Source organism: Melitaea cinxia, chromosome 20, assembly GCF_905220565.1.
Source record: "Melitaea cinxia chromosome 20, ilMelCinx1.1, whole genome shotgun sequence".
NCBI lineage: Eukaryota > Metazoa > Arthropoda > Insecta > Lepidoptera > Nymphalidae > Melitaea > Melitaea cinxia.
In genome coordinates this window covers 10,994,247-11,063,914 of record NC_059413.1, presented here as the reverse complement: position 1 = coordinate 11,063,914, position 69,668 = coordinate 10,994,247, and the positions used below count along the sequence as shown (strand labels likewise).

General features: G+C 33.5%; 2 protein-coding genes across 2 annotated transcripts; both read left to right on the top strand.

The window, feature by feature from the left end:
- The first annotated feature begins 13,997 nt into the window (after window positions 1–13,997).
- On the top strand, window positions 13,998–19,328 carry LOC123663262. Its single transcript, XM_045597951.1, has one exon. It carries the CDS (start codon window positions 13,998–14,000, stop codon window positions 19,326–19,328), a length of 5,331 nt encoding a protein of 1,776 aa, XP_045453907.1.
- A 2,650-nt stretch (window positions 19,329–21,978) lies between these two features.
- On the top strand, window positions 21,979–22,863 carry LOC123663261. The gene has a single exon (XM_045597949.1). It carries the CDS (start codon window positions 21,979–21,981, stop codon window positions 22,861–22,863), a length of 885 nt encoding a protein of 294 aa, XP_045453905.1.
- The last annotated feature ends 46,805 nt before the right edge of the window (window positions 22,864–69,668 follow it).

Sequence of the window (69,668 nt, the reverse complement as noted above, 5' to 3'; positions counted from 1 at the left end):
GTTTGTTAGAAAAAAAAAATATCATTCTTTGTTCGTTTCTTAACTAAGTAACAGCTAATCAACGTTTATAAGTAAACAAAAGTTAAACATGGATTTGTAGCTTAAGAGCGGTTTAACTAAGCGGTGGCTAAGTATTGCTTAGCGAGATTTTTATAAGTAAGACCGTAAGAACTTCAAATGGTTTCTTATTTAGGAAGAGTATTGAAGCTTAGAACATGAAGAACACTTCACAGTAATTGTCATCGATGATGAATTTACAAAAAAAAAACAGTGAATAAGCAGTAGTAGTAAACCTAGTGTATATATACTGCTATTTTTTACACAATTAGGTCGGCAAATAAGCCTACGTTTCATCTGATGGTAAGCGATTACCTTAGCCTATACACGCCTGCAACATCAAAAGCATCGCAAGCATGTTGCCGACCCTACCCCCAGTCTCCCCCAGGAGCTCTGGTCACCTTACTCACCACAGGAACACAACAAATTGAAAACAACATTATTTAGCTGTGATCTTCTGTATGGTCAGGGTACTTCCCCAGGCGGGTTTTTCCCAGGATATTTCCTGCTGTGCCCTACTGCAGTCAAATAAACTCTTCATACACATGAAGCTGTAGATATACATAATATAATTTGGCATACATTCTGAACGCGGCTAATTCGGTTAAGAGTTTTCCTTTTGCTTCCAACTCAAGCACATCACTCGCCGATTTCGAGTGCATCTGAGTCACGGGTTATTTCTAAAGCAGTGTCAAACGTTTACACCGAGAGCCAGGAGTAGATTGCAGTGTATGATTGATCCTTTGTTTAGCATTACATATATCTTTATAGTACACTTGTGTCCATAGAGATAATAGATTGTGTGTGACTTTACTTAAAAAATCAACTTTGTCAGTCATAGTCCAATTTTGCACTTCCAGTATTTACGTTAGTCTGTACAGGAGAGAGCACTACCCTTGGGTAAGAGAATGTGCAGTTTTTAAATTACAGATAATAAACCCCAGATTGTATTGATAATATTATTTATGATATAAATTATAGAATTAGTAGCTTTTACCCGCAGCTTTGCTCGCATTGATTTTTTTTAAATTAAAGTATCCTATGTTACTTCTAATACTTCCAAGAATAGGTGCACAAAGTTTCATGATAATAGGTTAAGTAGTTTTCGCGTGAAAGCGTAACAAACAAACTTACTTGCATACCTGATTATGATGAAACACGTGAGAAATGTTAACCTTCAGCAACGATAATATGTTATTCTGACAAATGTAAGAACAAATAAAAAAAAATCTTTTAAATGACAAACATATAATTTTCATTTTTTTGCTATATCATTGCGATGTTTGAAGCTTCAGAATAATGACTAATCACTAGTAATATTTTTTCCAAATGCATTAACCTCAGTTTGCCTCAGATCTGTCATTGATCTTATAAGCCGTCATCGATCAAATCGAAAAGTTTATTTTTCTCCGTTTTGAGTTTGACAGATTATTTGAAGGCATTCTTATTTTCGGATTTGAAATATGTAGTGTGCTATAAAAAAACTTAAGGAAGTATAGAAATACAGTTTAAGTTTGTAAGTTTCACAATACTGAAAAGATGAGTAAGTTGTTTTATCTAAAAACGTAGTTTTATGACTTCAATTTTATATATTGGAAATTAAAATTAATTTCCCGGATAATGGATGGATGGAATGACGGTAAAAAGTTAAAATTGATGTAAATAAATTAAAAAAAAAGGAATTAGTGTCATCTTAAAGTTAAATTAAACGTAAATTGTAATAATAACAATAAAAAAAAAACAGAAATATAGGTTACCTACCCAAGATATATAAATCGATTCGATCGAAAATATTGCCTATTTTTGATCAAAAATTATAGTATTTGGTTTAGTTCTTATTTAGTGACGTTGCAAAGATATGCAAGATATGACATGCAAGATATTACTAATTCTTTTTACTAAAACACAGTTTATAATATTATTTTTAAAAGAGTAACTTCGGAGTTTCTTCTCGATTCTTCTCACATTTAGAATCGGTGGTAGCTTTATTTTAATAATTGTGTTTGCTCGCAAACGAAAAAAACCTACATCGACAAGTAATACAACCTAAGTAGACGAAAAAAATTAACAAACGCATTAGTCGTCACTATGATTTTCGAGGGTTTCCCTCGATTTCTCTGGGATTTCATCATCATATCCTGGTTTCCTTATCACGGTACCACACTTGGGATGTCTCCTTTCCAACAAAAAAAGAGTTATCAAAATCGGTCCTTAAACGATGAAGTTATCCCCGAACCTACATAAAAAATATGTATGTATACAGTTGAATTACGTAACCTCCTCCTTTTTTGAAGTCGGTTAAAAATAATAATCATATTTAAAATTTTAATTTGTCAAATGGCAATCCGAAATTGAAGTCAAAGTTATTTTTGATTTTGATTTACTTTACACAAAAGTAATTAGCGAATTACCTAACCTTACCAATAAATTTGAATTTTCTTTTTATCGAAAATTTCTGGAACCAACCTCAACGGTTAGAGACAAGGTAAACTGCGCAAAAACATTTAGCACATAATTATATAAGCTTTAAAACAACTATTAGTTTTGATCTCAAGGGATATATGTAGGTATCTTATTATGCATCAACATGTTATTAAAATTAATAAAAACATAAACATTACTTTTGACAGAACAAAGTCTGTCCGGGCAGCTAGTTTACAAATAATTATTACTTAACGATGTTTTAGGATAAAGGTCACACACTGTTTTTAATAGGTCACAACACTGTTTATAAGTATCGCTTAATAATTGTGTTTGCTCGCAAACGAAAAAAAAACCGACTTCAATTACATCGACGAGTAGTACAACGTATATCGACGAAAAAATAGTCAAGTAACTGCGCGTTATCAAAGATTACTCAAAAAGTAGTTATCAGATCTCAATTAAATTTATATGTGACCACATGACAAATATCAGCTTTCGATTAAATTAAAAATTATTAAAATCGGTAGACGCAGTAAAAAGTTATTGCGGATTGTCAAGAAGTTCCCTCGATTTCTCTGGGATCCCATCATCAGATCCTGGTTTTCTTATCATAGTATTAAACTAGGGATATCTCCTTTCCAACAATAAAAGAATTATCAAAATCGGTACATTCAGTAGAAAGTTATGCGGTATAATACAACGTAGGTCGACGAAAAAAGCGTCAAGTAAAAATGCATTATTAGATATAACTCGAAAAGTAGTTGTTAGATCTCAAATAAATTTAAATGGGACCAATTGGCATACACCATCTTTCGATTAAAAGAAAATTTGTCGAAATCGCTACACCCAGTCAAAAGTTCTGATGTAACATACATAAAAAAAAATACAGTCGAATTGAGAACCTCCTCCTTTTTTCGAAGTCGGTTAAAAATCGCTTGTATTAATTATATAAATTTTGAAGTTTTCACGGTCACTATTAATAACTTCATATATAAGGGTCCTACTGCGATTATCAAGAATAACTCATCCCATGACCATGGCTTCTGCAATTGCGCCAAAATATCTAAATGATAATCGTGCTAAAATGGGATTTAACGTTAGCATAAAGTACACAAGTGTTTGTTTTAGTCTGAGCGTTTTAATCTATCTTACGTGTGTCTCCAGACCCTCGAAATGTTCTCAATCTACAAAGACTCTTAAGTGTCAGTCGTTAAATTATTTATATGTGTCATAATGTTATCTTACTTTAGACAGGGAAATAAAACAAAAATTTGTAAGTCATGCCTCAAGATTAGCCTTATTACAAAGGTAAGGACTAAATTCAGACTTGAACTCTCGACAAAAGGTAACCAGATATGCACTCACTAATTCTGTTATCGTGTTTATGTGACGGGTCGACGACCGAGAGTCATCACCATTCGCAATATTATTACAGGTGGTGAAGCTTCGCGAAATGTCGTTTGAAAAGAATATAATCAAGCGCTTTCTGCTTAAATTATATTGTAATACGTGTATCTAGTTTTAAAATTCATCTAATACCATTATTAAGAATATATTGCCTTGACTTGGTCTCCGGTCTTGTCTCTTGTATAGGCAGGTTTATTTATTTTTACCCGACTTCCAAAAAAGGAGGAGGTTCTCAATTCGACTATTTTTTTTTTATGTATGTTACTTCAGAACTTTTGACTGGGTGGACCGATTTCGTTTTTTTTAATCAATAGGTGGTGTGTGTTATTTTGTCCCATTTAAATTTATTTGAGATATAACAACAACTTTTTTTGACTATTTTTTTGTCAACCTACGTTGTATTTATACCGCATAACTTTTTACTGGGTGTACCGATTTTGATTATTTTTAATTTAATCGAAAGTTGATGTTTGTCATGTCACATTTAAATTCAGATAAAATCATTGAGATCTGATATCAACTTTTTAAGTATTTTTTGATAACGCGTAATTATGACTATGTTTTCGTCGTTGTAGTACTTGTCGATGTAATTGAAGTAAGTTTTTTTTTTCGTTTGCGAGCGAATACAATTATATCCTACGATGATTATATTTTTATTTTCATTTATCATATATTTAATACTCACAGTCACAGCTTTATACTGATGTTTTATATTGTATAATCGTCAGATTTTGGGCAGAGCTGACGATTGAAACTTTAACTAACGCCGTATCTTTTCTGAGTCAAAAGTTTTACCAAATGGAAAATCTCGATACACAACCAAATGATCACAAAATAGCACTGTTTACTCCCCCACCACGCGCGATGTGTAACAGTTCTTAATTAGCGTAATACATTTTTGGTCCTTTAGCTACCCAGTGGTGTGATTGAATTTTGCATGGAGGATGGATTGCATTGAGCTCTGCATGATAGATGTGTAGGCAATATCAATTTATATCTGCCGATTTGTTTATTATTGGTTTTTTTTTTTAATTGGCTCCCCATCCATACAATTTTAAAGTATTCAAGTCAAAAATTCATCGTTTTTTAGTGATTTGTTTTATTGAATAACTAGTTCTTAATGATGTGGCGATATCAAACTAATAGGAAATTCTCACAATTGTAGAATTTCCCGATTTTATTATAATTAAATCGCCCGTAAAACTAATTCTCAAAACTTATATATTTTTAGGGGATGGTAGATACACAGCAGACAAAATTTATATTAAAAAAAATGTAACAAATTATAAAAGCCAATTACGCTGAGCATCCATTTAAAATTAAAGTAGAATTAAACAAACATTACAATAACCGAAAATAAAAACAAACTAATCTAATTAAAATCATAGATCAAGTAAAAAATATAGATAACGCACTTAGAACAAAAAAGTGAAGCCACTTTTTTAAATATGTGTGAGTGAGTGAAGTGTTGACACTTTTTAAAAAAAGTTCCTAAAATTTTTATTAAACAATTAATTTAATATAGGTAAAATGGGTATGTGAAAATAAAAACCTGTTTATAGTTTTAAATATATTTACTCCTTTTTAAACGGTTTTATTTAGCTCACCCCGTTTGTTTTATTTTTTTTTTATTATTTATTCTTGGGTCAAATTTAGTAATTCAAATTTCACCCTCTTCCTGTCAACCGATTAATCTGAAATTTTGTATACACTTTGGATTTTGGTGACAATACAATTATGTTTATTCATTATCATTATAAATTCAAGATGGCCGCCGCTACAAAATGGCGGATAATTTATGTTTTATTAATCCCATCAATATGGGTATCAAATGAAAGGGCTCAACAAGCAGAATACAATATACTATAAAAAATTGAAATCCAAGATGGCGGCCGCTACAAAATGGCGGATAACGTAGGTTTTATCAATCCCATCAATATGGGTATCAAATGAAAGGGCTCAACAAGCAGAATACAATATACTATAAAAAATTGAAATACAAGATGGCGGCCGCTACAAAATGGCGGATAACGTAGGTTTTATCGATCCCATCAATATGGGTATCAAATGAAAGTGCTCAACCAGTATAATCAATGTACTATATAAAATTAAAATCCAAGATGGCGGCCTCTACAAAATGGCGGATAACTTAGGTTTTATCAATCCCATCAACATGGGTATCAAATGAAAGGTCTCAACAAGTAGAATACAATTTACTATGCAAAATTGAAATCTAAGCTGGCCGCCGCTACCAAATGTCTGATAACAATTTTTTATCAATCCCACCAATATGGGTATCAAATAAAAGGGCTTGACAAGAAGAATACAGTGCACTATACAACCTCAATATTTAAGATGGGCCTTGCAATAATGAAGCACTAAATGAATTAAACAGAATGCGAAATAAAAACTAAAAACTAGAAAATAAAAATAGGTAAAAAAACTTTTTAAGTTAAACGGTTTTATGTTAAACATACATTGCAATATTTAAGATAAATGTACTAAAAACCAAAAAATAATAAAATAGATACAGTCGTGGGAATTATAAACATATGCATAGACTAGACTAAAATAAAACCGTGGGGCACGTCAATTGTCTACAAATTATCGACTTAATGTGCGATAGAAGAATCGTTTAATTCGTCGTTAAAATAGGCAGTTGGCCCGCAGACGGTGAGGAAATCACTTACTATTTTCTTGCTCATGGAAATTCCAATAGTTATACACTGCATGTAAATAAAAGAGATGTTTCAACTAGTTTATCGTTGGACATTCACACTGCTGGCTGGCGAGGAATCGTTTCACTGCTCGTAGTTTGTCTTTAATCGACAAAACATATGATAAAAGTACTACTCGCTCACCACTATGAAACCCTAAAACTCGCTTATAATCGAGCTTGCTAGCTTGTTTCCACATTCTAGCCCTACTTATCACACGTCCATCTTTGTCGGTTGAACAACTGCCTAATTATAGTGTAACATTACAAAACAAACATTTTAATCAACGATTGTAGACAATTGACGTGCCCCATGGTTTTATTTTAGTCTAGTCTATGCATATGTTTATAATTCCCACGACTGTATCTATTTTATTATTTTTTGGTTTTTAGTACATTTATCTTAAATATTGCAATGTATGTTTAACATAAAACCGTTTAACTTAAAAAGTTTTTTTACCTATTTTTTCGCTTCAAATTGTTAAATAAATCTATTGCAGCCATGTTTTGATTTAATGAATTATATAAATCTGTGTCAATGAAAATTGTGTTTTTAAGTAATTGATGATTTCCCTGAAGGGCAAGTCCCTGTTTTAAAGACGTCTAACTCTTTGCTGTAATGATTTAATTTTTTTTTTAAATAAAGTTCCTGTCTTTTTAACTTTTCTCTTGGTTTATGTTTTCTAGGTGTATCAAAGATTGAATCTTGGTTATTGACTGATTTTAGACTCATCCGGTAGGTCCTAGAACAAAAAATACAACATTAAAATACGTAGTAGTAAGTAGTAGTATATACGTGATGGTACTCTGCCAAGTCCACGTTTTGTACCGTACATGTAAGCTTTATCAAAATGGTTTGAACAAACCACATTAGATGAGGATGGCTGTCGTTATAGTTCATTTCGGCTCAGTCGTATAGCATCTACCTATTCTATCTATCTCCTATTAAAATATTCGTTGGAAACCTAAAATCATGATATTTAGTAGTATAATATGAGTAGTTAATTCACAAATTTAAATAGACACAAACGAGTTAAAAATTCATATTGACTTCAATTTAAATAAAACATAAAATCACACGAAAAAAAAAAACACAATAATGATGTCCACTTTCTACTTAATTATTTTTTTATGATTGCCTACAATTTACTTACCCGCATTTTGGGCTAATGGAAATAAGAATTACTGGTAACACTCCCTCGGTACGTCATTTCGGGACATCGAAATTATAAGTTCCGAATAACCTCAATATTATTTTGGAATAACAAGAAATATAAAGTTTTGTATGTACTTACGTGTGAAACGATATTTCTTGAGACTTTTTATTCACTTTGGTATTGTTTTTGCACCATTTAATTACATAAGAACGGCATTTTGAAGGCAAAGTTACTGTACGAGGCCCCGTGAGATACTAACGAAAATGAGCGTAGTTTGATGCATATGTGTGCGTGAGCGCGTGTGTTTACTTGAAGGAGCCGAGTTTTGTGGCTTCAGTAACAACATAGGCCGCGCATTATCTACTTTTTTTTACTTCATCTATGATTAAAATGAACTAATTTAACTATTCCCTTAAAACTTGCGGTACGCAGGGCTGAACCAGTAGAGATGGTTAGTAGTAATATAAAATATATTACTGATGGGCTTACGGTGTAGGTGGGACCTTAACGAAATTGAGTTTGCAGGTAACTGACCTCTGAACCAAAACATCAAGTACTAGGATAACATGAGAAAAAGAGAGGTGAGTAAACTGTTCTACTATTTGTGGAGTTGTAAATTTTTTGATTTTTTATTTGTAACTTGAATTGTTTTTTTTTATTTTTTTAGTTATTCATTACTAAATTTTAATTTTATTGGTGTTTTATTTAAGAATTATTATTTTTTTCTATTCATTATTTTTAATCACATAATTCAAATATTTTACCCGGACAGAAGTTAAATTAAATTTATTATTGTTTTTTGTTTCGTTTATTTTTTACAATTACACTAGTATTCGTAATTTTAATGATATTCATACATATATAACTAGGTCAGATATTCTCATATTATGAATAGTATATACTTCTATTATTTTATTTTGGTACTGAACAAAACTAATCACTTTCATTTGTTCTTTTTGAAGTAAAGTATTTTTAAAAATACACAAATGTCATAAAAGTTAAATGGAAAAACTTTTGATCAATCAATCCACCCACCACACCACTCAAAAAAATATTTTTATCTTTCAACCAAAGGCTGAGACCAGGGAATCATAAAAACGGAATAGTTTTGTTTTTTTAATCATTATCACTTCAGCCTATCGCAGTCCACTGCTGGACATAGGCCTCCCCAAGTTCGCGCCACACATCCCGGTCTTCCGCAATCCTCATCCAGCCTACACCGGCAATCTTACGTAGATCGTCGGTCCAACGGGCCGGAGGACGTCCCACACTGCGTTTGCCAAGTCGCGGTCTCCACTCTAGGACCCGTCTACTCCAACGGCCATCGGTCCTGCGACACAGATGACCAGCCCACTGCCACTTCAACTTGCTAATTCTGTGGGCTATGTCGGTTACTTTCGTTCTCTCGCGGATAGTCTCATTTCTAATCCTGTCTTTGAGAGAGACCCCAAGCATAGCCCATTCCATTGCACGTTGAGCGACTTTAAACTTGTGGACCAGTCCCTTCGTCAGTGTCCACGTCTCGGCTCCGTATGTTAACACAGGCAGGACGCATTGCACGAAAACTTTTGTCTTCAAGCATTGCGGAATCTTCGAAGTGAAGACTCGACGGAGTCTGCCAAACGCCGCCCAGCCCAACCGAATCCTCCTATCGGCCTTCTCCTCGAAGTTGTTGCGGCCTAGTTGGATAGTATGGCGTAGGTAAATATAATCCTGAACAACTTTGAGAAGGGTACCATCGACCGATACCGGTATCGGTATGACTTGGTTGTTAAACATAACTTTCGTCTTATCCAAGTTCATACAGAGACCGACACGTCGGGAGGACTCGTTTAGGCCGGCCAGCATTTGGCCTAACTCATCCAGCGTCTCCGCAAAGATGACAATATCGTCGGCGAAACGAAGGTGAGAGATGAATTCACCGTTGACGTTGATGCCTCGTTCCCCCCAATCCAAGGTCTTAAAAACTTGGGTCTTTGTTTTTTAAAACTTGGGTCTTTGTTTTTTTAATATCTTTCAATTATTGTATTAAACATTATACATATTTTACAATTACAACTTAAGAACTAAATATTTACCGATAGTTTTGGTACAAATCATGTCCGCGTAGAATTGTGTCAAGAATGCTGGCTTTGTTATTTTTTCACCTTTTTAGTTTATTAATTGCATGTTTTTGGGGTAACCAATACACGCAAGAATTATACTTTTTAAACTTCAAAATAATTTCATAAAAATATAGTAAAAAATATAATAAAGTGTAAAAAAAATAGTATATTTTTTTAAAATATTTTTTTTTGAAGTGGAGAACATTCAAGTAATAAAATGTTACCTATCTATCGAATTTGCATTGTTACTATTTTTAAAAGAAACTTAAATTTTAGAAATCATATTCATGCATTAAATCAAAAATACTAACAAAGAAGGATACGGTATGAATTAAGATTTCCTACTTTTAAGAATGGAATTAAAAATTTGGGGCCTTTAAAAAAATAAACAGATACAATACAATAATATTTCATTTACAGTAAAAAAGTTTAACTAGAGATATAATTTTTAAGAATTTTTATATTACGGAAAATAAATAGTATATATTAGTAATTTACCAGGTAATAGTCATAGTTTGAATATAAGTACCTACTAGGATAACATACTCGTAATCATAAGTGAGGTGTTAAAACGATCTTCATTTTAACGGTACGTACTGTAAAGTGCACCCTATTTCTATTGAAATAAGATCATAAACTTTTATGATTTTCAATCAATTTTCAATGTTCACTGTTATTTCATCATTTTTCAGTTACTACAAAGTATACCTTGCGTTTTATACTTTACGAGTATAAAGCTATCATGGTCCATCATAAAAACATGTTCATAGGTACCGAGTATGTCATATTTTAAAGTCTTTTTAAACACCTACTGACTACTGTAAATTTAACGATTTTATTAGTAAGTAATCATCGTTTTTACACTATTTAACTAAAATTACTACGTAAGTATTATCAATAAATTAATCTGTTAAGAATAAATAAAATAAGCTATAAATCGTAATTAATAGCAATAGTTTGTCCTTACAACCTTATTGTTTTAAATTTAATATTTTTTAATAAATAATACATAGCTTTACACGTACAAATCACGATAACAAAAATAATATCTTATATATAAAATTCTCGTGTCGCAATGTTACTTAGGTTACTAGGTACTCCTCCGAAAAGGCTGGACGAATTTTTATAAAATTTTGTGTGCATATCGAGTCATCGGTGCATTGTGTGAGAATCGGCCAACATCTGTTTCTCATATCCCTAAGTTATAAGAGGGGAGGGGGGGGGGGAATTAAGGGGATTTGTGGGGTCAGCTAGTATATTTACAACAGGTAATTGTTCCAATTGTTGGGTTGGTCAGTGGTTTATTAGCGAAGAGTTTCGGCCAACATCTTAAGAAACTCTCGCTTGACTGTTGAATCCAGGGTCGGATTCAAAAGGCAGTGTTGCTTGAGACAGTTCGCATTTAAGGAAGATTACTCAGCCTGGTGCCTTAAATACCGGTCGGTGGGCCTCAACCTGCCACCGGAGGAATACTATTTTTATATTTTTAAATAATATCGTTTTTTTTTAATATATTTAAAAATGTAATAATATATAGATAAAATCAGAAAAAGTTGTTTCATTGTAATGAGAGAAATTCGCGTAAAAAGAAAACAATAAATGTAATAATAGGTTGAAATACTGAAATAAAAGAACAATAATAATATGCCTGTCTGTCGTTGTCATTCACAATTGTAGACAGTGCTGATGCAGAAGAAATCTATACAAGATAAAGTTTAAATATTGTAACGGATATAAATAATTTGACTCTGTTCCAGATATGACTGAAAATGACGTTATTTTTGTCATGAGTACGAACACTGTATCTCCTGTAGGAATAACTGAAACGAGATTAATGTTTTTTATTGTAGATACAGATTTGGTGGTGATATTATTACAATTTATTTACTTGCCTGAACAATGAGTATGATATACAAATAAATGTGGGTAGTTTGAAGTAATTACAATTTACTTTATTTTAATTTGGAAATTTATGAAATGTGACATATGTGTACATAATAGATATAAATGTAAATTGGTTATGTAACGATATGCCGATGATTTGATGATGAAATGTTATATAGGTGAGATATAAGTAGATATATTACATGTAGTGTCTATAAGCAGATGTAAGTTTACTGTGTAGGTAGGTAATAGAAGAAAAAATATTAATATTATATCAGAATGTTTTCTTTAAACTACAGAATTTTTCCTTTTATCTGAAAATATCCAGTGTATTTTCGTTTTTTTAGTCCGCTAACGCAAATATCAGAGCCCTGCTTTCTTCTTCATGATTGTGAATTTTATTCTCACCCCGTGTCTGGGTATAATTAACCTTCATCAAAATAGGAGGAGGTTTTCAATTTGACTGTATTTTTTACGTGTGTTAATTTCTTATCTTTTTATCGGGTGTACCGATTATGATGATTTTTTTGTCTATTTGAAAGCCGGTGCTTGTTACTTAATAACCTACTGTTTAATTTTTAATTTAAGTAATTGGCTTCGACTGTGTTGGTGGTGTTCTCATTGAATTGCTTGTCGATTTCAACTGAAGTCAGTTTTTCTTTTGTTTGAGAAAAACAATTATTTTTACTTTACTTTTATTATTACTTGTTTTGGATAACTGTTATGAATTGGCTAATATTTTTATTACCGTAAAGTATGTATTTATCGGAGACGTATTTCAAGTTGCATCTGCTCTGCTATTGAGGTTACTGATGTACAAAGATGCACCTAAATGCGAATCCCATTCGATTTTATGGCCAATTTTATGAGACCTTGGCTTAAATGGTTTGAAAGGTAGCAAGTTATCACTACCATTTTATTATATTTAGCTATAATATTTAAATTCCTGGAAAAACATAAATGTGTTATTAGTTTAACGTAAGCGTAACGTTGTTTTTTGTGTTTTCGTGTGTGTCCTTATGTTTGTGAGTGCTTTTATTCTTGTATCTATGTATGGGTATTTATTTGTATGCGTGTATCTGCTTTTAAATGGCAACATTGTTGTTCAAAACATACACAAAGATAAAAACTGAGACTACAAAAGCTTCGAGAACCAATTAGCTTTTAAAGAAACAAACAATTTTACTTACCCACTGGACGCGCCAGCGCGTTAACTTTGATTAATCTAGAAATAAATAATGCTCGATCCACAATCCATTTGAAAATCCCGCCCGCTGTCTATCCCCTGACCTATAGTGAACATTGCAAGTGCAACTTTATAGCTGTGCATCAAATCGTAAACTTATCGAGTGACGTCGTGGATCTTCGTTTTTTCTTCGGACTTTTTGCTGTCAATATATAATAACGCATCGAATGCACCGCGCCGCGCCCGCTAATTTGTTTTTTAAAACATACGTAATTTTGTGCCGTTTTGATTAATATTACCTACCGTAAATCTATAATTATCCGCTTTGGGAGTTGTGTGAGTGAAGGGAAGAAGACTGTATCAGCCCTGGACAAAGTGTTACGGCGCTCGTCGTGTGCCTGAAGGACAACGGCGGCGGCCATTTAAGAAGAAGCTTGCAAAGGTCAGTTTCCCTTCCTCCATAATTCCAAAGTCCCTACGTCCCATTTACCTGTGGGATCGAGCAAGCAAACAAATATACAGTCCACTAAATTTCCGCTTAGAATTTCGTATACCCGCGCCACCATTGCTGGTTCCATTCGAGCCGGATTTCGAAACCGCTAATTGTTAAATAGTTCTAAGTTTATAAGATTTGCACGTAGGTAATTGATTATTCCGCGCATCATATTATCTCGTTTCTAAAACAAATTAATTTCGTTCGTCCCGCATTGCTTAGGAAATAAGGTAATTTTATATTGATTTGTTAAGTACCTACACAGGCCATACGTAACATATTTATCGTAATATTAGTTATTTTACATAGTAGTTGTCTCCCGCTTAGATATTAATTAGTCTATTGATTAAATATATCGTCTAAATTACGTAATTACGTACGTGAAATAAAAGAATACATCTGTTCATCGATTCGAGTACCTAATCTTAGATAGGAACAACCGTGCGTGACCTTTAACTGCACGCGGCTAATAAGTAATAACTTTACGCCGTAACAAACATTACTCGCGTATTAGAATAATTTTTAAAACTTACAATCGTTATATTTCGTTTCTTAGTACTTAGTAAACATGTCAAAGAGTAACAAAACGACAGAGGATTCCGAAAATAAGAGTGGTTTTGATACTCAATTAGTTATAATGGAGCAAAAACGCAATGCGATATTTAGCTATCTACAAGAAATTTTTGATATGTCAAAAAATGTTAGTACTAGACCTTCATTACGGGAGGACTTCCTCGACGCTAGTTCTAACATAGACACATTGCGTTCCGAATTTAACAAAATAGTGGAAGACTATAACAGTCGCTTATTATTGCTAAACCCTTCAGCGAAACCGGAGTTCGGTAGCCTAACGTCATTTGAACGCCTATACAGCCGAGTTAAGCGTTTAGTCTCTGAGTATACGGGAGGTGTAAAAATTGCAAAGGATGATGACCCGCGAAGACTGAAACCTTACTTACCTCCGATTCAATTGGTATCGTTCGATGGTTGCGACTTGAAGGCATGGAGTCTGTTTTATACAAACTTCAGAACAATCATACATGAGAACCAGACTCTTACCGACGCCGAAAAGTTATACTACCTTATGGGGAAATTATCCGGAAAGGCCAAATTGGCCTGCGCTGGAATCACGCCATCCGCGGAAAATTATCAACTAATTTTTAAAACGTTAGTTGATAAATTTGAAGATAAACGTTTTTTGGCAACTTCGTACTTAGATCAAATTTATAATATTAAGGCGATGTCAAACGCGACTCCGACCAACCTTGAAAATTTTTTGGACACTTTTGCATCGTCGGTTGCCGCGCTTAAAAATTTAAATTTAGATAATCTGGCTGACTTCTTATTTTTATATCTCGCTCAAAAGAAGTTAGATCCGGAAACTGTCCGCCTCTTCGAGTTAAATAAACATAATAGCGACATACCTTTGTATGACGATTTTGTTGCTTTCCTCCGCGAACATATTAAGGTATTACAACGCACTTCTGGGAAACAGGATGTTCCGAAAGGTGCTGAACGAAAAGCGGATATGGCTTCTAAGCCACACAAACCGCCCAAGTCGACGCATACATATACTACTACCGCGACTACGCCTGTACAGACTTTCTGCTCGCTCTGTAATTCACAACACGAGCATCTTTATAATTGTTCCGCTTTTCATAAGATGTCTGTTGAAGATCGTTTCAAGTTTGTTAAGGCGAACAACCTTTGTATAAATTGTTTTGGGAACCACCGGTTAGCTTCTTGCTCCAGTAAGTCGCGGTGTCGCTGGTGTGCATCTCCTCATCACAGTATGATCCACAGGAATTCCGCCAATGTAAATTCCGCATTTGTAAATTCCGCGTCTTCTGGTGCAACTTCTGGTGCTACTCCTTCGCAGAAGGCGCCCGGTGCTACCGTGCACCATCCTGCTACTACCAGCACTGCTGGCAACGACACCAGTAAGTCACAATCTTCGGATTCACCCGCACGCTCCAATGACGTATCGATTTGTTCATTGTCGAGTTCTAATATCTCTCGCTCACCAACTACGGTGCTGCTCGCCACCGCACGCGTTATTGTCTTCGATGCCAAAGGGAAAGAATATTCTGTGCGCGCATTATTGGACAGTGCTTCACAGAGTAACTTCGTCAGTCGTAGTTTATGCGAACGCTTAGGGTTACAAGCAAGTAAGAATCCAAGCTGTTCGGTAGTTAAAGGGATTGGAGGTACAACCAAACCGATTCAAGGCTCAGCTTCGATAAGGTTCTTTTCTAGGTTCGATCTCAGCGTTTGTTTCGACATAGACTCGCTCGTTGTAGACAAGGTCACAGAACGCTTGCCCACAGTCCCCGTAGATATTGCGAATTTAATAAATTTCAATAATTTACCTTTGGCAGACGATACTTACTTCATTCCAGGAGACATTGATCTGCTGGTTGGAGCCTCAATATTTCCGCATCTCTTGTTGTCACGTAAGGTTCAAGGTCAATCTGATCTTACCTCGCCGCTAGCTCTGGAAACGGTGTTAGGCTACGTTATCGTCGGCTCTGCTCCTGTTCGTGCTGACAGTTGCGCGACGGTTTCTTACTGTTGTGCTACAGATCCCCTAGACACCGCCGTGCGTAAATTCTGGCAGATGGAAGAGGTGAACGCACCGAAAGCATTAAGTCCAGACGACACGGCGTGTGAAGAAATTTATAGCAACACTACCACTCGCGAAGCGGACGGACGGTACGTGGTCGCACTCCCTTTTAAGGGTGACGTACTGTCGTTAGGTGATTCTCTTAAAAAGGCTAAAACCCGCTTCTTTTGCTTAGAGCGCAAAATGTTAGCGTCGCCTAAGCTTAAAGAGGCCTACGACAGCGTGATCCTGGAATACCTAGACAAAGGATATATCTCCCGCGCATCCCCGGACACGGAGGCAACGCAGAATTTGCCATCGTACACGATTTCGCATCATGGGGTCATAAGGGAAGACAAGTTGACCTCTAAATTGCGCGTGGTTCTGGACGCTAGTTCCAAGACAACCACACAAGTTTCCCTCAATGACATTCTGTACAATGGTCAGAATCTGCAGGGCAACTTATTCAATATTATCGTTAATTTCCGCTTATATGGTATCGCTCTTTCCGCTGACATTCGTCAAATGTTCCTTTGCATTGGAATTCGTCCATGCGATCGAAGGTTTCAACGCATTTTGTATCGCTTTTCCCCGCAAGAACCTTTAAAGGTTTATGAATTTAACCGCGTTTGTTTCGGGCTTAAGTCAAGTCCGTTTCATGCTCTGCGTACAGTGAAGCAACTCCTTTTAGATGAAGGTGCTTCATACCCACGTGCTAAAGAAACCGTAGATGCGGGGTTGTATATGGACGACTTCGTCTACAGCGTCGATAGTGAACACGATGCTATCTCCACCGCTGCCGAAGTGATTGCTCTCCTGAAAGCTGGTCAGTTTGACCTTGTGAAGTGGATGAGTAATTCACAAAAGGTTTTAGACGCAATTCCGCTGTCTCATCGTCTTTCCGCAGTTAAAGAATTCGACGATTCTGAACCACATAAGGTACTCGGCTTATGTTGGTCACCCGCTACAGACTATTTCAGTCTTAAGATTAGTGTTCCCGCTGAATCATGTACTAAACGTACAATTTTGTCATGTGTCGCTAAAATATGGGACGTCATGGGTTTCGTTGCTCCCGTCGTCTTATACGCAAAGCTTCTTATCAAACAACTTTGGTTGTGCGAATGTGATTGGGACGATGTACCTCCTGAACATATTATTGAACAGTGGTCCCGTTTCAAGAAGGAACTACCCTTGCTAAGTGAATTGAAAATTCCACGGCATGTAGGCATCGTCACTGGCGATATCGTAACAATCGTGGGGTTCGCGGACGCGAGCGAAAAGGCCTATGGAGGAGTAGTTTATTTCCACGTAAAAGATGGCAGAGGCCTTCGCAGGAATTCAGTATTTTTGATAACTGCTAAATCCAAAGTCTCGCCTCGTAAAGTCGTATCACTAGCGCGATTGGAGCTTTGTGCGATCCTTACACTAAGCAGCTTAATTACAAGGGTAGTTGAAGCCTGCAACAACCGCATTAATATCGACCGCATTCTCGCTTTTTCGGATTCAACGGTGGCATTGTGCTGGGTGCATTCTTCACCTCATCGTTGGGACACTTTCGTGGCCAACAGGGTCACCAAAATACAAAATGAGTTTCCCGTTCAAACTTTTTTTCATGTGCAAGGCACTGACAATCCCGCCGATTGTTTGTCGCGAGGTCTTACACCCGCACAAATAATTGATCACCCGCTTTGGTTCTCTGGCCCTGAGTGGCTTGAAACGGATCCAAATCTTTGGCCTGTTACCGCTTTCAATCCTTCCACGGTGTCACAGCCTCCGGAAGAAAAGAAACATGTTCTTCTCGCTGCAGAAGGCAGCGAAGGAAATCTAATAATTTCGCTCGCAGATCGCTTCTCATCATGGTCGAAGTTTTTACGTTGTGTAGTTTACGTTTGTCGTTTCGCTAAGCTGCTACCGCGTCGTGAAACAGTGACTGCGTCGGATCTGGATTACGCTGAAAATTTGATTTTGCGTGAAATACAGCACTCTTACTTCGCAGACGAAATTGCCAATTTACAATCAGGCAAATATTGCAGCCCAATGTTTCAACGCCTCAAACCTTTCCTTCAAGATAAAATCATAAGAGTTGGAGGTCGTTTGAGAAACGCCGATATAAGCTTCGATACAAAACATCCAATCATTCTGCCGCGAAAGGGTCATATATTAGATCTTCTGGTTGATTATCATCATAAAGTCAATTGCCATGCCGGTCCAGATTTGTTGATGTCCATACTCCGTCAGAGATATTGGATTTTATCCGCTCGCAATTTAATTCGAAGCCGTGTACACAAATGTCTACCCTGCTTTAGACTGCGCGCTAAACCAAATTTTCCGGAAATGGCAGATCACCGCTCGTGTCGAGTTACGCCGGCCGTTAAGCCTTTTTTGCACACTGGCACTGATTACGCAGGCCCCTTTAAAGTGACTATATCTCGCGGCCGCGGAATTCGACCAGCAAAGGCATACGTTTGTCTATTCGTGTGCTTAACCACTCGCGCTGTACATATAGAAGTTGCGAGCGATTTAAGCACAGCTAGCTTCCTCGGAGCATTTAAACGCTTTCAGGCGCGCCGAGGTCTCGTCGCTCGCGTGCACTCTGATAATGCGACAAATTACGTATGTGCCAAGCGCACGCTATCTGAATTGCACGACTTTTTAATGTCGAAACACTTCAGGTCTGAATTTGGTCACATACTTGCAGAAAACCGCATCGAATGGTCACTGAACGTTCCAACTGCTTGTCATTTTGGTGGCAATTGGGAGGCCAACATTAAAAGTCTCAAAGCTCATTTATATCGCGTGATAGGCGACCAAATTCTGACCTTGGAGGAGTTCAGTACTGTGCTTGCTCAAATCGAGGCAGTCATGAACTCTCGTCCATTGTGCCGCACACTATCGAACGATCCATCGGAATCTCTCGCGTTGACACCGGCTCACTTTCTCACCCTCACTCCTTTAAAATACTTACCGGCTCAGGAGATAGAAGAAGGTCCGTTACATTTGCTTTCGCGCCAAGAATTGATCGATAAACTTGTTCAGTCGTTCTGGAAACGATGGAAGGCTGACTACTTACATACGCTACAGACTCGAAACAAATGGAACACTCCAACCAATCCGATCGCTAAGGGGGATGTGGTAATAATTATAGTCGATAATGCACCGCCACTTCACTGGCCGTTAGGGGTAGTTGAGGAAGTCTTCCCTGGATCGAATGGTGTCACGCGTATTGTTCGCGTTCGTACCGCTACAGGAACGTATTTGCGTCCTGTAGTGCGTCTTTGTCCACTACCTAAACAGTAATTAGTTGTAGTCATTCCGCGTAGGTTAGGTTAGGTTATTCTTATTTGGTTTTATTAGTCATAATAATTTAGATTAGATTTCGTATTTTGTTTTCTAAATCTCGTAAACTCCGCGTCGTAGTTTCTTTGAAGGTAGCGCTTCAACCCCGGGGGCATGGACGCGCCAGCGCGTTAACTTTGATTAATCTAGAAATAAATAATGCTCGATCCACAATCCATTTGAAAATCCCGCCCGCTGTCTATCCCCTGACCTATAGTGAACATTGCAAGTGCAACTTTATAGCTGTGCATCAAATCGTAAACTTATCGAGTGACGTCGTGGATCTTCGTTTTTTCTTCGGACTTTTTGCTGTCAATATATAATAACGCATCGAATGCACCGCGCCGCGCCCGCTAATTTGTTTTTTAAAACATACGTAATTTTGTGCCGTTTTGATTAATATTACCTACCGTAAATCTATAATTATCCGCTTTGGGAGTTGTGTGAGTGAAGGGAAGAAGACTGTATCAGCCCTGGACAAAGTGTTACGGCGCTCGTCGTGTGCCTGAAGGACAACGGCGGCGGCCATTTAAGAAGAAGCTTGCAAAGGTCAGTTTCCCTTCCTCCATAATTCCAAAGTCCCTACGTCCCATTTACCTGTGGGATCGAGCAAGCAAACAAATATACAGTCCACTAAATTTCCGCTTAGAATTTCGTATACCCGCGCCACCACCCACGTTTTACACTAATGTTTGTAGTTTTTATCATTTCTGCTTGATTGCATTCTTGTTAAATTCCAAACGCCTTCCTTATTAGTTACTAAGTAAATTGTATTATTTTTGATTAAAAGAAAAAATGATTAGAAAAAAGTTTTTTTTTCGAAATTTCCTTGGTAGTTTCAGCGGTACCGAGGCGTAACGACCTTGGTTTTTTGAGTATTTAGTTGTTTACATCGTTTTTATAACAAGGTAAATCATCTTCGTTTCCTGTGAATCAAATTTGTTAGAATCGATTAGGTTTATATATTTGATTAGTCATCGCGTCTTATTTTTTTTTAACCGACTTCCAAAAAAGGAGGAGGTTCTCAATTCGACTGTTTTTTTTTTTTTTTTTTTTTAATGTATGTTACATCAGAACTTTTGACCGGGTAGACCGATTTCGACAAATTTTGTTTTAATCGAAAGGTGGTGTGTGCCAATTGGTCCCATTTAAATTTATTTGAGATCTAACTACTACTTTTTGAGTTATATCTAATAATGCGTTTTTACTTGACGCTTTTTTTGTCGACCTACGTTGTATTATACCGCATAACTTTCTACTGGATGTACCGATTTTGATAATTCTTTTTTTGTTGGAAAGGGGATATCCCTAGTTTGGTACCGTGATAAGGAAACCAGGATCTGATGATGGGATCCCAGAGGAATCGAGGGAAACTCTCAAAAATCCGTAATAACTTTTTACTGGGTGTACCGATTTTGATAATTTTTAATTTAATCGAAAGCTGGTATTTATCATGTGGTCACATATTTTATCGAGATCTGATAACTACTTTTTGAGTAATCTTTGATAACGCGTAGTTGCTTGACTATTTTTTCGTCGATCTACGTTGTATTACTTGTCGATGTAATTGAAGTCGGTTTTTTTTTTCGTTTGCGAGCAAACACAATTATTTGAGCCAAAGTTCAACATAACGTTTAAAATATCTTTAAGTGCAAAGTTCAATTTTTATAAAAATTGTAGATTCGTTTGGTAAATAAAATAAAAATTTAGTTTTTATTGATTAAAAAAGCGTCTTCGGTGTGACTAAGCCAGTCCTGCGGTCACTTTTTAGTATGTGGACCGATTTTGGTGATTCTTTTTTTTAAACCAAAAGCTGATGGTTTTTGAGTTATCTCTAAGAATGCGTATTTATTAGACTATTTTTTCGTTTACCTACGTTGTATTCTGGTCGACGTAATTGACGTCGGCTTTTATTCGTTTGCGAGCAAACACAAGTATTCTATATATATAGAATGCGATGGTGAAGTAAATGGTTTTAGTTCAATTATTTCTATACAAAATATTATCAGGAAAAAGCTTTGTTTTTTTTTAAATTAATTCCATTTTAATAATTCACGACAAAAAAGGTCGTATACATAACTTATAAACAGTCATTGTTTACATACTGGTATTTAACAAATCTTTTTTTTTTAATAAACGACAGGCGTATCTTTTTATTTCCCTAACATAAAAAGATTTTTACGGCATAGATACTATTTATTTCCGTTTACTTAAGCTTACTTTACACAGTGTTATAAAAGATAATTTGTTATAAGTTGAATTAAAACCTCCTACGTAATTCCCAGTGCTGCTCCATTGCTGATTAACGGATATAATGATGACTCAGCATTTTGTCGAGACTTGGAACTTTAACAATCTAGAAGTCTACTGTAATTTAAACTATTCAATGGCATCTATTCGTTGGAACAGAAAGAAAAAACCCTTACTGGTCTCCATTCATAATTATCTCAAAAATACCTCTATTAATATCAGTTCACAGTTGGAAATGTTTTCATTAAACATATGGATAAGCGGAATTAATTAACAGAATTTTATAAAATCAAATATTAAAGATATCCATAATCCTAAACGTACTTTCTCTAATTTACAATTAAATTCATTTTACCGTAAGATGTCTTCAGAGAGTTACAATGGGTTCTATAAGGTTTTCACGGATGGGTCCAAAGATAGTTACGGAGGTGGGGCGGCGTTTTATGATTCTCAAATTAATTTTAAAGCCAAATTCCAAATTAACCATGATCTGTCTATAATGCACATAGAATTATTAGCTATAGCAGAGGCCTTGTCTTATATCAAATCTGTCAATGGGAATAATTTCGTCATATTTACAGATGCTAAAAGCGCATTACAACATTTAGCTCGGTGTACCTCGACTTTTCGAGGAATCCCTGTAGCTTACGATATAATAAAATTAATTTCGGAACTAAACGCCTCCACTAAATCTGTATATCTTCAATGGATCCCTTCGCATTGTGGTATTGTTGAAAATGAAATTGTTGATGAGTTTGCAAAACAAGCATGTACAGAAGGCGTTGTAGTCAATACTAAACCTTTTTATAGCGAGTGTTTATTTATCTCTAAAAAACGTTGTTTGGAATTGTGGAAGGAATATTTTGATGAAAGGTCTACCAAAAAGGGTATTTGGTACAAAACCATACAGCCTGAACCGATGAGTTCTCCTTGGATCAGCAATAGTTTAAGCAGATTAGATATAGTAATAGCCTTAAGAATGCGCTCCGGACACATCCCATTGAACAAGTTTGCTTATTTGATGAATAAAACTAATACTCCGAATTGTGAGGAGTGTGATAAAATTGAAGACGTTTATCATATTGTTATGGAATGTATCCGGAATGAACCATTACGAAATGAAATATTTATATCTCATAATATTATAAGAGAAGTCGGTGGAATAAACTGCGTCTTGGCATTCCCTTTATCCAAGGAGGCCAGGGCTCTGTATAAACTGGTTAGACTGGGTTTGAGAGTGAGATGAGCGATCATCTTCTCTCAAGACCAGTTTCTAGTTTAAGAAGACGTATAGAGTGACATAGTCGCTTTTTGTGACCAAGCTCTTTAAAATAAAGATTAAAAAAAAAAAAAGTCTACTGTAATGGTACAGATTTAAATCTATGACCGACAGATGAAGTATATTTTTTACTTTGCATATACTAACCCTAAAAAAGGTCATTTTATGTATAGTTTGATGACGGGCTGGCGAAGTGGTCACGTGGTCACGTGGGCGACCATTTTCTAGTGACTATAAATCAAAAATTTTTTTGTCGATTCTACCCCTGCTGTCAATACAGCGCATCCCTAGGGCATCTAGCTAGATTGATTATTCAATACAAAAAAAAAATAACGCTATTCGATTGTAGTAGTTTCTGAGTCAGGTCCAGATTTTGACCAAGATATTTTCTTATTGCCCTTTCTTAATTAAGTTCAATGTTAATATGGGCCAATGATTTTATTTTAATAAAATAAATAAATAATAGAATGTTCAACTTTCTGCTTCAAAATGTTATTTAACATATAAGAAATTTACAAATTCTCTGTAAATTTAGTATATGTAATAAATTAGTGTATAGTACATATATATACAATATAGTCTAATGTACTGCTTTGTACATAAATATACTTTCTGTATTTGTACAAATTTTTCAAATTAGTGGGCACAATGCACACACGTATTGTACAATTTTACTGTATCTGTACAAGCATAACGCACACATACGCAAGGGGCGCCAAAAATACTAGAAACGTTCGAGTAGTTACTAGGGTTCAAGGCGACAAACTATTGCACAACATAACTTTGAATTACATTAGACGGTTGATAATAACAATTGATTAGATGATTAAGAATACTTATCTATGAATTTTCATTTTGATTACATTTTTATACAATCATGTGTCTATCATGTTCAAACAATGTGATGTCTGATTAATAAAATGAAAATTATTTTGAAAAGTAATTTTGTTACGGCTTTGGGCAAAAAAACGTGAGCCATCATGTGACGGCTAGCAGATGTGAAACATTTAATAAACATTTATTTTATTTATTTACAAATTTTTTTTAATGCAATTTTTTTTGTAAGTACGTATGCTTTGTATGTATGAAGTATTTTTTTTTTTCTATATTTTTTGAGTAGGGAACGAAAATGCATAATGTTTGCACGCATAATGTTGAATTTACAAATTATACAGATAATTGCGCTGCTACCTTTTCAATTCATATTATCCTATATCTAAAGGTTGTCTGGAAGAGATCGCTACTAAGCGATAAGACCGCCTTTGTACATTACTATCTCTATGTGTAAATAACTGTTTTATGTAATGTTTTTTTTCCGAGTGGTGTGCAATAAAGTATATTCTATCTATCTATCTATTTTTTTTTAAATCGCGACGAGTCAATTATTATATAGTATAGTATAGTTTTTCTTTTTTTTTATATCACTAGGTCGGCAAACAAGCGTACGGCTCACCTGATGGTAAGAGATTACCGTAGCTTATAGACGCCTGCAACACCAGAAGCATCGCAAGCGCGTTGCCGACCCAATCCCCAATCCCCCCCAGCAGGAGCTCTGGTCACCTTACTCACCAACAGGAACACAATACTGTTTGAAAACAGTATTATTTTGCTGTGATCTTCTGTAAGGTCGAGATACTACCCCAGTCAGGCTGCTCCATATTTTGAGCAGGGAATTCCTGCCGTGCCCTACCTCAGTTATAGTACATATGATTATATGCGCATATATATGCATCATATAGCGTGGCGATGCGTCGCCACGGACTGTACCGCAACGCCAATGATTAGGTCTACCCTCGCCTATAGATGTTTCACATCAAAAAATGAACGGTTTAATGAAGAATAATAGCCATAACATTTTTAAAATATATAGACAGCCATTAAATTTATTTAAGTAAATTGAGAATTATTAGCAATTTTATTCATTCTGATTGAAGCTGGTTAGGGACACTTAGGGAACGAGCAAGAAGACCGGAAAATTAAATTAAAGATTAAAGAAAAAAAAGGAAACAAAAACATGGTCGACTCAAAATTATAAAATAAATTTCTTACTATCTATGTACGTATATGTATATGAACATTATTTTTTTTTAATGTCCGTGCTTTTTTAACCGACTTCAAAAAGGAGGAGGTTACTTAATTAGACCGTACATATATTTACGTTTTCTAACTAAAATGTAGAGTCAATTTGAACTTTATTGCTATTCAATAAAGATCATGTTAAATAATTCAATTAAATTCAAATAAATTCATGTTAATAATAATAATATATTAGGACGCATTTTATGTAAGTTATTAATGAATAAATTGATCTTATTCGTAGACCGCATTTTAATTTAATTTACATACAGTAAAAATGGTATTAAGTAGCTATTTCACATTACCTATTATATTGTTGCGGAGGCGTTAACAATGGAAAATTCCCGTTTTTAAACTATCGAATCCAAATTTGGTACGATTCTCCTAAATGTGATGTAGGAATGATCGATGAGCGGATTTTAGGATAACTCATGCCCTATAAGGATTACGGGGGTGGGCGTTAACAATGAACATTTTTAATGTATGTAGCTCCGAAACTACTGAACAAATTTTTATGAAATTTTTTAGTATTTGTAATTTGGTTACTTGGGAGATACGGTAGTTTTTATCTTAATTGGACCCGATAGGTGGCCTTGCTATTGGTATGTAACTCCGAAACTACTGACACAATGTTTATCAAATATTGTACGCATCTATAATTTTGTCCAACTTGGGAGGTAGGGTAGTTTTTATCTCAATCGGACCTGGTAGGTGGCGCTGCTATCAGTATGTAACTCCGAAACTACATAAAAATAGTAGTCCTTCTGTGCCAGGTTGTTGTGTCCCAGGCCGCCGGTAGTTAAGGTTCCAGGCTGAGGAACCTCATCACAATGCGGGCCGTTTCAAACAACACTGCCTTTTGAATCCGACCCTTGATCCAACAGTCGAGAGCTTCTTATCTTAAGGTGTTGGTGAAACCCCTCGCTAATAGACCATTATTATTATTGTTATTATTAAATGTATCTACGAATACTTTCTTAATTTTTTAAACGCAAATAACATTAAATTATGATAGATTTTATATTTTTAGTGCATAGCTTCAGCGCTAGTTCGATTCACAATTTACCGGTTTTTCTTATACTTTACACTAGGAAATCGACTTTGTATCGCAAGAGGTTAAAGTATAATCATCCGTTATATCTATTAAGTATACAAATCGCAATCATATAAGAATGACTTGCACTTTTAAAATAATGACTCTTCAATTTTATAATAACTGGTCAAAAATAAAATAATTTCGGTAGGGGAAAAAAATAGTTATGCAAGAAACTAAGGAGATTATACGATAATTAAATTATATTTTCTGCTCTGTTTTTAAAACCCTACGCAAAAAAGGAGAGTTGTTGAGTTTCACACCAATGTTTGTCTGTTTCTGTCTCTGGAAGCGTAGCTTTTCAAAGTGATGGACCGATTTCGATGTGGTTCTCTATGTAAAAGCGAGTATACATGCGGTGGTTCTTAGTCAAGTTTGGTAAATATGTATATATTTGACAAATATTAGCATATATTAGCACATATATCATAGCATTTTCGTCATAAAAAAGGATTATTTTTTATTTTCGCCTGATTATTCAACTAAACCCTTCACATGATACAGTATAAACGCTAAAACAACAGTTGACCTTACTGATAGAATTTATCTATAATCTATACAAATAAATAAAATTGGAGTGTCTGTTTGTAATATTAAAATAACCGCTTTTTACTAACTACCAAAATATATTTTTTTACAATTTTTGCTTTTTTTATTTTTTATTTCACTAGTTCGGCAAACAAGCATACGGCTCACACGATGGTAAGAGATTACCGTAGCTTATAGACGCCTGCAACACCAGAAGCATCGCAAGCGTGTTGCCGACCCATTACTTGTTTGTCTGTCTGTCTGTTTGTTCCGACTAATCTCTGAAACGGCTGGATCGATTTTGACATGACTTTCACTAGCAGATAGCTGATGTAATAAGAGGTAACTTGGGCTACTTTTATTTTAGAATGATTTTTTTATATTCCACGCAGACGAAGTCGCGGGCACAACTAGTAGACATATAATATTTACGCAAATAAAATAAGTAAAATATTAATTCTTAGAAGTAGTTAACAAAAAAACCTCTACAAGATGAGAAGAACTTTATTCTCAAAGTAGTTCTGTATTTTTTTACAATAAAATTAAAACAAGTTACATACTTGACTTAAAAACACCCAGACCACGGCAAACACCTGTATGACCAATACAAATGTTTGTCATGTGTGGGGATCTTTCCCGCAACCGCCAGCGCAACAGGTACAATCTATGGCTGTAACCGCTGCGCCAACGCGGCGTCGCGCGTGCCTCTGAGAGCACGTTAAGCCGTCGATCCCGGTTGTTATCATGTACACCTGATAGCGATCGTTACTCATAGTAGGGAATATATCCGCCAACCCGCATTGGAGCAGCGTGGTGGACTAAGCTCTGATCCTTCTCCTACATGGGGAAAGAGGCCTATGCCCAGTATTGGGATATTACAGGCTGAAGCGTAGATACTTGACTTAAGACTTACCTACCTAGAGAATAAAAATTAATATAAAAAAAAAACGTGAATAAAAAAATATTTTATCTACTACTTAATTAAACGTATCAGTTAAAAAACAAAAAAAAAACTTATTGATTCATTACATTCATATAGTCCTAGCGCCGTAATGAATCTAATAGTTTCAAGGAGTCTTTATTGAGATATATTTGTAGGGCGCTTGACCTCATTGCATTGAGCAAGGAGATCTGATGTGTATTGAATATAGTCAATGATTATTTTCAGTATAAAGCCCTACGACCAGCTAGAGATTTTCCTCGATCACGTGCGCAAAGAAGTACAATGTTTTTTCTTTCTTCTTTAATTATAATCTATATTTCTTCGATTTCAATATTGTTAATCAATTTATAATCAATTCTGAAAATTCATCATTTTTAACCCCCGACGCAAAAAGAGGGGTGTTATAAGTTAGACGTGTCTGTCTGACTGTTTCTCTGTCTGTGGCTCCGTAGCTTGCGAACGGATGAAACGATTTCAATTTAGTTTTTTTTTTGTATGAAAGGTAAGTTACGGGCGAGTGTTTTTAGATATGTTTGATGAAAATCGGTTGAGTCGTTTAAAAGTTGTGGGGGTGAAAATGGGGAAGAATAACCGAATGTCTGCAAATATAATCTAGTGGGGTCTCAAATGAAAGCGCATCACGTGCATATTACAAAATAATGTGTTCAATGAAAATCGGTTGAGCCCTGAGAAAATCTCTGGGGGTAAAAGTGGGGAAAATACCCAATATCTGCAAATATCCCCAACGCGATGTATTTTTTTAGAATTACTAATACTCGTACATACTTAGGTAGGTACTTTAAGATTGGGTTTCTTTAATTATTTTTTACTTTTTAAAGGTAACTCAGGTTATTGTGTCGGGGTTTTTTTTTTAATTTTTAATTTAATATATTAATTAGTTTAGATGAAAAATTACTACTAGTTGATTCAGTTTCTAAATAAGTACGAGAGCGATAAAAATTAGTTGTAATTTGAAAGCTGCTTCATTTCGGGTTGGCGGATATATTACCTACGAGTAACGATCGCTATCATGTGTATATGGTAACAAATGAGACCGATAGCTTAACGTGCTCTCCGAGATATCATGAGGGAGAGGAAAGAAATATTTGTATAAATACGAATATCCATCCCGATCGGGAATCGAAGCCGCAAACCGTCGATGTTTAGCCGTGTACACGGTGCACGCACCACTAGACCAGAGCGGTTGTATCTCACTTCAACTACTTAAAAATCGGTCTAAATTTATAGAGTGTCCAAAAATATATCTTACACCTGTAAATTTCTTTATGTATGTATATTGTTTTATGGTTTAGCATTTGTTGTTTTTGAGAACTGAAATTTAATCCTAGGTGCTATATATAGTACTTTAGTGTGTTATTAGTATTGTGAAGCTATATAGTAGGTACATATCGAAACACGTGTTTCACATGATGTCGTTTGAGTTTATGAGGCAACTGGGTCAAAGACATGCAGTTTCGAAGGTTGTTTCAGAAGAAAAATGCGTTGGGCATCAAAAAGATGCATAGATAGCACGCATATAAAATATACATGTGCAATTTTAGTATTGTGCCTAATTATGAAACAGCCAGAAAATTTATTAATGGTGCATGTAAAAAAATACATGTTTTTAACCGACTTCCAAAAAAGGGGGAGGTTCTCAATTCGAGTGTATTTCTTTTTATTTTTTTTATGTATGTTATATCAGAACTTTTGACCGGGTGGACCGATTTCGACAAAAATCTTTTTAATCGAAAGGTGGTGTGAATCAATTGGTCCCATTTAAATTTATTTGAGATCTAACCACTACTTTTCGAGTAATATCTAATAATGCGTTTTTACTTCACGCTTTTTTCGTCGACCTACGTTGTATTTTACCACATAACTTTTTACTGGATGTACCGATTTTGATAATTCTTTTTTTGTTGGAAAGGAGATATTCCTACCTACCATGATAAGGAAACCAGGATTTGATGATGAGATCCCAGAGAAATCGAGGGAAACTTTTGAAAATCCGCATAACTTTTAACTGGGCGTACCGATTTTGATAATTTTTAATTTAATTAAAAGTTGATGTTTATCATGTGGTCACATTTAAATTTTATCGAGATCTGATAACTACTTTTTGAGTAATCTTTGATAACGCGTATTTACTTGACTATTTTTTCATCTACCTACGTTGTAATACTTATCGATACAATTTAAGTCGGTTTTTTTTCGTTTGCCTGCAAACACGATTATTTAAGGTTTATTCAATACATATGAAGTGTAAATAATATATTAAAAATCATAATAATAAATCTATTAATATAGTCTTATAAAAGGACGTGTGAATTGTTTTTTACTAAATAATAATGCGAAGATATTACCGAGGTATTGCACCAAAACTTTCTTTGAGTTACAATTTTTAAATGCTCTACATAATTTTAACAGTAATAATTATTAATATTGTTATTAGAAACCTTCGTCACTTAAGCACATATGTAATAGTAAAAACATTTACTTCGATAAATAGAATGAGTACCACGGAATTTTCTTACAGGTAATGAGTTTATATATATATATATATATATATATATATATATATATATATATATATATATATATATATATATATATATATATATGTATGTATATGTATATTTAGGTTCACAAATTGAATGATACAATACAAGAAAGTTTATGCATGTAACAATTTGAAAGGTCCACAATGTTCATTTTTATTACAGTGAACACAGCATATACACACTAAACCAAAAACTAAAAGCATTCTCAGCTAAACTAGGAAGACCAGCTGGTCTAAGGCACTATAGTGCCTTAGCAGTCAGCGTCACACACCCAAGGTCTTTTCGTTTTAGTTCCGTTTAGTTTACATCGATAAACATTAAAAATTGAGAAAAAATTAACCAAAAATAAATAGTAATACGCAACAAATCGCTGCCTCGTCTTAAGCTGCGTAATGCACGCATTTTTGTCAATATGTTATATATCATCATATGTTTTGGTCATTCATTACTGAAAAGTACGCTTTTTTGAAAATATCATTCATAATATTACATGAGTAGTTTGTGGTAAAACCATAGATGTTGTTGTTTGGTTTCATTTATTCGTTGTTTTTATCTTAAAGAGGGAATTACTTTAAATGAATCACCATCATATTATTTACTATTGCGCCGCTCACGTTGTCACGTGGCTCTGTGTGCGTATTCTTGTGCATTTGTAGGCTTATTGTATTACATTGATTCAGTTCTTTTACATAAATACAATCAATCAAATTAAAAATTGATAAGAAATTTCAATAAAAAAATTATTTAACATATTAATATTGGATTTCAGCTAAAGTAACATATTTGTTGATACTGCATTTTAATCTAATATTATAATTGTCTAACAGTTCTGTGTTCTGTTGTTTGCAGTGGACTGCGATAGGCTGAAGTGAAAAGTTCTTAATTGCTGCCTTATATTTACTATGATATGTAGTATATGCTTTGTATGATTTGTAATATTATATGAAATCAGCTTGAAAACTTCTGGAATTAGCTTTTTAATTAAGATAGGCTATAAAATAGCTTAAGTAATAATATATTCAGCCCAAGTGAACTTGCGGACATCCTCTAGAGCGAAATAAGAAATTTAAATAGAGATAAAACATTGAAAATACATTTAATCGTTCCTCCAGTATTGCATTTCTATTTTATCTTTTATTTTACTTAGCGTGGTCGTATTCTATGAATATTTAAAAATAGATACATAGTCTGTGGAATGTTTGTTTTACGAAACGTGTTATTTTAACTACGAAAAAATTACAAGTAAATAATTAATTCTAAGCCGATTTCGGCAACAGCAACTTCTACTATCAATAGTATTGAGTACCCTTTCGTGTGGCTCTCAAGTGATTTCAGTAGCAAAGCTTGTTAAAAAATAAATAAATGTCTAATAACATACAAATGTTCGACCAAATTATTCAAACCAATTAGTTAATTAACAAGGTTATGCTAACGCTAATAGAACGAGAGAACGTCATATATATAAATTATGTGACACTAGACATCTCTTTGAACTTATTAATCGTAGTGTGGTCATTGCCATTGTAGCCGTTATTCTTGTCATTGTTCTAGTTAACATCGTCTTTTCCAATATCGTCTCATCATCACTAATCTACGTTTGTCGTTGTTGTTATATTTGCTGTTCATCATTGTTGTTGTTGCCCCCAGCTAGACATAGGCCTCAAGTATGAAACAACCATTTAGTTTCTTAGGGTCATGAGTCGCTAGAAATTTTGCATGAGTTAAGTTATAATGGTAGTTGTGAACTTTTTTGAACCAAATAATAAATAAATAAATAATAAATAAGCGCTTCACACTAAGCGGCCCCTAGTAGGATTATCTCTTGTATTGGGGGTCCGGAAATACATACAATATTAACACAACACACGCCCAGACCACGACAAATATATGTGTGGCCAATACAAACGTTTATCATGTGCGGGGATCGAACCCGCAATCGCCAGCGCAACAGTCACAAACCAGTGCTGTGACCGTTGCGCTAACGCGTCACTTTTAAAATATTAATCGCAGTAAGACCAGTAGAATCCAAAGTGTTCGTAATGACTGTGAAAGCTTAAAAACTTATATCGAACATATACTCGTATTAGCTGCATTATTAATCAAAATTCTATTATTGCATAAAATAAATGAAGCATAATAAGTCATTGTTTTTTCATAAGCTGCATATATCGTCTTGTTTTGTAATAATTTTTATTGTTTACCTCACAGGCTCGTCATAGGTTTATTTCTGCGGTAATTCTGAAAATATTGTTTTTGTTCTTTGTTATAGTTGTTTTCGATTTGTCTTTTTATACATATGTTATTATTATTAAGTTGAAGAGTTTGATTGTACCGGGTGCCGCAAAACTACCGTTAGGGTTTGAATGTTTAATAACTTTTAAATTAATTTATATTTTTTATTTTTATTTTAGAATTTTGTTTAGAAAACTTGGGGAATTTTAAATGGAACAAATACAAAACAGAACACATACCGACAAAAAGCAGAAGAAGATCGCGATTTCATTAACAATTTGATAATGAGCGATGAAGCCCATTTCCATTTAAATTTTTCCGTAAACAAGCAAAATTCTAGGATATGGCCTACAGAGAATCCAAGAATAGTTCATGAACAACAATTCTGTTTGGTGCGGAGTATCCTCAGTTACGGTAAATGGTTTTGAATATCGAACGACGCTGGACGATTTCTAGTAGTAGTTTTGCGCCACCGCTATTTTGTATTTATTGATTTAACAAAAACATTTTTGTGTTAGACAATTTTTTAAATATGAATGTAATACGTTATAAAATTTTATAAAACTATTTAAAAAAAATTAATGAACATTTATGTAATTATTGAATTCATAATATGTCATATTTTAATTTTTTTCGTAATCTATACTAGTATTATAAAGAGGTAAAGTTTATAACTTTGTTTGTATGTAGGGGGTAATCTTCGCAAATACTGATCCAATCCTGAAAATTCTTTCATTAACAGAAAGCTACACTATTCAGGAGTGAAAGATGGCGTTGGAGCAACATATTATATAATATATTATATCATTGTTAATATAATAATAATTAACGCCCAACGAAGTGAGCACGGGTCGGCTAGTGTGTTATATTTTAGACACATCTAGATACATTGCATATAAAACTTTACGATAAACTTTTTTTTATCATCACGTAATTTCACATTATCTGGTAGACATTATATTTCTATACGAAACCTGTAAATACAAATATTGCAGTTTATTAGTTAGAGACACTAATATGCTCACAAATCCGTGGCTTATACAGAAGATAAACATTCAGCAACTGGTAAAACTGTAAATTATTGTTATTATAATGTACCTTATCACTACTATAAAATATGAAGAAACTGCCAAAGGAATCACTGAAATGCCATACGATGATTAATAACAATAACTAAACTATAAATAACACTCAATGCAATATATATATATATATATATATATATATATATATATATATGTATATATATATTCATATATAAGTAGTTATAAATAAAATAGCAAAGGGCATCGTACTATTATTTTCTTCTAACTATGTAACGTGAAGTATGAATAAGTAATTGTATTATAGACGCGATAAGGTGTATTATTAAAACAAATACGGTACTTTAAGTTAAATTATTCGTGTGACGCCAGTGCGTTTACCTGTCTCACGTGTAGACACATCAACGGTTAGAATAGTTTATATTTTGCTATATCTATCTGGATGTTATGTAAGTGTAAGTGTTCCTCTGTATGCAATGTCTATAAAATGTTGTAATATAAACAATATTGGTACACTATCTGGGCGACGCGGATTCACCCGCGTTGATTTGAGGAAAAAATTAACTTTCTTTCTTTTTAAAGCATACCAAACCGTCCTTTTTAATTAGTTAATTTTTTTTTAGTTTTGGATGCCGGTAAAGCAATAAATTATCTATAAAATGATGTGCAATTTATGTGGAACAATTATGAGGTTTTTTATCTAAAAAGGTAGGCAAACACTGGCTTAATATATATAATTATATATATATATATATCTGTCTGATATATATATATATATATATATATATATATATATATATCAGACAGTTACTGAGAAAATCGGAGACTATGATTTTGGCAGTAAACTCAAGTGGCTCCCAATTCGCCTTCGTAGGAATACCCACGTACTTACTCTACTGTGTTCTTTTTAATCCTAATGCCTTTCATTACCTTAAAGAACGGTTTACGTTTCTTCGCAATTCCCATGAACGTTCCCTTACGTTGAATCCAATTTGCTTCTGAAAATTCCTACCCATTCTACTTCCTTCTACTCCAATTCTTTTACCGTTAATAGTGTCCGTCTGTGAAATTCTCTTCCGCTTTCAATAAGACAAGCTCCTACGCAAGCTTGTTTTAAGAAACGCCTTAAAAAGTATTATACGTCGCTCATTAAGTCATAACTGTCGTGATTTGTAGTTTACTTTATATGTACATATGTATGTATTTATTTATATATGTGTATGTATATGTGTTTAATATATTATATACTAAAATATTTACTTATTTATATATAAGTTTTTTATATTTATGTAAGTCTATTATATCGTAGTTTATATCTACGTATGTCTGATAAATGCCTCGTATTTTAGTTAGTTACGTTATTTATTATTGATTTTTCCTCCTTAATATGTGCACACTTCTAACCGTTGCTACTGTATCAAAGGTTATCTGGAAGAAATCGCTATTTAGCGATAAGATCGCCTTTGTACATCTTGTATTGTATCTTTCTTTATATGTGTCTGTATTTTGGTGTACATTAAGAATAAATAAATAAATGTAGCCTATCTTTCAAGTTGGATCAAACTGCACACGGTGTGAAAATTTGATTTAAATCGGTTAAGTAGGTAGTTTACGAGTCCATCGCGGGCAGCATAATTTATATATATTAAGATATTCCTATACCTTTAATAATTTTTGATTTGAGTTTACAAGTATCTACAACATAAAATGTTTACAGAGATCATATTTTGTTCTATAAGAACTTTTAACTCAAGGCAATTCCTAAAAAAATATCTAAAAAAAGTAATGCAAGTATATTTTTTAACATTGTATTAAATTGAACTAAGCTTAAAATTTTATTTACCCGATACAATAAAACATGTCAGGTCTTTGAGAGACTGAACATCGACCACGAAAACAAAATAAGACTATTTTAAAAGTGTAATGATATACCTATACTACAACATGCAACAAACGCCTATTGTTAAAATGTATCAAGTGAATCTAGCCGAATATTTTCAAGTTTACATCGTTTTTTATCATCCATTGCGGGTTTTGTAAAAAAAATAAATTACCTATTATTTATAGCGAAGCAGCAGTCTAAATCGTGCAATGCTATGTCACGTGGCGATTATAATTTTATAAATCGAACTCAGAAATTACACGAGACCTGCGACCTCTTCTATTCTGAGAGGTGTAGAACAGTCGAGTGGAAAAGTCATATGTAACAAGTAATATGTGAAAAGTATATTTTGAAGTTTATTTCTTAAATAATAGTGTTTGCAGGCAAACGAAAAAAAGCCGTCTTCAATTACATAGACAAGTAATACAACACAGGTAGATGAAAAAATAATTAAGTAATGCGTGTAGAAGATTACTCAAAAATTAGTTATCAGATCTCGATTACATTTAAGTCAGACTCATTTGTTTTCCATTAAAAAAAGAATCATCAAAATCGGTATACTCAGTGTATAGTTATGTGTTATAATACAACGTAGGTCGACGAAAAAGTCAAGTAAATACGCTTTATTAGACATAACTCAAAAAATACTTGTTAGATCTCAATTTAATTTAAATGGGACCACATAACACTCACCACATTTGATTTCAAAGCAAACGATTGTACCTTAGACCACACGACTGAAGTTGAACTTACAAACGTAACTCTCTCTCTTTCTATCTTCACTAACTTGTATCTCCCTCTCAACTTCCGTTCGCCTCGCCCGATCATACTTTTCGTAACGCTCTCGTCACGCATTCACCAGCTTACTCCCCAAGCCAAGCGTGCGTAAAAAAGTTTTACGTTTACGCTAAGCAGTGACGCTGAGTGACGTTTTACACGGCTTTTATGCTGAGCTTTTTAGCTGTTTATACATAAATTTACAGGAATCTATAATAGTATAGGGTAAATACGGGTTCTAAAGGTGAAAAATTAAGGTTTAATACTTATTTATAGACTTTAAATTTTTGTTTTTTAATTTTAATTTTTTTTCGAGATAAAAATTATGGAATTATAAAAAAAATTAATAAGATATTTTTTCTGTATGTTGAAATTTATTGATTTCAAAAAGAATTTCTTTTATTTTTTGCCCTTTATTAAGTGGCAGTTATTTTTTTATCTCACACAGAAAACAAATTGAGAGTTGAGTTGAGACTTTCGCGCGCATCTGCCCAGTCTCTGTGAAGAGGGCAATCACATTGCACGATTAGTAAAATAATGTCAATGCTGTATACTTTGTTAGATTTATCATACAGTTGTGATGTGATCTCTTTCCATTCTTATCAAATATACCGTATCTGTTGAGCCTTGAAATCATTCATTTTTCGGTCGACTTTGCAATCCCTTGATGGAAATAGAATAATAGATGAATTCGTAAACTTTTTTAGGGTCAGTACCATTCACTGCTTGACAGTTGATAGATAACTTATGTTATCGTTTTTAAATAAACTTGAAATTATTTTTTGTTATCAAGTATTAATATTTTTGGTCTGTGGAAGTGCGAATTGAACACTTTAGGACGAATAATTTTATACAATTTTTTTTATTGATTTTGATAAAAATAAGAAAATTTGTTTTAAAATGTATTGCTACCTAAATTTTGGTATTAGGTATTATTTTAGTAAAAATGTTATCACCTTGCAGAATACATAGCAACTAAGTAATGGAATATTACCAAGTAGGATTTAAATTTTATATGATAACTTTGATGTTGGGTGTGTAATTATTTTAAAATTTAAAGTTTACTAAGAGCACTAGCTGTACCCTACGGCGTCACACGCGTTTTTTGAGGAAAAAAACAAAAAAAAAAAAACTTTTTAGCATTTTAATATTAGTATAGGTGTGCTTTGTCAATTGATACAATAAAACAATAAGGAATTTAGGTTTTAATACATTAATTATTATTCGACCGATTTGAGAAAAAAAACTATTATGGTTAAACGTAATTTTATCGGTACATGTTTGACAAAACAACTCGCAACGGCTTATAAGATTAAGAAACAAGAAATGCATATGTATAAGTTTTGATTTTTAAGTAATTTAGAATTGCGTTTTCTGATCACGATAATATATTTAGACCTAGGTACGCCTGTGTCAAAATGATGTTTTAGTTTGTTTGTGACTAATGTTTCGGGAGCCGTAATCGTAATCATGAGCTAAGTCTTATACTAACAAATGGCGAGCCGGTTTTTTGTTCGGTTACTCTGCGAAAACTACTGAACCGATTGAATAATATACCATAAGATGCAGCGTATTTTGGAGAAGGTTTCAGTACAAAATGTGTTGGTGATTATTTTTCGTGTAAAATAATATGGACGGGCAGAAGTCGCTAGTGTAAATAATATTTAGGCTATACAGATGTTTGTCATTGTATAGACCTAGAGGTGTGTGTTAGTGTTGTATGTTGTCTGATCCCTAGCACAGGAATTTGTCTTACTTAAAGCCGTTGAGTATGTGGCTTTTTATTGATAGCAAGTTGTACCTGCTGCTTTCGTCGTGATTGCAAATTTTAAATTTCATTTTCTAATTGTACTAATTTCGCGGATATATTTATAAAAAGTTCGTGTGTTCCGACATACGACTGGAGTTTACTCCCTCAGATCGACTGTCTAAATAGGCACAAAAAAGGCTTACTAGTCGAAAAAAAAAAATTAATACCATATCGAACGGTGAATAAACGAATCAAATAACGCCATCTATCGGATCGCAGCTGGCATTAACAAAAACGTAACGAGGTCATTCGTTCAGTAGATTTTTTTCCTCATTTTTTTATACCGTTCTTATATGAAAATCGATTTTTAAGAAGTAAACTCCAATAAACTGCAAAAGCAAAGTAAATTGCAAAAAAAATATACCTTTTACTAGGTTATACGCAAATAAAGAAGAAAAAATTAGCTAAAAAAAATTAAGACATTATAACAAATATTTAGCATTAGACCACATCTTAGTTTTACAGTCAAAGGACAAAGTCAATCTGTGGTTATATTTCTAACGAATTGCCTATAAGATAATGTATTATGCATGTTTAAAAAACATACAGGTAATTTAAGGCCAGTGGTTGTTGTTTAAAAAAAAAAAAACAGCGGGTTAGAAAGTAATGTCTATTTAAAAATATTCCAAACTAGCAACCCACCCCGGCTTCGCACGGTCGCAAAAACTATCAGTGTTCCTCTACTATAATATGCATGTATTATACATATAAACCTTCCTCTGGAATCACTCTATTTACTGAAGAAAACCGCATCAAAATCCGCTGCGTACTTTTAAAGATCTAAGCACACAGACAGCGGGAAGCGACTTTGTTTTATACTATGTGATGATGCATATGGTTATTAATGATTAAACATATTGAACGCTACGGTCTAACTATAAATAAGGTGTTTAGTCACGTCTCTAAATTTCTTGTTTGTTTTGCAAAATACGGGGCGCATGTACAAAACTGTATGTGGTTATTCTCAAAGAATGTTTTTACTGTAGGTACTTATTTAGACTTGTTTACTTTTGCGCTTTTGGGAAATCCCTTTAACTTTCAACTTTTGATTGCAATTTGTGTTATTTATAGTTATAGCGGCCACGATGCATTTATGTATGTAGAACAATTAAATATTTAAATATAATGAATCATTCACGCACATAACTTTCGAACTACTACGCCAAATTGTACAATTCCGTTTGTTGCCGTCAAAGGTAAGGTTTGTATAAAAGAATAATTGTGTTTGCTCGCAAACGAAAAAAAACCGACTTCAATTCCATCGACGAGTAATACAACGTAGATCGACGAAAAAATAGTCAAGTAACTATGCGTTATCAAAGATTACTCAAAAAGTGGTTATCAGATCTCAATAAAATTTATATGTGACCACATGATAAATATCAGCTTTCGATTAAATTAAAAATTATCAAAATCGGTACACCCGGTAAAAAGTTATTGCGGATTTTTAAGAGTTTCCCTTTATTTCTCTGGGATCCTATCATCAGATCCTGGTTTCCATCCATGGTTATCATGGTATCAAACTAGAGATATCCTATATATATATATATATATATATATATATATATATATATATATTTGTAACAAAAAAATAATTATCAAAATGGGTACATCCAGTAGAAAGTTATGCGGTATAATACAACGTAGGTCGACGAAAAAAGCGTCAAGTAAAAACGCATTATTAGATATAACTCGAAAAGTAGTTGTCAGATCTCAAATAAATTTAAATGGGACCAAACGACACACACCACCTTTCGATCAAAAGAAAATTTGTCGAAATCGCTCCACCCAGTCAAAAGTTCTGAAGTAACATACATTAAAAAAAAAAAATACAGTTGCATTGAGACCCACCTCCTTTTTTGGAAGTCGATTAAAGATAAATGAAAATCCCAAAAAGTATAGCGATACGACATTCACCGAGTCAGGTAATGTTTAGTAAAATTTTGTTTACCTATTATGAAGTAACTAGCAATGTTCACATACACAGCCTTTTATTAATGTATTAATAGGGTTTGCATTCGCATTAATTACAGCAACGAACAAAACGGCCACTCTTTCTATGACATACGCAGATACGCAGTTTGGAAATACGTTTGGATGACCGTTGCTCCTGCGGATTTGACTTCTCTCGTTTGAAACATTTTTATTAGACAAAGTACGCAGCTGGCCTGATGGGATGATACTATAAAGAGCTATAAAGCACTCAGCCTCTACGCACGAAACCTCATTTTTGATTTTTTTTAGATACGCGGTAGTCAGCTCAGTCAAATCAGCATATTGCAGTCCACTGCTGGACATAGGCCTCCCTAAGTTCGCGCCAGATATCCCGGTTTTCCGCAATCCTCATCCAGCCTACACCGGCAATCTTACGTAGATCGTCGGTTTAACGGGCCGGAGGACGTCCCACACTGCGTTTGCCAAGACGCGGTCTCCACTCTAGGACTCGTCTGCTCCAACAGCCATCGGTCCTGCGACACAGATGAGCAGCCCACTGCCACTTCAACTTACTAATTCTGTGGGCTATGTCGGTTACTTTCGTTCTCTCGCGGATAGTCTCATTTCTAATCCTATCTTTGAGAGAAACCCCAAGCATAGCCCGTTCCTTTGCACGTTGAGCGATTTTAAATTTGTGGACCAGTCCCTTCGTCAGTGTCCACGTCTCGGCTCCGTATGTTAACACAGGCAGGACGCATTGCTCCAAGACTTTTGTCTTCAAGCATTGCGGAATCTTCGAAGTGCAGACTCGACGAAGCCTGCCAAACGCCGCCCAGCCCAACCGAATCCTCCTATCGGCCTCCTTCTCGAAGTTGTTGTGGCCTAGTTGGATAGTATGGCCTAGGTAAATATAATCCTGAACAACTTCGAGAAGGGTACCATCGACCGATAAACATAACAAACAATTTTTAAACACAACTTTCGTTTTGTCCAAGATACACAGTATAGGTACGCGGTAGTATCAGGTCTTACGTAAGTTTTTACGTAGCGAGCTTAACTAGCGCCCGGGGCACAATACCTTTTTATCGTTCCCCCCCTCATCCTATGTCCAGCAATTTTGTGTTTTCGGACCATTTGGCGCCCCTTTGTGAGTAGCGGCTGGGGCATGATGCCCACTTTGCCCACCCCTCGCTACCCCACTATATCAAGTGTTACGCGCTATTGCATATTACCGACGATAAATTAATTACCACCAGTAGTCTTTATTACAAAGCAAATACCATTTCTCATATGTATGAAGGTGATGGTAAATACTGTACTACAAATATTTTTGTAGTAGTATTTCATGTCGTTGATCTCATTACGGAAATTCGCAATTGTGATTGATCAAAGATGCAAGAAAATGATTTCGTTTGAAGTTAATATTGAAAAAATTAACGTTATTCATTAATCGCATAAAAATATTCACTGTACACATTTTTAATTCATTCTCAAATAAACTTATTTATTTTATTTGTATTAGAAGACACAAAAAAAAAACGATATTCGATTGCTCTTCGATTTATGATTTCTGATAAGTCATATAATAAACGCGAATGTTTGTGATGAAAGGATTTTAGTCACACATTCAAAAAAAACTCGATCGGATTGTAATGAAACTTGTGACATAGACAGCTGGACTTTAGTAATTATGATGATTATCGTGTACGAATTAGTCTTATGGTTGTATATTACACTAGCTGTGCCCTGCGGTTTCACCCGAGTTAATCTGAGGAAATAATTGTGTTTGCTCGTAAACGAAAAAAAAAACCGACTTCAATTACATCGACGAGTAATACAACGTAGATCGACGAAAAAATAGTCAAGTTACTACGCGTTATCAAAGATTACTCAAAAAGTAGTTATCAGATCTCAATAAAATTTATATGTGACCACATGACAAACATCAGCTTTCGATTGAATTAAAAATTATTAAAATCGGTACACCTAGTAAAAAGTTATTGCGGATTTTTAAGAGTTTCCCTCGATTTCTCTGGGATCCCATGATCAGATCCTGGTTTCCTTATCATGGTACTAAACTAGGGATATCTCCTTTTCAACAAAAAAAGAATTATCAAAATCGGTACATCCAGTAGAAAGTTATGCGGTATAATACAACGTAGGTCGACGAAAAAAGCGTCAAGTAAAAACGCATTATTAGATATAACTCGAAAAGTAGTTGTTAGATCTCAAATAAATTTAAATGGGACCAATTGATACACAACACCTTTCGATTAAAAAAAATTGTCGAAATCGGTCCACACGGTCAAAAGTTCTGATGTTAACATACATAAAATAAAAAAGAAAAAAATACAGTCGAATTGAGAACCTCCTCCTTTTTTGGAAGTCGCTTAAAAAGTAGCCTATAGCCTTGCTCGGTAAATGGGCTATCAAACGCGAAAAGAGTTTTTCAATTCAAATCAGTAGTTCCTGAGATTAGCGCGTTCAAACAAACAAACTTTTTAGCTTTATAATATCAGTAGGTAACTATAGATTTGCTTGCAAAAATGTCGTATTTAACAGATGGACAAAAAGTAGTTTATATGTTGCTCCACAATTTCCTCTATCTTAAAGTGAAAATCTCATAAAAATCTGTTCAGCTGTTCCATAGATTAGCCCGGACAAACAGAAAGACTGACAGACAGATAGACAAAAATTTAAAACTCGTTTGTTTGTGTTTCAGTAACGTGTAAATAATGCAACTGAAAAAATATAAGTTATTTTGAAATCACAATTTAATATGTAGCTATAACAGTCGGCTGTTACCTATAGGTATTACCACAAGCATTAAGTTGCTTACTCTAGGAACAGACGACCTTGTGTGTATTGTGTAGATATAAAAAAACATAGACAGACACTTCAATTTTATTCATATGTATGGATTTAAGATTATTCTTAATAGTAAAAGAATTATTGAAACCGTTAGTATAGTTTCATTACATAATACTTAAAAACATACAAATCCTCAAAAGATAAACCTCAATGATTCAACTAATATTTGAAGTGAAAGGAATGTTTTCAGTAAATAAGATTACCGCATTCCGTGAAACAAGATTAGTTTGAAGTAAACACTTAGTTGTCGCTCGGGTGAAGTACTGAGAAATAGATGCAGCCGTGTTCGCCTTGCGTTCAACCTCGGAACGAGTGCTGGGATTAGCGCCAGGGATGTTCATCGTCGAAATTTTCGTTATCGATTATCGATAAATATTTTTGAGTGCTTTAGGAGCGAAAAATTAAGAAAAAAAGGTTGTATGGTACATATATCATATACAAACATTATAATAAATAACATATACGTATAATATACAAACGTGCGGATATCAAAACAAAGTAAAATTTAAAATAGGGTTAGGATTTTTTCCAAGAGTAGCGTGATTTATAACACCAAACACCTCCCTCTCTCATTCATTCAACAAACAAGGTAAGATTACAAATTATACACCGATCTTTAAAACACAGATTTTAGAGCTTAAAGATCAAAGCATTGATCTTTTAAATGCACATCAATCAAAAATAAGAGTACAATTTGTATATACATAGGCTAATAAACATCATGTTAAACTCATTACAGTGTAACGATCGCTACGATTACGAACGCGGAAGATGCGAGGGACGTCACGTGCTGAATATATTTCTTTTCTATCATTTATTTTATTTTATTTTATTTATACTTTATTGTACACCACAACTACATTTTAAACAATAAACACATTTAAAAAATTTTTACAGACTGCGAAGTACAATGGGCGGACTTATGGCTATTTAGCCATTTTTTCCAGACAACCCAAATTTATATTATATATTATATAAATTTATATAACAAATATTTTAATCCTGATGAAGATATATCCTTATTGCTTACAAAAAAAGTGTATGTGTCAGCTCCGACGCACGACTGGAGTTTACTCCTTCAGATCGACTGTCTAAATAGGCACAAAAAAGCTTACTAGTCTAAAAAAAAGATTAATAACATACCAAATGGTAAATAAAAGAATCAAATAACGCCATCTATCGGAACTCAATGGCGTTACAAAAACGTAACGAGGTCATTTGTTCAGTAGATTTTACTGCTCGATTTTCTTATACCAGACCTTTATATGAAAATCGATTCTTATGAGGTAAATTCCAAAAATTTAAAAGTAAAGTAGAGTCTAGTGAAAACTAATTAAACTGTCATGAATGATCATTGTGGTTTTAAATATTTTAAGCTCTAAGGTAATATGATTAATATTTTTTACTACTGCCCCTATCTACCTAGAACATGTATTTTATGGTATAAAGCACGCTTTCCCGTTCTTTACATTATTTTTTGTAGAAGTTTATAACATATACCAAGGTATAAAAAAATAGGAATACCATATTAAAAGATAAAAAAGAAGACAACGCTTTTACATTGCATTGTTTCTAGTTTTACTTTAAGAATTTTCCCGAGCTTAATATGCAGAATAAAAACATGGTAAAAATATTTATTAGGGGTGGTACACAGCACAGAAAAAGTTATAAAAAAAACAAGAATGAAATACAATTATAAAGGTCAATTACGACCACCCATCCGTTTAAAATTAAATAAACAAACGTGAGAAGTGTATCTAAAATAGAACGTAATAACGTTAAATTAAAAAAATACCCTAGCTAATCGTAGGATTGACCATCTCTGTGTCGATAAAAGCACTATTACAAAACGATATCTCGACCCCGAGTCCGTGTTCAAGTGTTCCAGATGTTCCAGAAATCATTTGCAGAATTATTCTATTAAATAAGTCAGACATTTTTTATCTGTGCTATTTTTTATGTTTTCTTTTCTAAAAGACACAAACATTGATACAAAAGTATACACTGCAAATAGTCACAATTAATGTATAAATATTTAAACTTCTTTTAAATGTAAATTGTGGCTATCTTTACGCCATTGAACACAATTTATATGTATGGTTGGGCCTATCGATACTGACTTATGTTTTTCAGAAAATATTTCTAAATTACTAAAAGTAGCACCGCGGACGACTTAACACTGCATAAACCCATACTTACCTCTGTCCTGACGACCTGTTTCCTTTAGCCAGTAATGTTTTCGTAGCATAATAGTTACTGATTAACATTGATGAATTAAGTTCGTAAATATAATTAAAAAAAAACATTAAACCTGCAAACAAATGTTTGGAAGCAATAAAAAGCAATGCAAAAGCAATAAAGCTCGTATGAACAATAATTTCAATCAATATTTTTTTTAAATGTAATCTCAAAATAATAAGAGAAATTTACAAATTGTTATCAAAATGGTGGAAAAATACACCAATCTTAGAAGGTATAAGCTTTTATTTTTAAATTTACCATCATTATTAATTGTAATGTTTAAAAACTGATAACGTAAATATTATTGTGGTATGTAATTAGTAATAGCATGACAGTATTCCATGTGGACATAATTTATACCAAATCATTGCAAATAATCATGAAATTAAACTAAATGTTATGTGTTAAGGAAACATCCTTTACGTATAATTAATCAAACTAAATTTCCTAAACTGAAACATTCAGAATAGGAGCGCAAAATACAGAAGTTGCATCTGCCTTGAACGCACTCAACACCCGACGCCGATGTTCAGGGATTTTCCTCATTACTTCCATAGAACGCATTTAAATTCAACATCTACATAATCATTCATTTGTAACAAAGGATTATACTGAAGAATAAGAGTATATGAATAATGGTACCTAATCAATTTATTATAAAATTAAAAGTACCTATTTACTATGACAATTATTATTATTATAATGATAAATACTCATAATTGTCTAGTGACCGATATTACTAAAATGTTAAAATTGATTTGATATATACCATACTATTACACTACCAAGCACTTCCAAGATTCGAAAAGTTTTTGTTCAAGTCACGTGGCATATAAATAGTATTTAATATTTAAATATTTGTGTCGGAAATTGTTTTTTTTCATTACCTTTTATTATGGTATTGTTATTTAAAAAAAGAACAAGTATTTAAATTCACTGAAAAAAAAAACGATTTAAAATGAAAGTTTGGGAGAAGAAAAAAAAACAGATAAAATTACACCTTAGTCTTATAAATATATTTTACATTCGATATGAAGAAGAAAAATATATTTTCCTTATTATTACTAACCTACATTAATTTTTAATTAAAAGATTTTATTAAGACGACACTATTTCTCTTTTTCTTTAAGCATTTCCCAGAGTAAGGCCGCAAGGTAGAGCCGCACCTGACCGGGATCACATTCAATACTAACGTATACAAGGACTTTACCTAACATTTCCTTGGAGCGGATTAGACAAGGAATTGAATTGATATACAGTAGGAAACGTTTTATCTCACAGAACAATCGTTGTATTGAATTCAATTGAAACAATGTTTGAATTTATACATAAACTATTGTTATTCTTGGTAGAAAAAAAAAATAGAGCCTAGGATTTAAATCCTTTGTATAATATATTGTTGTGGTTTGATCTGCCGTTGCGTTTTCATTACGATAATGTTTAGCTAGTAATCTGATACGGTCACCAACCCGCCTGTCCAGCGTGGTGACTATGGGCAAAACACATGAGTTCACTCCATTTTTGGCGCGGACTTGTGGAGGCCTATGTTCAGCAGTGGACTATATTAGGCTGAAGTGAGTAATCTGATAGGTTGGGGTGTTGATAATTGGACTATTTCTGAGATTAAAGATTGTTTTATAACATATAAACTCTTTTAAAAGACAAATTATTTGTATGACCGAAATCGAAATGTGACGTAGACGGAGCCATGATTAATATTCCGTACATATACTATTCAGTTACTAGAATCAATTTTTAATTGCAATTTAATAATAGTTTACACGAGAAATTAATATTAAACGATACTGTACAATAATTATAGAGATCTAGTAGGTAAGTTCTTGGTCTAAATCTGGGGTAGCTCGACTGCGATAGTATCTGAGATTTACAAAAGTTTACAGCCAAATAATACCGCTTTCAAGTAGTGTAGTTCTTTCATGGTTGATAATTTGTTCCTGTAGTGGGAAGATAGCTATTGTCGAAAGCAAGGATTGTTTGGCAGGCGTCCATAGACGGTTGTAGATAACCATTAAGCAGACCTTACGTATTATAACAAAATAAAGAAAAAATATTTTTTCATTTATACGAGATGACAAAAAGGGTCCTAAAAAAATACTAACGGCGATGAACTGGAAAATTAAGTGGATGAATTTCCTGTTTTCCGCCTCTCAATGTTTTGTGTAAATTGCTTTAATTGAAGTCTAGTTGTTTCGATCAACTGCAGCTTAAAGGAGGTCATGTTTTTTTTTATCATATTTTAGTAATACGCAGATGCACTCATTGGAAAACTGTTTAGAAGCAAAAAAAATATAGTTCAAACCATAACTGTTTATCTCTTCTTTTTGTTCCCATGTAAATGCTAATTATTTTACAATAAAGAGTATAAATTTTATTCAGCATTAGACGATTATAACTAATTTTAGAATTTATCTACCGTATACGAAAATATTTTAGAATTTATCCACCGTATACGAAAATATTAAGTGGAATTCCAAATAAAATAACCTTTAGGGAAGTGACAATTTTTTTAAAGCCTCGTAAAATAAAAATAAAAATACCGCGGAAAAATATAAAGCAAATATTGTACTTTAATAGTCTCTAACATTAACTTAGTGTATAATAATACGTAAAACGGGATTTTTTACCACTGATGCAACCGTTACCATGGCACTTGCAATAGTGACGAAATAATCGAAACTCAAAATTACAAGAAACAAACACGGTAAATATTCCGTTTTATATAAATTATAGTTACTGTACATACTTGTAAAATGTTTAATGTTCCTACGATTGTTTGAAAGTAAGAAATTGATCCAAGCGCTTATTTAAACAATATTTCCTTGTTACATGAAAGATATTTTATAATAATTGTGTTTGCAGGCAAACGAAGAAAAACCGACTTCAATTATATCGACAAGTAATACAACGAAGGTAGACAAAAAAAATGTCAAGTAAATACGTATTGTCAAAGATTACTCCAAAAGTTGTCCAAATTGAAATTTAAATGTGACCACATGATAAACATCGGCATTCGATTAAATTAAAAATCATCAAAATCGGTACACCCAGTAAAAAGTTATGCGGATTTTCGAGAGTTTCCCTCGATTTCTCTGGGATCCCATCATCAGATCCTGGTTTCCATATCGTGGTACCAAACTAGGGATATCTCTTTTCCAACAAAAAAAAAGAATCCTCAAAACTGGTTCATAAATGACGGAGTGGTCCCTGAAAAAGTGCGTGTGTCAGATCCGATGCACGACTGAAGCTTACTCCTTCAGATTTTCTGTCTAAATAGGCACAAAAGAGGCTTACTAGTCCAAGAAAAAGATTATTACCACATCAAATGGTAAATAAACGAATCAAATATTGGGTTCTGATATGGGTTGATATGGCGTTATTAGAAAACTTCGTAACGCTATTAGTAGAAAACGTCGTAACGCTATAGTCATATGGCGTTAACAAAAACGTAACGAGGTCATTCGTTCAGTAGATTTTACTACTTTTTTCATTATATTTTTTCCATACCGTATGTTTTATATGAAGAGCGATTCTTAAGAATTAAACTTTAAAAACAGTAACGGCAAGTATATTCAAAACAAGAGAAACCGCAAGCAAGACCGAGTATACTAACAATAGAATTTGGAAAGGCTGTTTACCTCAAACACACTTAGTCTTGTCATAAATATTTTCATTATAAATCGTTTTTCTCTTATAATAAAACGCCCTTTAAACAAATAATATTTGTTTCGGAAGACATAAAACAGAAGAAAATGTAATAATTTAAACGAATATTAAAACAAGGTCAGTTTGGAATGTTTATATATTTTAAATTGGAATTAAAACAGATATTGCAAACAGAGAATTAAACTAGCCCCTACGATAATGATGTGTGAATATCGATCCATATGTCGGCTAATTGTATCTTTAGCCTTTAATTTTATGGGTTAAACTTCCGTTTTTATAAATTGTAGCCTGATGTTATATATAATTATAATTGGATAAGTAGGGTATAGTAATGTTTATATTATCTACCGTTGATGTTATCTCTGTTTATACATTAAATAAATAAATGGTACATAGTATAAGGTCACAAGTGAGGATTTACAGAATATAAAAATATATATAACTATAGCTTTTGTATCGTTGCATTTACTATGCAAAGTAGACGACTTGATAATTAAAAACACACACACACACACAGTGGCTGGGTGTCAGATTAAGCTGTAACCTTCACTTGTATTTAAGAGAAGTTTCTAATTCAAGAGTGAGATAATTGTTAGCTCTTCCTGTACCGTTCACTAAGAACAATATTCATAAGGTTTCTAATATTCTAAAGTATTTAAGGTCTACAGAAGGTCAAAGATAGGCCTGCCTAGGAATTGTTAAAATAGCCATGTCATTTTCCAGCTTTCACATTAAAATTTATCCCTTATTACGGATACATACAAAAATCGCCTAGAACTTATAGAAAAAAAAAGTTTTTACGTATCCTCAATTATTAGATAGATACAGCATAATATCTCTTAACGATAGACGTTCGATAGCTGATGCACTTACCCTCAGAAATATTTGTATGGGTGAAATAAACGCACCACAACTTCTTGCAGAACTGTATTTTCGAGCTCCAGCTAAACCAACTCGGTCTAAAAACCTTTTCCATACAGAATTAACTAGAACAAATATAGGTCAACGCGCGCCACTTCACAGAAGGTGTGTCCTTACACAATAGTTTATTTAATGAAATAGATATGTTTTCATACTCCCGGCATCTTTTTAAAACTAAAGTTAGAAAGTTATTTGCTTAGATCAATTAACTAACTTGGTGTTTTCATTACCTCTAGACTATTAATAGTAATAACTAATCATCTTTACTGTCCTTGCTGTAAATCTTATCCCTATGTTCTTAGTGAGACATAGAGGGGACAATTTGTATCTATTTTTCTGTTTTATGCTTCGCTGTTATTCTTGTAATTGTTTCTGTACCGTTCTCCAAATACATAAATAAATAAATTATGTATAAGCAATTTTTATTGCTCAGCTAACAACATACTAAAATTTTATAAAACCTATAGACTTCCTCGGTAAACGAACATTTATTGTTAAAAAGTCTATATACTTGTGTTATGTACTATATTTATATAAACTGGCTGTTTTTTCTTAGAAAAATTAGCCGATAGTATTCCTTGGTAGGTATCCAACACAAAACGAATTTTTCAATTCAAGCCAGTAGTTTGAGATTAGAGCATTGAAACAAAAAAAGCTTGTTTGCCTTATAAGATAGATAGGCAATATTATTGTACATTGTGTTTATTTAAAAGTCATTACGTATTACAGCCTTTTCCCTATATTCAAAAATCTAATCGTTTTGTTTACGAGTCGTTCAATTTCAAACAAGACAACTTGGTTTTATGAATATATGAACCGAAATTTAACGATAATTATTTATCAGACAGTTCCCTCTTAGTAGGTTAATTGTTTACTGAACCAGCCTCGGTAAAATTATATTATACTCGCGACCTCTGTACGTCCATATTTCCACGATAAGTATTTACCAAGATATCATTTAATTACTAAAACCTTCTCCAAAACACGCCGCATCTTATAGTATAAGTATTATTCCGATCAGTTCAGTAGTTCCGTTCAGTTCGCAGTATAACCGAATAAAAATAAACCGGCAATAGATTTACTAATAAAAGGTAAAAATAATTAGAACAAATATAATTGATAAATATGAATGAACAATTATTCCAAATGCCATAAATCATATTAAAATCACTATGAAATGTCCTACGTAGCCCTGATCTTATTATAATACCACAATTATTTTATTCATTACATTTATACAAAAAAATAAACATCAGCCTACTTTTAAAGGCGTTTTTTTTAAACCAAGGATTGAGGAAAAAAATTATCTCTATTTGATTCCATAATCATTTAGTTTCCAAGCGAAAGATTATGTAAATAAATTATGATTTTATGAAATTATTAGCTGTGCCCGCGACAATGTGCGCGTAGAATTTAACAAAAAAGCTATAGTTCAGTTCGCAGAGTTATAAAATAAATAAAATTCTTAAATAAAAGTAGTCTATGTTACTCCTTATTACATCAGCTTGATTCGCTTGATTGGCAGAGGCCAGTGAAAGTCTCGTCAAAATCGATCCAGCCGTTTCAGACATTAGCCGGAACAAACAGACAGACAGACAAAAATTGCAAAAAATGTTATATTGGTATATGTGTTAATGTTGATGAAAAACTCGATAAAGTGGACGAAAAATCTTTTAATTATTTATTATTTAATTGATAATTGTATGAAATGTTTCCCCACTCGGGCTACTACCCCAACAACTACCCCAGTCGGGCTGCTCCATATTTTGAGCAGGAAATTTCCTGCTGTGCCCCCTACCTCAGTCATTTTAATACTTCTCAAAATTTGATGTACTTATTTTTATGCTGCCTTATTAGATTTTGATAAGTTTGCTCTTATTGTTTTCTAATGTTTACGCGAATTTTACTCATTTAATAAAACACTTTTTTCGGATTTTATCGCGGTTTATTGTTAACTTTTGATTCCCGACGTTTCGGATACTTTACAGCAACCATGGTCACGGGAGGTCAAACATCGTCGCTATACTAAGTCTGCAATCTGTGAACACAGTCTAGACACAGCTAGCCATTATATTAGATTCGATAAACCACAGATCCTCGCAAAAGAACACCGATTCCAACCAAGGATGATCCGTGAGGCTATTGAAATTAAAAAACATCCAAATTTCAATAGAGAAGATGGCTGGCAATTACCACCTGCTTGGGACCCCATTATTAATATAATTAAATCAAAAACCAAGCATAATTCACCACAGATTAAAGACTCAATTAGCACATTCTGCGTAGATAGGACTATATAAGATATTGATGTATGTCGGGTAGTTTCGAATAACTTTGTAACGTTGGGACGTCTGACACCTCAGTCCTCCCGTGACCATGGTTGCTGTAAAGTATCCGAAACGTCGGGAATCAAAAGTTAACAATAAACCGCGATAAAATCCGAAAAAAGTGTTTTATTAAATAAGTTTGCTCTTGTTTCTAAACATGACACGGTCTGAGCTCCTAATAAATGGGCTATAATAGGTTTAAGTAGAGAAACGTGTGTAGTTACCTACACACTTTTAATACTGAACACAAAATTAAATAGGTAAGTACTCATAAATTAAATGAATAGGGTTTTCTTTACTCTAGCTATTACAATATTCTACTAAACTACAGGAACACAAACAATAACCAGCTTTCAAGATACTTTGGCGAAGTATTCAATATAAGCTTAGTTAACGTTTTAGAATAATAGCTAGTTCAAATTAATCTGGTCAATGTAATATTTCACACGTTGCAACACTTGAATCTTTGCCAGGTGGGACGTGGAATGGGACTAGTTTTTATGATACTGAAATTAACTGTGGGTAAACATTAGATGTTATAAGAAAATCTATCGTCTGAAAGATAATCTGAACTACTATGTTGGTTTTTTTTAAATTCTGTTAGCAGGAACGGAGCTGCTTTGTTAGATTTGTGGACGTTTGCGATTATTACTCTGCTTCGATAAGTTGTACGGTGTAATTAATACTGAATAGTTTGGAACTTTCCTTAAGTAAGGAACTTTTTGATACGAAATAATAATAAAAAAAGAACTTACACGGTCTAAGATTTATACAAAGGAACAGTACATAAATAATAAAGTAATTATTTTCATAGACATTATACGTCTAATAATATTTGATTAGACTACTAAATTCTACCCGCTGGGTTAGTTAGCCCGCGAAAATAAGAGAAAAAAAATATTAGGTCGTAAAATTGTTGAACCCCTATTTTGTCATATTTATCAAGAAAATAAATACCTACATATACATTTTTGTTTTTGTTTTTAGTATTATTGTTTATGTCAGCTAATTCTTATTTTTAACCGACTTCCAAAAAAGGAGGAGGTTCTCAATTCGACTCTATTTTTTTTATGTATGTTACATCAGAACTTTTGACCGTGTGGACCGATTTCAACAATTTTTTTTTAATCGAAAGGTGGTGTGTGTCAATTGGTCCCATTTAAATTTATTTGCGATCTAACAACTACTTTTCGAGTTATATCTAATAATGCGTTTTTACTTGACGCTTTTTTCGTCGACCTACGTTGTATTATACCGCATAACTTTCTACTGGATGTACTGATTTTGATAATTCTTTTTTTTTGGAAAGGGGATATCCTTAGTTTAGTACCATTATCATGGTACCAAACAGGAAACCAGGATCTGATGATGGGATCTCAGAGAAATCGAGGGAAACTCTTGAAAATCCGCAATAACTTTTTACTGGGTGTACCGATTTTGATAATTCTTTTTTTGTTGGAAAGAAGATATTCCTAGTTTAGTGCCATGATAAGGAAACCAGGATCTGATGATGGGATCCCAGAGAAATCGAGGGAACTTCTTGAAAATCCGCAATAACTTTTTACTGGGTGTACCGATTTTAATAATTTTTAATTTAATCGAAAGCTGATGTTTGTCATGTGGTTACATATAAATTTTATTGAGATCTGATAACTACTTTTTGAGTAATCTTAGATAACGCGTAGTTACTTGACTATTTTTTCGTCGATCTACGTTGTATTACTCGTCGATGTAATTGAAATCGGTTTTTTTTTTCGTTTTCGAGCAAACACAATTATTTTATTTTGTAGTTTAATTTTTTTTTCTTTTTCTTTTTGTCTCATGTAATATTAGATATAAGAAAATAAATAAATAAATACATACATTTATTGAAATGAAAATTTGTTTTTAAAGTTTAAGTACTTTTCTGAGTTAACTCAGGATAATACGTTACATCCAAACGTATATTCCATTACAATAAAATTAAATATATTTCTAAAACCCACCGACTAAAATACTAATGATATTAGTTCTAAATAAAATTGATGCTTATCCTCGAGATATCATCGCCGCTCTGCTCCGAGATCGCAAATCTGTCAAGATCAAGGAAATATTCTGTTTTTATATACGAACTCAAAACAAATGAAAGTCGAGATGGTTCTGGAGGGAAGTAAACGTAAATCGATTCCAGATGGTTGCAGGTTATGACTTTCTATCTAAGCGTGTATGGTTTGCGAATTCTTTGTTCTCAAAAAATCTCCTATTTTAAATTGAATCTGTAAAACAAAGTCTTGATATGATAGAGAATTTTTTACTGGCAACTGGCAACCCGCCCTGGCTACGCACGATTGCAAAAACTATCAGAGTTCCTCAACTATATTATGCATGTATTATACATATAAACCTTCATCTGCAATCACTATATTTACTCAAGAAAACTGCATCAAAATCCATTACGTAGTTTTAAAGATCTAAGCATACAGACAGCGGGAAGCGACTTTGTTTTGACTAATGATACTCTACCTATCTCTAAATTTGCTTACTAGAGATAGAGTTTTGACATAAGCTCCATACAAATTGTGTCGATAATCTGTGGCTATTAGGTAATCCAGTGATGAACAGATTATTAAAATCGGCCGTTAGTGTTATTAGTGTTAAAATGACAAAATGAGCTGTCACTTTAGAAGAAGTTTTACGAGAAACTTATGTTGATATATAAGAATCACTCGTGCTTATGCAAATATTATTAATTATGGTAACTTTAGTAAAAATTATGTGTTGTAAAATTTAAATTTCCCTTATTCATGTATTGTAAATATTTCATTTTACTGGTCTACGACGATTTACATTGGCATAATTTAAATTGGCGTGGACAGACACGCGATATCACCATAAATGATTAGATATTTAATTTCATCTCGATAACGGCCAATAACAAACATAAGATATTGAACTGAATACTTATTTTTTTAATAGGTGATTTAAGTAATTATAAGTGGTAAGTTGACGACCGCTTTGGTGTAATCGTGCATGTTCCGTGTTGGCGGCGCCTAAGCACCGGTGGTCACGGGTTTGATTGCTGCTCAGAGTTATTTGGGTTTATACAAATATTTATTTTCTGTCTGATTGTTTGTGGGTCTTCCCACCGTGTCTCGGAGAGCACGTTAAAGCTGTCGGTTCTGATTGTTGTTTTGTCGGTAGAGATTGTTTCTCATACTCATTATACATCCGCCGACCTGCAGTGGAACAGCGTGGTGGATTAAGCTCTGATCCTACTCCTACATGGGGAAAAAGCCCTATGCCCCTATAGGATATTTCAAACTGAATCCTTCGTTTGTAGTAGTTGAGTGTTTAAATTTTACGGTCACTACCAATAGTTTTATTCAAACGAGACTTACCGCGATATTTTGGCGACTTTGCAGTTTAAATAGCCCTGGTCAAGGGCGACTCAATTGTTTTCGAAATTATTTAACTTTGTTATATATCGATGATATACATTAGGATATTAGGACAGCTAATAATTTGAGTTTTAATGAGAATTGGTTTTATGTATAAAATAAATATCTATTTTGTCAGTCTTTATTTTGTCCAATTTCTAATATAATATTTATGTGTTAGCCAGGCGCGAAATTATGTAATAAAACTATTTAATTAGTATTTTAGTAATTTATTTTATTATTTGTCATTATTGAATCAGTCTCTAAAAGTCAATTATAGCGTTCCTCGCCATAATTATAAATAATTACTCTTTTGTGAGAATGACTTTTATAACAATACCTATTTGGATTTTGTTGGAAGGGTTTAAGAGCCGAATATATATCGTATCCGAATCAAGTCTGTAGTAAGCAAATAGATTATACTACCAGAATAATATATCGTTTGACTACTTTTAGATCTGTGCCTGTTAGTATCAATCCAGTAAGCGGTCACTTCACTCAGTTCACGTTTACAATAAATCATCGCCGCCAGACGTTAATAATGTTTCCATGCGACATTTTCTCTGTAATTGAATGCTATGAGCGTAACAAACACTGAATGGATGACATCATAGTCTTTCCATCTAGATCGTTACGATGCATTGTTTCCTTCATGTTTGAAATACTTTAAATGGTTTGGTTGCGTTGTAGTACGTCGGTTAGAATAACATTGCGACTATTCTGAAAATGAATTTGCCATTTCTTAGACTTGTATTTAGAAACATTCAAAGTTCTGCATTTTGATCGTACGACCATTTACAGTAACAACTTTAACCCAGTCTGTGTGTAGATAAATTACAATTTAAAGATGCAACAGATTTGTATTTCATAGAATATGTTATGTATAGAAGCTAGCTTTCCTTATTATATTCCTTATTATATTATTATATAACAATTCAGCCTGTAACATGCCACTGATGGGCATAGGCATCTTTCTCCATGTAGGAGAAGAATTAAAGCTTAATCTACCACACTGCGCAACTGCGGGCTATATTATGTTATGGACATATTTAGTAAAACTTGAGTACACATTTGACGTTTTCTCGATCATTAATCATCATTTAAAGTTTTAATTATTTGTTAAGCTAAAGCAAAGTTTCGGGGTTCTACTGCACATGTGTGCAGAGCGCATACTACTGAATTCGATGCCATTTTAATTCTGTTATGATTGTGTCACGGCCGTTCACGATTTCATGATTAATATTTAAAAAAAAAACTGAAAAAATGGGCTATTATAAATAAACCAAACTAAAAAGAATAATATTCTTAAATTATATTGCGGAAGTATGCTACAGCGTCCCCGCGACCCAGCCATAGGCGCATCAGCGGAACACACGTGGCGGTTTTTTTTCAGTAGGAGTCTGAATCCCCTCTGGTGCCCCCGCACAGGAGGGTGTCCATGAGGATTTTCCCCACGCTAAAAAAAGTGTATTGTCATCGGTCCTCGATAAGTCTACTAAGTATAAATGAAATCTGAACGTTTTAAATGGATCCAAACAAAGTCCAAAGGCGTCGGTTAGAAACATACAGATGAAACTAATAAATAATTGTGTTTGCAGGCAAACGAAGAAAAACCGACTTCAATTATATCGAAAAGTAATACAACGTAGGTAGACAAAAAATAGTCAAGTAAATACGCATCATAAAAGAATATTCCAAAAGTAGTTATCAGATCTCGATGAAATTTAAATGTGACCACATGATAAACATCGGCATTCGATTAAATTAAAAATCATTAAAATCGGTACACTCAGTAAAACGTTATGCGGATTTTCGAGAGTTTCCCTCGATTTCTCTGGGATTCCATCATCAGCTACTGGTTTCCTTATCATTGTACCAAACTAGGGATATCTCCTTTCCAACAAAAAAAGAATTATCAAAATCGATTCATAAACGACGGAGTTATCCTTGAATATACATAAAAAAAATATACGGTCGAATTGAGTAACCTCATCCTTTTTTTGAAGTTGGTTAAAAAGCGTGTGGAAATCAATATAATTTATTTTATGAACTATATTTACATAAATAAAAGTAAATAGCCGTAACTTTACATACGTTAATTCCGAACGACTGTACCAAGTTGCGGTCATTTTTTTGTATTCGTTGTTGTCAGGACAAGATTTCAAAAATTAATAAAATCGATATATTCACATAAAAAACGAACTTTCAGCTTGTAAAATCCCACTGCTGGACATAGGTCTCTTTCTATATGTAGGAGAAGGATCGGAGCTTAATCCACTACGCTGCTCCACTGCGGATATGTTCCCCACTATGAGTAAGGGGGCGTCCATAAATTACGAGAGGTGTTTTTTTAAATTTTCTGTCCCTCCCTCCCCCCATGGTGAGATGTCGTGAGATTTTATTCAATCCCCACCCCCATCTCCTAATCTCACGTGAGATTTTTCAAAATGTGGAATTGTTACGTAAACGCGTTGGATTGTTATTGAAATTATTTTCTTTCGAACGAATTAGTGAATGATCTTAATTGTATTACGATTACGCTTAAGATTAAATCTTAAGCATGTACAATCTGAATTAAATGGACCAAAATAGTATATTTTTTTTGTTTCAATCAGAAAAAAATTGCGTGATATTTGCCGAGGCCCCCCCTCTCTCCAACGTAAGATTAGATGAGATTAGACTCGACCCCCTTAAACATCTCACGTATTTTATGAACGCCTCGTAACGATTGCTATCAAGTATTTATTATTATTAACGTGCTCTACGAGGCACGGTGGGGAGACCCATAAGCACAGACATCAAAAATCGGAATGAAATATTTGTACTCGTACAAATACAAATATCCACCCCGAGCGTGAATCAAACCCACAAACCGTCGAAGTTTTAGGCGAGTACTCGCACCGCTACACCAGATATTTACACAAAAAATTGCTGTAAAAAGTTTGCAGGGTCAGCTAGTTTGTATTTATTTTTAATTTCCACGTATACGACTGAGTTACTTTGTAATTTGCTCTTAGGTCAGTTCAATTACTACATAGTATAAAACAAAGTTGCTTTCTTTGTCCCTATGTATGCTTAAATCTTAAAAACTACGCAATGGATTTTGATGCGGTTTTTTTAGGTTGAGTGATTGAAGAGGAAGGTTTATAAATATAATACATGCATAATAGAATAGAGGAACACTGATAGTTTTTGCAACCGTGCGAAGCCGGTAGAGCGGTTTAACACGTGAGAAACCTTTACGTGTTTCGAAAATAGTTTACTGCAAGAGACGTAAGAGTATTGAGATGATTTATCGCATTTTTCTTTTTTAAATTTAATGAAAAAAAAAATGATACTTCAACAAAGTTTATACCTAATATATTCACGGAGGTTCGAGATAAAGAAGGAAACATGCAATTGTTTTTTTTATATAACCAGGTCGACAAACAAGCGTATGGCTCACCTGATGGTAAGCGATTATCGTAGTTAATATTATAGACGTCTGCAATACTGGAAACATCGCAAACGCGTTGCCGACTCTATCCCCTAGGAGTTCTGGTCACCTTACTTAGCAACAGGAACACAACATTTTTATGTACTGTGCAGTGAATACACACGAATTTAAATTTAACTATATACATTACGTTTACGTGAGGAGGTTTACATAAAATGAAAATTAAAAAAAAAATAGATAAGTAAACGAAAAACAAAAAAAAAAAATAACTGCGTTACAGCGTCGGCGGGTCAGCTGAATGTCGTGTATATATAAGAGTTATTTATGTAAGTCCAGTGAGTTTTTCCAAGGTATTAAAAGGCGACCGCACCTAAAACGTAATGCAGGCAGAGTATTATTCCACGGCAGTTATTCGGTCGCTGCTCTACACGTCGTTTATAACAAACAACGCTCGTGCTGGTCTCCACAAACTTATCTATCTAGTAAACAGATTTTTTGTCTAGCAATATTTATTAAAATCTTAGAAGTATAATTAATGAGCTAATGTTATATTAATGACTAAGATCTATAAACAACATTTTTTTAAATATAAGTCTTTTCCTCACTCATGTCGTGTCTATGCAATGTTTTCATCGAGGTCATATTGTGTTTTTTATTACTACCTACATATACTGTTTTTGTTTAGGAATTATTTATATTACCTGTTTTTTTATATGTTCGTATGATGATATAAAAAAAAATGTTGATACATTGAAGCCTTAACATATGTCTATTATATTGGTCACGGGCTAACGAGCATTGTAACTCTGACTTTTGGCTTCCACAGCGAGATTCACAGCCACTCTTGCTGATAAAGATTAAATGTATGTATGAATGTAAAGCTACAGAATAATGTAAGCAATTTATCTGGTACAGGGTGTAATAATGTGGTTATCAGTTTTAGGGCTTCATTTTGCAGATCCAACCCCATCCTTGGGGTTCTAAATCATTGGTTAACCAAGTTTGAATTTGGTAGTACATTGCCATGTTAGAAAACTGCTGCACTCTTTCGTGGAAGAGTTGATAAATATATCATCATTACAGCCTATACAGTCCACTGCTGGAGATAGGCCTCCACAAGTCTATGCCAAAAACAACGTGAACTCATGTGTTTTGCCCATAGTCACCACGCTGGGCAAGCGGGTTGGTGACCGCAGGCCTGGCTTTGTCGCACGGTCTTCGGCCTGTGTATTTCAAAGCCAGCAGTTGGATGGTTATCCCGCCACTGGTCGGCTTTTTAAGTTCCAAGGTGGTAGTGGAACTGTGTTATCCCTTAGTCGCCTCTTACGACACCCACGGGAAGAGAGGGAGTGGCTATATTCTTTAGTACCGTAGCCACACAGTATGATAAATATATAAGCTTGCTAAATTTTGTTAACTTACATTGTACGTAGCTAGTATTGTCGGTACTCTCCTCAGACTTTAAGCTCTATCAGAAAAATGCGTAAGCGTATAAAAAGACAATGTTTAGAGAACTTTAGATTCTACGAATTTATCATTAATACGAATTCGATTAAAGCCTTAAAAAGCGAGTTATTTTCAAATGACTGATTTTCGTGACCGTTGACCTTGTTTATCTAAGAACGCTTACGCGTGACTTTATGAGAATTTTGAGACAACACTTAAAGAGTCAAAATAAAGGTTTACGCTAACTCTCAGCTTATTATATTTCATTCCACGGTGCAAACGATAGGTCTCTTTTTTCACCATAAATGACCGGACTATACTTACTTTACTTTTTATCATTTTTTGTGATATTTAAATAATTATAAATTGTGTTTAAAAAAATTAAATGATCGAAGAAAAAGAAAAAGATGAATTACAGAAACGTTTATGTAACGTAATACTCTGTTGTAAGTTTTACTTTTAATGAACATAAATATCAAACAATCTGATAAGTAACAAAACTCGGATCGAGCCACAAATTACGTCTTTTTCAATACTTTCCTAATTTATTTAATTAGATCATTGACCTATTTGTCTTTAATATTATAATATTGCTATATTTAAAGTGAACACTTTATGAAAAATAGCAATAAATTAATAAGTATTTAATGATATAGTTATAAATGAAATAAAATAAATAAATATATGTATATATTGTGTACATAGTTATTTAAACGAGTAGGTGACCCTTCTTGTCAACGATCAAACGCGAGAAGTTGAAATAATTGTTATGACTTCGAAAATTTTCTGCTCAATTTTCTTATTTTTTTCGTGAGAAAATTTTACAAACAATTCTATAACATTAAAAAAAAATTAGCCGAGCAACTTGAATCCGACAAACTTGAATTATACTTTTTAATGGTTTTGATATCTATACAAATAAATAAAATTGGAGTGTCTGTTTGTAATATTAAAAATAACCGCTTTTTACTAAATGCATATGGATTTATATACGGTACATATACCAAAATGACATTTTTTACAATTTTGTCTGTCTGTCTGTTTGTTCTGGCCAATCTCTGAAACGGCTGGACCGATTTTGACGGGATTTTCACTGGCAGATAGCTGATGTAGTAAGGAGTAACTTAGGCTAAATTTATTTATTTTATACCCTGCGAACTAAACGAAAACTTTTTTGTTAAATTCCACGCGGGCAATGTCGCGGGCACAGCTAGTATGTATAAAAAAAATTAAAATTTCATATAAAGTAAATTTATATTAACTTTAACCAACACAATAAGAAACTAATTTTTGAAATCTTCATACGTACAAATTTATAAGGGCTTTGTTATTTTTTTCTTTCAACATCTTGAAGGACTCGCTCGTGTTTTACGTTAAAAGTTCAATGATCCTTGTACTGTTTTTCCGTGGAAAATGCTGTGTGCATTAATGGAATTTTTCACAGTACACATCGCAGTAGCTGTTTGTCCTCTTTGATGAAAATGTACATTGAAGTTCCTTTTAGTAACGATAATTAAAAAGGGTAATAAAAAAAAAGTAATATGCACATGAGATTTATTTCATATAATCAATTTCTAAAATATTTGAATATGTAGTAGTGCTGAGATAAACAATTATTATATATATTTATTTACCTTTCATCCAGGAACTCGAAATCAGTATCTGGTATGAAATCGGAATTTATGCAAAAAACAAATATTTAAATGTCCATCATCAAGATTTAGATTTGGCACTGTTCTTGTCACAAAAACCTGTCACACAATATCTCAAAAAGTACAATCATATTTTTTTTGTTATATTATCTGTCTAGCGACCTTCGTCCGTCCATATGTTTTTTACGATGAGTAATCACAAACATATCATATAGCAAAACCTTCTCCGAAACACATTACATCCTATAGTATAAGTATTATTTTAATCGGTTTAATAGTTTTCGCAGTGCAACCGAACAAAAAACCGGTTCCCCAGTTATTAGTATAGATAAGTGTAATTTCCAGAAAATACATTTTTGTAACATTATTATATTTTAGGATATTTTATTAATCAGTTGTTAACCTTTTTATATAAAAGAAACAGTTTTGCTTCTATATTTTCAGTTTGTAAATACTTTAATTGTAAAATTATTCGCAAAAAATCGTAACAATCAATTATTAAGTTATGGCGATTAGCCAAAAATTATATTTTCTCGTTTAATTTCATTTCAAAACTTTATCGATCACAAATTTAAATAACGTTCAATAAGATCGTGAAATTAAATTCTTGTTTTATTGAAGGTTCGGGCGACGTTTCTTAAATGAAAGATTAGTTGAAGACGGAATAAATCAAATGTCAATACAATAAATGTCGAGATTTAATCAGACAACGAACCGATGTTCTCAAGAATCTTTAAATTTTATTATTCAGAAAATTAAATTAAGGCCCTGTTTTACCGGTCGACATAATATTGCTTGATTGAAGCGAAGGGCCATAGCTTAATCAACTACGTGGCTCCGGTGCGGCTTCGTGGATATCATACTCGTATATATTAATACGCTAAGGTTACAATGTTTGGCTCCCTTTTTATAAAAAAAAACCTCACAATCACTCCACATAAATTATATATCATTTTACAGATAATTGCTTGCTCTACCGGCATCAACAACTAAAAGATTTGTTATTGCTTTTGTTTTTGTAAATTAATTAATTATTATATGATGGGTTTAATTTTGAAACAACGTCAACATGATTGACGGTCGGAAAATTTTTTGTTCAATTTCAAATCAACTCACGTATAAATACATTTTTGTAATTTTGTAAAGTGATAATTATTTAACTTATTTAGTGCGAATTATGCGCACGGGTTTAGCTAGTATTTCTTACTATGAGTAGCGATCGCTATCAGGTTTCAAAGATAGCAACTGGGATCTATATCTTAATGTGCTTTCTGAAGCACGCTCGAGAGACCCACAAGGACAGTGTGATAATGTATGATGTTGAAGTATATCTCAAATGAAAGTTATACTGATAACCTTTATCTACTTAGAGGTACAACAAGCTTTTAGAAACTGTTTCACCTTAACTTATAATAAACTTTTAGGGTCACAGATTAGTAATAGAAATTTTTGAAGGATGAAGTAGTTTGATAGTGAATATATCATAAACTTTAACTGTTGGATTAGTCATAGCTTTAGTAGCAACAGGCGATTCAGGCCCTTAGGGTTCAGGAAACTAGGAAGGAGTAAAAAGGGAGGAAGGCGATTTCTCCTTGCTTACGATTCTTGGTAATTCGGTCGTTGCTCTCGTCATTATCAAAATTATTCACGTTTTAATAATAGGTACCAACTTAATGTATTGTGGCTGAATTCTCGATAAATCGGTTTTTTATACAACGCTTTTGCGTCCTTCCATTTCGATATAAATAGATTATAATAAAAGGCGAATTTTTTCGATAGTCGCCATTCAAATCTTGGCTATTATAAATTTATTATTGAATTTACAAGTATTTAGGGAGACTATTTTCTTTATAGATAGAGAAATTGCTATAGTTATGGAACGAATTGATACAGTGATGATTTTTGTAATTTCTAGTTTAAAATAGTAATAAGTATTCCATTAAATATACGAGTAGTATATCCATGGGCAGACCGGCGGAAAGCTGGCTTGATGAAATTTGGAAAACAGCGGGAAAAGAATCGACTAATAAGCGAGTGACAGAATTATGTTGAGAAAAATGGAGGAAGCCTTATACTCTACAGAGAGGTCCTCAATAAACAAAGAAATATTTTTACTAATTATTAATAAAATTAAATTTAGTCAATGAATTTCGAAATTTTTTAGTTAGGAAAGTTATGTATCTTTTTTTTGTTTAGAATTTTAGTAATATTATTGCATGGTATTGAAATCGTAATATAATTAATGTACAATTAACTTTTTATTGAGGACACGAAAAGGCTTAATTATTATCATTATTATTATATCTACGGGAAAGATTGTTCTTTAAATATATCTCATTACAACTTTTCCTTGTGATATATCTTGATATTTTCCGAACACTCTTTCGAGCCTTACATGATTTACGACCTCTTAGTAGAACAAACGGTTTCCTGAATCAAGGAATAAAGTTTTTAAACAATCGACCTTCAGTCTTTATGAAAAGTTCTATATTAGAGCCTAATAACTGTCATAATGATTGAATGATGTGTTTTATTAGAGTTTGAACTTTCAGGGTTCAACGACCGAGCGAGTAATATTGTGATGAGACATTTTACTGCAGATGAAATGTCAAAAACCTTTAACGATGGAATTTTATTAGACGGAAATTAAATTTTGTTTATATATTAATATTATAGGGAGAAAAATTTCGTTTTTTTGTAAAGAAAAACTCAGAATATAGTAAGGTAAGTCGTGATAATAACTGATTATATAAGATTTGTTAATAACTTGTCAATTATAACAGGAAAATTTTCCAAGAAACCGCAGTGTACCATACCAACCATACTTTCGCCTATAACCTGAAGAAGAGGCCTATGCCCAGTTGTTGGATGCTTATTTCGCTTCAGCCTATAATATTCTACTGCTGGGAATAGGCCACTTTCCCCATGTATGAGAAGGATCAGAGCTTAATCTAACACGCTGCTCCAATGCGGATTGGCAGATTTATTCTCTACTATGAGTAACGATCGCTATCAGGTGTACATGATTACAGGCGGTTGAGGAGACCGACAAGTACTACACAAACACCCAGACCACGGCAAACATCTGTGTGGGCCAATATAAATGTTTGTCATGTGCGGGGATCTCGAATAAAACTGTGAGCGACATTAGTTGACTAAACTCCGAGGTGTTAATATTAATTATGTAGCTTATTATATATATATTCTTTATTGCACTTAAAAAAAAATCATAATTACAAGTCATTTTTACAAAAAATGTTGGCAAGGGCGAACTTATCTCTGTAAGAGATCTCTACCAGTCTACCCATGGTGGTGAGAGAAGATGTTATCGCGGGACTCATAAGCGCATTTGTGATAAAGTGAAAAAAAAAACTGAACAAAAAGTTAAAAAATAATTTAAAGCCATATTTTATATACCTTTTAAAATTTTAATGTTGTCGTATAAGATAAGTAAGGCACAAAGTATCAAATTGGAAATATATCTTTACTTTTAACCGACTTCAAAAAGGAGGAGGTTACTCAATTCGACCGTGTATATATTTTATGTATGTTCGGGGATGACTTCGTCGTTTATGAACCGATTTCGATAATTCTTTTTTGTTGGAAAGGAGATATCTTAAGCGTGGTACCATGATAAGGAAACCAGGATTTTATGATGGGATCCCAGAGAAATCGAGGGAAACCCTCGAAAATCCTCATAAATTTTTACTGGGTGTACCGATTTCAATGATTTTTAATTTAATCGAAAGCCGATGTTTATCATGTGGTCACATTTAAATTTCATCGAGATATGATTACAACTTTTGTAGTAATCTTTGATAATGCGTATTTACTTAAATATATTTTAGTCTAACTATGTTGTATTACTTGTCGATGTAATTGAAGTCGGGTTTTTTTGTTTGCTGGCAAACACAATTATTGAAGTAAAACTACTTTACCCACGATTAGCTTGGAGAGTAACGTCCTGGTGAATGCGTGATGAGAGCGTAACAAAAAGATCAAGATAGAAGAAACAGTATATTATTGTACAATAAATGTATAATTAGTAAATTAATTATAGTTATACGGATTCACCGTGCGGGTCCATCGTGTGGCAGAAGGAGAAACTCAGAGCAGTTCCAGAACTTGCAATTTAGGTGTAGGTTTTTTATTATTATTGTGGTTTTGATAAAATTGTAAAGTTACTTACGTAAAATTTATCAGTAGAGGTCAAAGCATATTTATTCATGCCATTCCTAAAAAAAAAAAAAAAAAAAAAAAATTCAAATGATTGAGCGAGAATTCTGTTATGTATGAGATATATTAAGTATCCAACGTTGTTGCTATGGCTGTTCGGGCTCACGGTCAACTAGTTGACACGTGTTATCAGAATACAGATGGTTAATATTAAAAAGGTATACACAGCTGTATTAAGCTAGGATTTGACAATTTTTTTTTTAGATTTTTTAGATTTTTGGACTTCACTCTTTAAGAAGTTATAAAGACGCGTGGTATGAAGCAAGCATGACCCTGGTGAGTGTCGCTTTACAGCGCTTTAACAGATATAGGTGTTTAACATCATACCAGTATTGGATGTTGTGATATGAAAAGCAAGAATCAGTGCGTCTAGGCGCTTAAAGCAATGATGGTTTGCGGGTTCGATTCCCGCTAGGGACGGATATTTGTATTTGTGCATGCATACATTCAGCCTGTATCATCCCACTGCATGGCATCCTTCTTTCTCCACGTAGAAGAAATTCGAGCTTAATCCACCACGGTGCTCCACTGCGGGTTGGCGGCTCGACTGATTTTAATAAAATTTTGTGGGCATATCGGGTAGGTCTGAGAATCGGCCAACATCTATTTTTTATACCCGTAAGTTATAAGGGGGGGAGGGATTAAGCGGGTTAATAACATATATGACAAAGAAACGTTTGCGGGGTTAGCTAGTTATGTATATATTGATTGTGTATAATTATATACAAATGTTTGATTCCGGTTTGGATGTCTGTGAGTCTCCTCACTGTGTCTAGGAGAGCACGTTAAGCTGCCGGTCCCATAAATACCTGGTTATCATAAATACCTGATAGCGATCGTTACTCATAATTGAGAATATATCCGGCATCCACATGGAGAAAGAGGAATGCTACAGTTTACAGCAGTGGGATGTTGCTGGCTGAATAGAACCTTTTTATTTTTAAATATCGCGCTAACCATTCTTAAGGAGTATATACTTTTTTGAATGCTTTCAGTCCTTATATAGCGATAATGCAATGATAATAGCGTTTAGGCTAGTGAAGATGATATCGTGTGAAGTATTTTAGTGTATACTATTTTATTATAAAACAAGTGACCTGGCTTTGCACGGGTCTCACTCACTCATAATCTTTTTTTTTAAATATATAACTAAGTCGACAAACAAACTTATGGCTCGCCCGATAGTAAGCAAATACCGTAGCCTATAGATGTCTGCAACACCGAGAGCATCGCAAGCACGTTGCCGACCCTATCCCCAATTCCCCCAGGAGCTCTAGTCACTTTACTCACCAACAGGAACACAACACTGCTTGAAAGCAGTATTATTTAGCTGTGACCTTCTGTAAGGTCGAGATACTACCCCAGTCGGGTTGCTCAATTTTTTGAGCAGGAGATTCCCGGCTCTGCCCTACCTCAGTTAAATCTATAAAAAACTCACACACTCACTATAAAAAAAATAATAAATAGATATCTATAACGTACACACGGTCGTCTGTTCCTACGGTGAGCAACTAAATGCTTCTGTTATAGGTTCTAACTAAATACTTCTGTTTAGGTTTTCTGTTATAGGTTCTGTTATAGGTTTTTTCGATAAATGCATAGGAATAATACGTACATAAATAAGTACATATATCATATATAGTTTCAGGGTGGAAATCGAACACACAGCCCTTGGAGGAGAAAGCAAAGTCACTGCACACTAAGATCCGTGTTTGCAAATATTTTTGTACAACTACAAACATCTGTACCACAACACCACATATATTGAGTTTTAGTCAGATAATTGTAATTTGTATAGATTACCATCTATCCACCAAGTCCTACACTCAATTTTTATTTGTGTAGGTATAATTTATATAATTACTAGCGACCCGCTCCGGCTTCGCACGGATATAAAATATATAAAATATATGTCATTCACTGAAAAGATGATTAAAATAGATCCAGTAGTTTTGATTTATTCATTACTGCCCGTGGCCCGCACGCGCTAACTTTAGAGTAAGACAATTCTTCTTTTCCTAAACCATGAAAATTTCTTGTTATCTTTGGAATATCTAAATTCATACACTACATTTTTTCTTATTTACTTTTTATTATACTATACTTATAGACACGCTCCCGCCGCCCCGGCCGGCCGAAACCGCCGCAAACACTACGTCCCGCAATTTTAAAATCTGTAATATCTTCAAAAATATTCATTTAAATTATATGCTGTAAGGGGCCTTATGGATCTATATTAAATCAACAATGTATTTAGGGTACTTAATTAGATAAGGATTAATGCTGTATTGGTTAAAATCGCTTCGAAAATTAGCAATTATTTGTCGTAAAAAGTAAATGACAAAAAATTGTTATTGTGGGCTATCCATAGGAGATAGACATATACCATAGCGAAGTTTTCTGTAGAACTTTTCAATGTGTACAATGCTTAGTACATTATTATGATAAATTTCGTAGGGTTCAGCCTGCGTTTGTAATGTAAGCGGAAAAAATGTATTTTTTTTTGTTTTTTTATTTACGACATCACATTAGAAACTTCAAAAATAACAGTATTTCTCCACTATTTATTGGATGTTATTATACATATAAACATTTCTGTTTGATCACTCTATCTATTACAAAAAAACTGCATCAAAATCCGTTGCGTAGTTTTAAAGATTTATGCATACATAGAGACATCGGGACAGGGATATAGGGACAGAGAAAGCGACTTTGTTTTATACTATGTAGTTATATATAAGAAGTTTTCAATAAACAATAATTTTTTACTTTTGTTTTTTGTTACAATCAATTATTTAAACTCCTTATATATTCTATAAACAATTTTATTTCAAGTATAGAAAATACATACTTATAATTCACCTTGAGACCAGGTGTAGCAAAATATTATTGTATTAAATTTGTCATGTTTTTTCTATCTGTATGGTCATTTCTCGAGTTCATGGTTTCGGTCAAGGTCTATACTGCACGTAATCAGTAACTATGATATTCATATTCATGACTTGATACACTGTATTATGCACCTAAATAGTTTCGTAAGTTTTTTTTTGAGTTGGTGTTCAAAGGAATCATGGTAAATAATGAACGAAAAAAGAATTTTAATAATATAGGAGAGGGATGCTTAGTCTGCTACGCTGCTCTTATCTGTGGAAATGCGGATAGAAACTATTAATATTATACTTGAGATTATAATTGAGACCTCAATAATTTTACGCCCATTCCTAGGCAGTTTGGGGTCACACAAGCAGACAATTAGACTGTTAGTAGAATATATGTATATATATATTGCTCCGAGTGGGAATCCCTAGGTTTTTCTGTTGAATTTTTTTCCTATTATGCAAGAAGCTATTTTAAGCGTTATGAATTACGAATTTAATATAATAAATATTACCACGTGTTTTTCAACACACGACCGGAGCTTTTAAAGTTTTTTATGTGTAAGTGTTACGTAAATTATAATTTATTTTATCTTCTTCCGTTTATCTTGAATTATAATAATTTCTGTGGGAAAATATTTGAATAGTATTTTTAGTTTTTAAAATATAGTATTTCAATTTAAGTATTTTGAAGAAAATGTTTTGTGTGATATGACGTAGGATATAGCAGGAAATAATTGCACAAAATTTTAGCAAAACACCTTAGTTTTTTGTCACGTTAAG

Coding starts and splice junctions, on each gene's coding strand:
- LOC123663261 (XM_045597949.1), top strand. CDS start 21,979: ATGTCTTCAGAGAGTTACAATGGGTTCTATAAGGTTTTCACGGATGGG.
- LOC123663262 (XM_045597951.1), top strand. CDS start 13,998: ATGTCAAAGAGTAACAAAACGACAGAGGATTCCGAAAATAAGAGTGGT.